This window comes from Zophobas morio, unplaced genomic scaffold (assembly GCF_036711695.1).
Source record: "Zophobas morio isolate AGI-343-1 ecotype UQ-CSIRO unplaced genomic scaffold, CSIRO_AGI_Zmor_V1 ptg000030l, whole genome shotgun sequence".
Lineage (NCBI taxonomy): Eukaryota > Metazoa > Arthropoda > Insecta > Coleoptera > Tenebrionidae > Zophobas > Zophobas morio.
The window spans coordinates 15,448,867-15,520,955 of record NW_026972135.1 but is presented as its reverse complement, the minus strand read 5'-3'; the positions used below and the strand labels follow the sequence as shown (position 1 = coordinate 15,520,955).

At 33.5% G+C, this 72,089-nt stretch overlaps 4 protein-coding genes across 5 annotated transcripts; 1 reads left to right on the top strand and 3 right to left on the bottom strand.

Annotated features, from left to right (window-relative positions):
* The first annotated feature begins 15,316 nt into the window (after positions 1-15,316).
* Positions 15,317-46,221, top strand: LOC135138298 (putative fatty acyl-CoA reductase CG5065). Its single transcript, XM_064068241.1, has 4 exons — positions 15,317-15,426; positions 28,309-28,517; positions 44,504-45,447; positions 45,500-46,221. The coding sequence occupies exons 2-4, from the start codon at positions 28,326-28,328 to the stop codon at positions 45,891-45,893; spliced, it is 1,530 nt and encodes a 509-aa protein (XP_063924311.1). The 5' UTR covers positions 15,317-15,426; positions 28,309-28,325; the 3' UTR covers positions 45,894-46,221.
* An 86-nt stretch (positions 46,222-46,307) lies between these two features.
* LOC135138299 (acyl-CoA Delta-9 desaturase-like) lies at positions 46,308-47,824 on the bottom strand. 2 transcript variants are annotated; one of them, XM_064068244.1, is made up of 5 exons: positions 47,750-47,824; positions 47,449-47,638; positions 47,058-47,394; positions 46,820-47,005; positions 46,308-46,769 (listed from the first exon to the last, which is right to left on the bottom strand). In XM_064068244.1, the coding sequence occupies exons 2-5, from the start codon at positions 47,624-47,626 to the stop codon at positions 46,427-46,429; spliced, it is 1,044 nt and encodes a 347-aa protein (XP_063924314.1). In that variant the 5' UTR covers positions 47,627-47,638; positions 47,750-47,824; the 3' UTR covers positions 46,308-46,426. The 2 variants fall into 2 exon arrangements, with proteins under 2 accessions (XP_063924314.1, XP_063924312.1); XM_064068242.1 differs by lacking the exon at positions 47,750-47,824 and having other exon boundaries at positions 47,449-47,716.
* A 4,115-nt stretch (positions 47,825-51,939) lies between these two features.
* On the bottom strand, positions 51,940-53,171 carry LOC135138268 (acyl-CoA Delta-9 desaturase-like). Its single transcript, XM_064068208.1, has 4 exons — positions 52,991-53,171; positions 52,603-52,939; positions 52,363-52,548; positions 51,940-52,299 (listed from the first exon to the last, which is right to left on the bottom strand). The coding sequence occupies exons 1-4, from the start codon at positions 53,136-53,138 to the stop codon at positions 51,957-51,959; spliced, it is 1,014 nt and encodes a 337-aa protein (XP_063924278.1). The 5' UTR covers positions 53,139-53,171; the 3' UTR covers positions 51,940-51,956.
* A 14,619-nt stretch (positions 53,172-67,790) lies between these two features.
* On the bottom strand, positions 67,791-68,994 carry LOC135138657 (acyl-CoA Delta-9 desaturase-like). The gene is made up of 4 exons (XM_064068634.1): positions 68,991-68,994; positions 68,411-68,912; positions 68,171-68,356; positions 67,791-68,121 (listed from the first exon to the last, which is right to left on the bottom strand). Exons 1-4 carry the CDS (start codon positions 68,992-68,994, stop codon positions 67,791-67,793), a joined length of 1,023 nt encoding a protein of 340 aa, XP_063924704.1.
* Between the last annotated feature and the right edge of the window lie 3,095 nt (positions 68,995-72,089).

Below are 72,089 nucleotides of genomic sequence, written 5' to 3'. Positions count from 1 at the left end.
TGTACCTACGTATGATTCGAATACGAAAAAATAGGTTTTCCGTTTTTGTCTGCCTGTCATGTCCTTTGAATTTTATTAGACAGGTAATCTCCGAAAGTACTGGACTGATTGATGTCTAATTTTAAGGTACATATCGTGTGGACGGTAAAACATTAACCAAAAATTATTTAATCATCCCACTAACAATCCGATGACGTGACTTCATAATTTGTCAAAGTAATAAATGTCATGTAAATTTTATAAAATAACAAGTTCCCATACTTGTGGTTTATGAATCTATCACATAAAATAATAGTAATATAAGCGGAGCGCCGGTGTCGTACCGGTTACCGTGTGGTTGAAATTACATTAAGATGTTTTTTTTTGTATATACTGTATCTGTTATTATCTATATGTTTTAACTTATAAGGGTCTTTAAATTTTTTTAAGTTTTATGAAATAACATATTCCTGCATTTATGGTGTATGAACCTTGGTTCAGTTTTCACCGGAGACATCCAGATTTTTGGAAAAACATCAAAATCCTACAGCCTTATCTCCCTTTCCCCCCAAATTGATGCCACCATTGCCAAATTGTTTCCGATTCACCTTACTTAAAATGTGCAACATATTTTGAATGTACTTGTACAGGTTTTCCAATGGATATCTTTCCACAATTTCTTTTATTGCTTCCCGTTTTTTACTTTCCTAGTGTAAGCTAAATAATATTTTCATTGAGTCCATCGGATGACTGACTACTTTCATCTTTTCACGACGATTCATGACCCCTAGCGTACGAAAAAGTAGGTAATTAATCTCTAAACCCACCGGACAGATTGTTGTTGAATTTTATATGTAAGTTAGGAACAACGTGTAAAACCAAAATTTGCCTAATCATCTCCACTAACACCAGGATGATGTCATCTACAAAATTTGTGGTAGTAAATCTCAATTAAAAAAGTAAGATACTCCTGCAATTGTGCTACTTTGCTTTTCCAGTCTTCGATACCCATTTCCCGTAGATCCTTTTTCATGTCTTCCAGCCATCTCAGTTTTGGTCGTCCTTTCTTTTTCTTCCCACCTTGTAGACGGTTCAACACTTTCCCGATAGTTCTATCCTCAGATTCTTTTCCTATGTTACCTAACCATCTGATTTTTTGTGCTCTAATTATTTTGGTAATTTTAGATTCTCCATATACTTCTTGTAATTCCTTATTTGTTCTTCTTCTCCATTGTTCTTGTTCCTTGATACCTCCATATATCTTTCGTAGTATTTTTCGCTACCAAATCTCTAATCTCTGTTCCCATTCTTTTGTTAGAGTCCAAGTTTCGCAACCATATAGTACTGTAGGTCTTATCGCCGTTTTGTATACTTGTTTCTTTGTCTGTCGTGTTACATTTTTGCTTCTAAGGAACTTGTTTAGTCTTCCTAAGTTCATACTGCCTTTAATAATGCGTTTTTCTATCTCTTCTTTGATTTCGTTCTTATTGGTGATTACTACTCCTAAGTATTTCGTTTATCGTTAGTCCCATCCGTTTTGCTTCTCTGATAAGATAAGGTTAACTGTCATTTTCTTTAATTCGCTTACTGTTCTCGTTACGAACGTTAAGTCATCTGCAAATGCTAGATTCTGATGTCTTTTATCATATTTGGTGCTGATCTATGGATTTCTCTTCGTCTAATTATTACCTCCAGTGCTAGACGGAAAAAAGTGGTTGACATGGAGTCTCCTTGTCGTAAGTCGGTGATTACTTGGAATGGCTGGGATAGTATTCCATTACTTCTTACACGGTTTCTTGTGTTTTCTATCGTCATTACGATAAGTCTAATCATCTGATTTGGTATTTCTAGCTCTTGCATGGCTGTCAGTAATTCTTTTCTATTGATTGTACCATAGGCTTTCGTGAAGTCTATAAACAGTAGGTACAGGTTAATCTCTTGCTCGTAATGCACTGCTTGGAGTTCTTTTAGTATGAAAATTTGATCTATGGTTGACCTGTTCTCTCTAAATCCTGCCTGGTATTCTCCTACAGCTCCTTTCATGTGTTGTTTGAGCCTTCTGTTTAGCTAGTATCTTCGTCTAGTATTTCAGGTAACTATTTTTTCGCTTTTCCAAACATTCTACTATCAGTCGACATATTTCTTCTACTAATTCTTCTCCTCCTCCATACTTCAACATCTCAGGTCTTATTCCATTGCTGCTTGGAGTTTTGTAGTTTTTCATTTGCTTTAGTATTTGTCGATTTTTTGTAAGTCTGGCTCGCTTATTTCGTTTTGATCTTATCGCCTATTGTTACTGAGTTCGCTATGTCTTGATCTGTGTTCCGTTCGTTTAATAGTTCTTCGAAGTATTCTGTCCATCGTTGTACACTTGCTTGCTCGTCTCCTATTAATTTCCCTTCATCTTTGTAATAGATTACTTTTGGTTGGTAACCTTTCTTCTCTCGTTTGACATCTTGGTAAAAATTCCTTATTTCTTACAGAAGTTTTCTTCGTACGTTTTTTGTTTCTGCATCTTTTCTTATAATTTCTTCTTTCTTGTTGATACTGTTTTTGATGTTCTTCTTTTCTTGTTCTCATGTACGTCTCTCTTGCTTTTCTTACAGTGTCTAATGCTGTTTTACATTCGTCATCAAACCATTCGGCTTTGTTCGTATGGCTTGTCTTGAATCCTATTACGTCTTTTGTGGTAGTCTATATATTGTTTTGTAGCATTTCCCATTTTTCTTCTAGCGAGTCTGTCTTTCTGTTTTTCTTTGTGCTGTCTGTCAGTTTTTGTTCGTACTGTTGTTGTATGCCCTCTTCTTTGAATGGTCTTAAATCTATGTCCCGTTGTACCCTGTCAGTGTTTTCCTTTTTTGGTATTTCTTTCTGTGCTATTACTAAAATGTGGTGTGTACTTGATTTAGCCCCTCTATAACTTTTTATGTTGGTGACTAATTCTTTTGTCTATTTGGTTGATCGTCTTGCCATCTGGACATATCCAAGTGCTTTTATGTCTTTCTTTGCTTGCAAAAACTGTGCTTTTTACTATGATGCTATTTTTCAGTGCGAATTCTATTAGCTTTTCTCCATTTTCGTTTGTTTCTTCATGTTTACTTTCTTTCCCGATTATATGTCGATATCTCTATTCTTTACCTATTTTGGCGTTCACATCTCCTATAACAATTTTGATGTCATATTTTGGTATTTTCTGGTATTCTTTCTCTAATTCTTCATAGTACTCTGTTTTTGTTTCTAGGTCTTTTTCTTCCGTCGGTGCGTGAATATTTATCAGGCTGAGTTTTCTATACCTGCTTTGCAAGCTCAGGTAGCACACTTTTTCGCAGATCGGTTTGAACGTGACGACTGCTCCTTCTGGGTGCTTTATTGCTCTGTTGATGTTTCGTTACCTTGTATTTTCCTACCTTTAATTACAATGTTGTTCTTTCTTTCGATTTTTTTCAGCCTTCTCTACGCATTTTTCTACTCTCCGCAATTTTTTTTTCACTTCTTGGTTTTCTTTGGTTAATGTTTGTATCTCCTTCTGATATGTTTTTTGATTTTATTTTATTTCCGCTATGTATACCACTATCTTTTCGAACATTTTCTTTATTTCATCCTTTCGTCAGCTGTTTGTAGCTAGCCTCTTGGGGTCTCTGTGTACCTTTATACTTTGTGGTGATGATGACGGTGAGAGTAAGGGTTCTCTTTTCCGCCTTAATAACTCTTGCTCTTTTAAATTTTCTTTGGTATTTTCTAAGTAACTACGTGATTTTTTGGCATTCCTTGCCGACCCTTGTATTGCCAGTATGGAGCTGTTTTGTTTACTTGCGCCGTGATAACAACTTCACCCAGACTATCTCTTCGGAGGTTAGGTTCTTTTAATTTGATCTTCTCGTTTCTAACTGTTGTACTCACCGTATGTCTGTTTGTTTCACTTTTCCAATTCCATCCCTTCAGTGTATTTATTATTAAATCCGAAGTTACTAGCAGAAACTATTTGGTTTCAACAAGACGGAGGTCCACCTCATTTTTTAAATGAAACTTTTCCTGGCAGTTAGATAGGTCGAAGGGGTACTATTGAGTGGCCTGCCCGGTCACCGGATTTGACACCACTTGACTGTTTTTGGTGGGCTTATTGGAAGAATCGCAAATCGCGTTTATATCAATAGACCGATTCACACTTCAAATGAAATTGCTAGGATTCGTCCAGAAATTCTCATTAACTCACTACAAAATTTTATTCAGCGTCTTTTTTACTGCCAGGAAGTAAATGGAGAGCATTTTGAGTATCTTTTGTAGAAAACAGAAGTTTAGTTCTGGTGTCGGTTGTTATTGTTTAACAATTTATTTTTCCAATTCAATCAAGACGAAAGTATGACTGTGCTATATCAATGAATTCAGAAAAAAAAACTATTCAAAAATGCATTAATTATTATTTGGTAGTATCACTAAAAAAAATCAGGTTGGCCTTGTATCTCGAAAACAAATGAAGCAAAAGAAATTTTTTGACGAATAATTAGAGCACAACTTCTTGTACATTTGTATCAAATTTCAGTTGATTTGTACAATTAGTTCTTAAGATATTTAACCGTTTCGATACATTCTAGCGACCCTGTATATTTTCAGGTATAATGGTTACACAGAAAATAGAAAATTTAGTAAATTGAAGTTATTTTTTGATTTGCCAAGAAAACTGATGGCTTAACGTAGAAGTATAAATTAATTCTGTAAGAAAACCGCTTTACCTTTGTACTAGTGCTTATTTTTGACAGAGTTGTAGTCTAAAGTAATATTTTTTGCGTTTTTTCCTTGGAGCAAAAAATTCGATCAGAGTTTCACAAAACGACAAAGAAGTCGAGACTGGACGTCCTCCAGAACGCAGTATTTAGACGTTATTGTCGAGATAAAAACGGGCTACCCATGAGCTTAATTAAGCTGCAAAGTATCCCATGAGAATATTTTTTTCTGAGGTTTTTATAAAAGATTAGACATTAAAATGGGACAAAATGTTAAAAAACGGATAACAATAGATTCATAAAATTTTTTCAGAAATTTTTTTTGTTGTTCAGCCAGATAATACTTATAAATAACAAAGCTTGTTTTTATGAAAAAAAAAAAATATTTCTAACAAGTTGGCCACTTAATCTTCATGGAAATTAGCTAGTATTACGGCGACATTGCTAAAAACTACAAAAATGCTCAAACAATGTTTTCAAACCATAAATCAAACAAATCAATAAGACATTGAAGAGGTTTCGTGGTTAATGAAATGTTTCTTTCGAAGGTGATCAACAAATTTAACACGTTTTTGATTAAATAAGCGATTTTTGCGTACGAAAACTCAGTAAATAAATTCGTCACGTACAACAAAAGAAGTGCGTTCAAGGCAATGCGTTCATTGTTCCGCTTAAGATAAATTCCTTCTCGAGGTGTACCAGCCATATAAGGGAAGCAGTTTTTCATTTTTTTCCACATCACGACTAAAACACATCGTAAAGAGAATCAAGGTTTTGGGTGTTTTTTAAAAAATAAATATAATGTTTGATTATTTGTTTAAAAATTATAATATACATTTTTTTGTAATATAAGCAGTTCTATTAATAGTTAACCATGAAATGTGCTTGCACTAAAGTCAACGACCAGTTAAATAATATATTGGGTGTAAATTTCAGTAACCAAAAAAAAATTTTACCAAATAATAGGAAGTCCCCAAGGTAAATATTTATAAGTATCTAAGTAAAATTTCATAAGGTGACTACAAGTGATATTTTCGATTTGTAAATGACGCATTTTAGTTATTATAAATAAACTATACAAATATTTTTGTTCATGTGAACAAATATTTCGTTTTGGTCTCAAATATATTAAAGTTATTTTTTAAGTATGCAGCTAAAAGACAGGTAAGGGGATCATGATTCCACGATCATTTTGACGACTCGACTGTTTAGTTTCCGTTCTTATATTCAACAGTTTACAGAATACGAAAGTGCTGATTTTTCGTTTTCCCTTCTTTGGTGTCTGAAACCATATTTTGACGAAATTGTGCATACGATGCGTATTTTGACAATTTCTGTTCTTCAGTAAAATGAAATTTTGTCACTTTAGTTATTACTTAGTTCTCGAAATTTATTCATTCAGTAAATACAGGGGAGTGAACTTTTAGATGTCGTCATGCCGGAAAAAATAAAAAGTAAAATTTTAACCAAAATATTTTTTACTTTCTGTATTTAGATTTTAATTAGAAAAATATGTATCGTTTCAGTCTCGCACATCAATTTGTCTTTGAAAGCGATGAATTTCTAGTATGTCGTGCACACAGAGGTCAGGTCAAATGTAAAACAGGAGTCAACTTTCCTCATACTACCAAAGTACTTAGTGCTTTTACGTAATTAATTACGCCAGTCGAGACGGAGTATTTAGGTACAAAGGTACATGTAGGTGGACTGTGTAAATACCGCCTTACTTCTGTTAACGTTGACGATGTTGAAGACATCACGTTATGTAACACATGTTATGGATTATATTGGTGCGAAAGTAGTCATTAACACTTCATTTAAATAATGCCTAATCAAATTTTTAATTGATGTTAACAATAATTATTGGAATTTACTCTCCTAACCTACCTTATTACCTGAAAATACAATAAATGTCAGATGAAATAGGTGATAAGAAATAATTATTATTAATAATAGGTAAAGGTAAGTAACTTCAATGGGAAAACTGGCTTTAGAGTAAATCATAACACGGTTGGACGAAATAGGGAAAATAATATTAATGAAAATGGAAAATGTGATCAGTGGCGAAATAATGAAATAAAATAACAACTAGCTCATGTAATAGTATGAATTAAGTACTACTGTGTAAAAATTTTTATACTTCCTGAATAGGCACGTTAAAAGTATAAATTTATGTTTACTACGTTATAGAGTACAAAAATATCTTCGTTATATGTTCTAATTACGTGTACCATGTGATTTTTTTACTTCTGATCTAGATTTCGTATGTCGCTTCTTAGAACAAACAACTTGTGTTGTGATGGATTATTACCTACAATTTCGTTTTGTCAAGAAATTCTTGAGCGACTAGATCAGAATTTATTATTTTGTTTATTAAGTATTATTATTAAAAATTCTGTCGGAAGCCTATGTTTAAAACATTTTATGTAGTCGCTTTTTTTTATGCGGGAACATGTATTTTGGTAGAAAAAATCCTTGAAATTTATTTGATTGTATCTTTGTATACGCAACTACGCATGGGAAGTGCGTGGGATTATCCTTCCAAATTTATGTAAACATGTTTACAAGATAGAAGGAACAATAGTGTTAAAATCCGGGTGGATATTTAACAAGGTTATTCAACGTTTTGATTACCAGGTAGTTGAACATCTGACGGATAAAATGATGCCAGTTTAAAGACAAACATTAAAGTAAGCTTTCCTCATTATATCGGGTCGCTAAAAAGTATGGAAGCAGTTGAATATCGCGTGAACGGTTTGTTGAATATTTTTGAAATTTGGGCTATTCGTAGGAATATTCAAGTTCTATTTTCTGTATTTTTGTCAAATTTTATACTTCATTGGTTTTTGAAATAACTTGATTTTTTTTTAAATAGTAGTCAAATGTTCGTTTTTTTTTAATAGTGCATTTTTAATTTTTTTTCCATTTTTTATGTTTAAAACGAGTTTTTACTTTACAAAATGTTATGTCTATCAAATTCGATTGGTGCAATGTAATACTGATAATAACAGTGCTGTATCTCCAAATTTTCTGGAAAATGGAGTGAGCTATTCCTGATTTAATCAATAAAATCAATTGCTCATTAATTTTTTTGATACACCTATTAAGCAAATCTAAAAAATATGAATGGAATGGTAAATCACAAGCACAGACTCGATTTTGAGCTGACGTCATCAATTTTTTGGAGGGGATAAATAAATATAGTTTGATTAAAAATTACTATCATAACCTTAAAATATCTGCAAGATTTCAAAACATTCAGGTTTTCAAATTCAAAATAAAATTGCAAAATGTTGTTTTATAATTTTAATTTTTTCACCAAAAAATTTGGACGTTTCGAGTAAAAACTCATCACGGAGTCGTAAACTACATGTGTAAGACTGTGTTATTTTATATAATTTAAAACCCATTTACTATGTACAAGTTTGAAATTATTATTAAATATATATATACGTTACTGGTGGGGAGGATTAGACATAACGATCTACAGGATAGTCCTAATATAAATACAAAATTTGACAACAATGGCCCACTACTTTCGAAGATTACCTGTCTAATAAAAATTCTGACGGCAGACAGACGGATAGACAGACGGACCTATTTCTTCGTACTCTAGAGGTCATGAAACGTCGAGGAAACGTAAAAGTAGAGAACGGACTCGATTGCTTACGCTCGGAAAGTAAAAAGAAAGTAGAAAATGTTAAAAAGTCTAAGACTCACAAGAGAAACAGAAAAAAGAAGTGACCACCATTTGGTAAAAATGGAAATGACGAAGATAATGAAAGCAAAAAAAAGAAAAAAAGAAGACACTATGAAACATAAGATAAATGTTATAATCTTAAATGAACAAAATACCGAGAAAAATATGAAAATATACCAAGTGAAAAATTAAAGGTACCGGAAAGACGAAGAAACATTTCAAAAGATACTTTCTGGATCCAGGACGAACTACAAAAATAACAAACAAAGATAAAAAGAATAGAATGGTGAATTTCATAAATAAAACAAATAATAATCAAAGAGAAAAAATATAGTTGAAGAGTCATACAAAAACAGAGACACTAAAGAAAGCAAAACAACAATCATGGATAAAATTCAGAGATACCCATAATTCAGAGAAAACGAGAAAAAAGATAAGGATGGAAACAAAATCAGAAATCAAGAGAGAGAAAATAGTGGACAGATGGCAACAACATTTACAAGAATTGATAAACATGAAGAGTAGAATAAATCAGAGGAAATGCAAGCAATACAGCAAGAAGAATAATTATCAGAAGCCATATGAAAGATAAAATTAGATAAGGCACCTGACTGAGATAATGTAACCCCAGAAATTATAAAATATATATATAAGAGAAAAAGAGAGCGAATAATTAAACAAGCTAATGAATGAGATAATACAAGAAATAAAGATACCAAAAATTTGGAAGTCAGGAATAACATTACCGATGTTTAAAAAAGGGGCAAGAGAGATTGCAATAATAATTATAAGGGTATGACACTATTAAGTATCCACGGAAAAATCTTTGCAAGAATAATGGAAAGAAGAATAAGAGAAAAGATTGAAACATGTATAGAAGACTCTCAGTGTGGGGTCAGAAAGTGAGGAATATTTGTGATACGGCAAAAAAATGTGAGCAAGAAGAAAGAGGACTAAGAGTTTGCAGATGACATAACTATAGCAGCAACAATATGAAGATAAACCTCGAAAAAACCAAAGCTACGATATCTCAAGGGAAAAGAAAATGCATAACATAAAAGTCCAAGAAAAAGTGGCAAAGTTACAAATATTTGAGAACAATAATACAAAGCAACTTAATAATAGATCAAGAAATAAATGACCAAGTCTGTTGGCAATCCTGGATTTTTAATTGGAATTGGTATCATGATGTTTTCTATAATTTCCGGTTGTCAGCTGTCAAGATTGACAGATTGTTGACATTTTTAATTTGCAAAATGTATCCAAAACATAACCTAAATTTATCGCATGTCACGATTGACATATCTGTCACACAATTACTTTCGTTATGCCAAGATAAACGCAAGAAAAGTTCGCATTTTTGTTTAAAAAGTACTGCCAACAGACTCATTTTCTCGTTGTTTGTGAACAGATGGTATCTGTCTCCTCTTTTTCCACGTGTTCAAGAAAGTAAAAAAGGGACAGACCTTCACACACTGTGGTCTAAAATAAAACTGTCCCTTTTCAGTCAATGTTAATAACAATGCGAGAGATCGATAAACCAGTTAATTATATTGTCTAAATTGAACATAAAGTGGTTTTTAACGCAACTTTTCTTGTATTTCTGCTTTTAAAATTCGATGATTTTTTTTAGGAAACAATTACATTGCTTTCAATATTTTTTTATTTAAATAAATTTCAGTTTCTTCCATGCGCTAGTGTTCTATTTGAAAAAAACTGCCATATCAAGGATTGAAAATGTAACGTTTTTGATTTTTTTGTAAACACTCTGTATACTAAAATTTTTCGAACTGATGCACGCACCTCTGTTTATCTCTCCATAAAATATTGCATCACAGATGTTACAAATAATAGTATTGCTGTTTTTATTTGTCAACCTTTGTATTATAAAAAAAAAATCAAATAAATAATTATAAAGTTTAAGAAAAGGCTAATAAGAATAAAAACCAACTTGTGTGCTATGCCTCAAAAACAAAACCCTCTCTGCAGAGTTAAAAATAATTTCAACGTGTACTACTCAAAGATTAACTGTGCAACTTTGGTTTGTATTTTTCATAATTAATGAAATATGGAGGACCGTGTGCTTAGTGACTCACTCTGTATATTGTCTACTCTGTAGTATGTGCAAGGTTGATAAAACTGTTGCAAGTACCGTTTCTGCAAATTACCGGGCGCTAAATCCAGGAATCCACACTTGGGCGAAGGATAGCAAAACCTCGTAATTTGCTCTTAACCTCCAGACGCACTACAAATTTACAATTAACAAACGTTTTCGCCATAACCTCCATATGAGCAGTGACTTATCAATTATTATCTCGGATTTACATTTAAATATAGGTTGGCGTCGCGACCGTGGCGCAATATACAGGGGTCTTTTTATTTGATGTTAATCCTGTAACTTTAATTAATTCTCACTTCCGGAACACCGAAAATGAGATCAACTTTATATTTTTAAATGCAATACGAAGTATATTTTTAATAAATGAATCGTTTGAATTTTTTACCACAAAAAATCAGGAAGCAACCAATATTCTAAAATTAATAATAAAAAAGTTATTCGGCGAAATAAATGAACATTTAATATCTATTTCTTTATGAAAATCTACTACTTTGAAAAATTAACAGCCATATTTTCATTCGCACAGTTTTATGAAACAAAAAAATTTTTTGATCAATGAAAACAACTATTAAATAAAATACAGACCACTTCAAAACACCCTGTACAGGTCATATTTGGATTGTACTGAACTAAGCTTACTTAGAACTAAAAACAATGGCGTTTACAGAATTTTTATAACTCTATCCGTTTTCAATAAACACATATACCACCTTGGATAGGTCCAGTGATTTCAAAGCAATCGGTTTTGCAGTTTCAAAGTTATATTGCAAAATAAATATTGTTATTCAGTTTTGGATTTTTTGCAAAATTCTGAATGTCTAGGGTGAAAATTCGCCACGGATTCACAAACCACAAGTGCAGGAGTATCTGGTTTTATGGAATTTAAAAAAAACTTTATTATAAATTTTGTAGATGACGTCATGCTTTTGGTGGTGGGGACGATTAACCAAATTTGAGTTAGTATTTAACCATCTACGTATAATATATACAAAATTTGACAACAATCGCTGCAGTAGTTTCGGAGTTTACTTGTCTAATAAAAATGGATACAGATAAACAGACAGAGAGACAGACAGACAGACGAAAACAGGACACCACTTTTTTCGTAATCTTGAGTTTCGATAGCCACGAGTGGATTATTTTTCACGAGTAGATAATAGATATTTTTTATGGTTTAGGATGTTTTTCTGATAAATATAACATTCAATTAAAAATTGATGCGGTTCCTAAAGTTAATTCTCCAAGAGGAGTTCCTGTAGCAATTAGAGATCGTTTAGACAAAAGTTTAAATTTACTTGCTGAAAAGGACATGATTAGCAAAGTAAGTAATGAAACATCTGAATGGGTCAACAACACAGTTGTTGAAAGGCCAGACAAATCATTACGAATTTGGATCCTAAAGAACTAAATGAATTTATACCAAGAGACTTTTATAAAATTCCCACCAAAACTAGCTCATAAAAAATTCTTTACACTTTTAGATCTCAAAGATGGATTTTGGCATGTGTAAATGACAGAAGAATCTTCTAAATTATGTACATTTAGTACACCTTTTTTATATATGGTATAAAATCAGCTCCTGAAGTTTTTCAAAAGTTAAATAGCCAATATTTTCCTGGTATTGATGGAATCATAATTTATAAATACAATATTTTAATATCTGCTGAGACGAAAAAAGAACATTATAGAAATTGAAAGCAGGTAATAGATTGAGCTAGACAGGTTTATTTATATATCTACACATAGTATTATACAAACGAAGTTAAATATCTAGGCATTATATTTAATGAGCAAAGTGTAACAGTGATCCAGGTAAAACAGATGATATAAAAAATTAAAAAAAACCTACTAACAAAAAAAAAATACAAAGAATTTTGAGGTTAACAAATTATCTTAGAAATTTTATTTCTAATTTAGCTTCTTTAATAGGCCTATGAACAGACTTGTTAAAAAAGATACTGTTTGGTCATGGAGTGAAAAGTAATAACTATTTTTGACATAAACTTTTAGTCAGTTTGTTAAACAAAAAGTTGAATCAAGTAAAAAGTAATAGAATAAAGAAGCTTTTACTAAAAATAATGATTTATGATATTAATATTAAATATTTACCTGGAAGGTAGATGTAAATTGCAGATTTGTTGTCGAGGAATTTCATTAACGAAAATGTGAATGAAGAATTATTATTTATGAAAGACATTGTAGAGTTGCGGAAATTAGTTTCACACAACAAAAGTTTGAATTATTTGTAAAATAAACTAATGATGATCCAATGTTAAATACAATCATTGAATTTTGTAAAAATGGCTGGCCAGAGGGAAAATATAAGAAATTGAACATTTTCTTAATTTAAAAAATCTATTTTTTTGGAAAATCAGTTATTTTATGAAAACAGGTTAATTGTACCTAAAAATTTAAGGAAATTATGTTAAATAGTTTACATGAAACACATCTTGGCATCACCAAGACAAAACTAAATGCATAAACAACAGTATATTGGCTAGGAATAATGAGTAGCATAGAAAACATGATTATATCGTGCATGATTTGTAATAGATTCAGTGCAGCTATGTTAAAGAACCATTGTTGAAGCATGAAATACCGGAATATCCTTTTCAAAAAATTTGAATAGACATTACAGAATTGGTGGTGTAATTATCTTATAATAGTTGATTGTCAGTATTGGGGACTGATACTTTTAAAAGTATCTAGATACAGATTGTTTTCGATTTTTTCGAAATGTATCTAGATACAGATACAAGAAAATAGATACTTTTGCAGGTTTGGCGAATAAAATACCTGAAAACATGTTTATGTATTTTTTTTATGTATTGTTTAATGATTTTTTTTAAATTAACAACATTTCGAACGTATTGTCACCTAAATTATTTCTTCTTGGTGTCAGACTGTCAGAATTTGGTTTCCGCTACTAAACACCCGTTCCACAGGTGCAGAAGAAGGAATTGTGGTATTAAATTTAAAAAAGTAAACATTTTACTGTAGCATAGTTATTCAAGACTGAAAAATCTTTTCATTTTTCCTGTAAATAGGCCATCGCTTCGTTGTTTGATGTGTCGCAAATTGTGCAATATTTATTATGTACGCTTAAAAAGAATATTTTTTTTGTTTTTATTCCCATACTACAGTGTCCAAATTGTGTTTGAGTATCTCTAATAATTATTTCCAGCATTAAAATTAACATTTCAAAAGAATACGGGAAATGATTATTTTGTGCTGAAGGTCTGTTGTCGGCAACCTGTCATAAATTATTATTCTTCAATATCGGCTTACGATGTTTTTATGACCATGTCCGGTAATCGTCTATCCCAGTGCGGCAGGTATATACATTTTAGGAAGAATTGATGGTTCCGTTTAAGGCAAAATAAGTACAATTTCTTAGAAAGAAAAAAATCGATTTTATCTAGATACAGATACTAGATACCCAAAAATGTATCTAGATACTTTATTTAGATACAAGTATCTAGATACTGCCCAACACTGCCTAAATCTAAAGGTGTTAAGTCGGGGCTACGAGGGGGCCATGCATTCACACTGCCTCTTCCAATCCACGTATTTGCAAACGTGTCATCAAGATAGTCCCTAACGACTCTGTGATAATGAGGTGGTGTCCCGTCCTACTAAAATCACAGCTCTTGCCGGAGGTTGAGGGTAACATTTTCTAATACTTAACCCCGGAAAATCATTTTCGAAAAATTGTCTATACCTGTGTCCAATTAAGTTGCCTTCGAAGAAGTTTGGGCCAAATACGTAATCTTTTAATCGTTCGTGTATTTAACCCTCATCTTATCGCAAAGACTAAAAACTTATCGGAGCTCAAAATTGACAAATAGAATTATTGCGAAAGTCAAAATTAACTAGAGAAACAAAAAAAAGAGTTACATATGAGATATATATTTTGTGTTTCATTGAAATTTGGCCAGGGTGCCGTTATTAGAATACTCACCCTGTATATTTTTTGGAATTGCTTATACAGAATGTTATTAATATTGTACCTACCCAGATTGTTCCTACTAAAATATTGATGGCATGCCCTTTATCTGCAGTTTAATAATCTACCTCGATTTCTTTTTAGCTTACTATGAAAATTGCAAAATCAAATTTTACGATTTATCTAAGAGATTGGATTTGTTTGAGTGTGTTTCAAGGGCGACGGAATTTTAATCGAAATACCTTGAAGCCAGATTTTTGCTGCATCCTCTATAATAAACTGAGCACATTCCCTGCACTTTTACACATTTCTCAATATAACATAGTTGCTATCGTGAGTATGTGCAAAAATGTCGCAACGCTTCACCTCTTCAACACAACACTTGAACACATTTAACATGCAATTGGCTAATCCGCACATCGACAATAGAAACAATAATAGAAAAATCTACTAAGTCTTGACAAATCTGCTTGTTTAAAAACCATACCTGACGCTATGTACCTACTATGTACGGTATTACATAAAATCAACATCTTTCGATTGCAAGGCGTACCCAAACGGTACATGTTGTAAGACAGAAAAATAAATTGATGGTGAAAGTGGCTGTATTACTTAATGTCCCATATCAGGCTATTCTTACCAGGAAAATACAGACGCCCAACAATTGATGCAGATTTCCGAGATAAAGTCTGCCAAAGTCACAAAACTTGCCAGAAATATTCAAGGACCTGGACACCGGCGTTTTCACAGATTTATTTCGTAGTTCCAATTTTTTCCTAAGGGTGATTCCTATCGCGCTCTGATTGTTTTGCCCCCTCCAAAATGTTTCAGCATTTATTGGAAGTAGCTATGGGAAATTAAATGGGTACGGTGTATTAGTAATTGAGCAGGTGGTTCCTGGCACATTCTTCTGCAGTGCTTTATTTAGTGTAAGGTTGTGCTTTGTGTTCTTAGTGCGGAGGTAATTAACGTTTTTCTTTGTGTGATTTTTGTAGTTTTTTAAAATTAGTAAAATTTTTATTCATGCTATTATTATTATTAATACTTTATTTTTCTAGGAAATCGAGACACATATAAACTTTTTATCTTTTGCCCTGCTGAAATTTTGCTTAACATCCAAAAGTTTTTAACAATTTTTAACTATTTTAGTAAAAGCTTAGGTTTAAACACAGTTTGAGTAGAGATATGGATTTTGTGAGTTATATTTATTTGGATTGACATTTTATGTTAATCAGTGCTATTAATCATTTCTCCAAGTAAATAAGTCGTTGGTTGAAAGTGGGCATTTCACGACACCTTGACCTAAACTTTAAAAATGAAAAACAACGTGATTAATGCCGAAAAATTCATTACACAGATTTCCGTCAATAGCTTTCTATGCAGCGGAAATTTATTGAGCGCAACGAAACATGTTATAATATAATACTTTTTTTGTAAAATGTGTGTGAATTATGTGATGCCACTTATTTCTAATTAATTCTTTTGTTAAGTTTTTTTTAGCATAGAATGCATTTTTCTAATATATTGCTTTATGCAAATAAGTTTTATTGTTTGTTTGTTATTTTTTATTAACAATACGCCCGTTCAAAAACTAATCTGAAAGCAGTACTATTGTACTATTATTATTTTATGGATTTTAATACAGTTGTGGGAAAATTAAGGAAATCAATTTACGTACAGCAATATCATTTGCAAAGGAAGAACAATGAAACAAAATCATCGATTTATTTATACTGACGCTGCAAATCATTTGCGTACGAAATTTGAAATATTTTTTAGTGGATAGGTGTCTCGTTTATTAAATGAAAAACTCTATGTGTCGTTGAAAATTAAGAATCGTTACAAAAAAAGACTTAGGGTACTTAGGTAAGTTTGTTTACATAATAATTAGCAACTTGACAGTTTAAAAAATGAAAGTTATTTTATGTCTAAAAATAAAATTTTGTCGGCGTTTATTTTTTAGCAAATATTTATTTAAAAATTGTTTTGGAATGACGTCATCAACTTTCCCGAGGAGATAATAATTAATTTTTGTTCCGTAACCTCCAAATTAGCATTAGTTTATGAACAAAATTTTTAATAGAACAAATTTAGCTTTTCATGTATCTAAAAATTAAAACAAAAAAACATCGTCTTAGGTAAAATTATTTTTTTATTTTACACTTGTCACTATATATTGAGAACGGATAGAGTTATAAAAATTCTGTAAACGCCATTGTTTTTAGTTCGGAGTAAGCTTACTTCAGTACAATCCAAATATGACCTCTACAGGGTGTTTTGAAGTGGTCTGTATTTTTTTAACAGTGGTTTTTATTGATCAAAAAATTGTTTTTGTTTGATAAAACTGTGCGAATGAAAATATGGTTGTTAATTTTTCAGAATAGTAGATTTTCATAAAGAGGTTATTTTGCCGAATAACTTTTTTATTATTAACTTTAGAATATCGGTTGCTTCCTGATTTTTTGTAGTAAAAAATTCAAACGATTTATTTATTAAAAAATATGGTTCATATTCCATTTGAAAATATAAAGTTGATGTCATTTTCGATGTTCCGGAAGTGAGAATTAATTAAAGTTACAGGGTTAACATCAAATAAAGAAAACACCTGTATATGGTGCCGGCGGCGCGACGCCAACATATAATTATTTTTTATTTATTTTTTTTTTATTTTATTGGTTAACGTTACCCAACAGGCCGGAGGCCCAATTACAGGGTAACGGGGGACATACACAACACCCAGAGCAGGGCGGGAATCGAACCCACGACCCAAGGTGTGACAGGCAAGCGCGATGCTACCTAACCCACCCGGGTCCTCAAAATATAATGATTAAAATCAATAATTAATAAATAAATAATTAAATGTAAATCCGAGATAATAATTGATAAGTCACCGCTCATATGGAGGTTATGACGAAAACGTTTACTTGCAACAGTCTACAGAGTAGACAATACAAGACAGAGTGAGTCACTAAGCACACGGTCCTCCATATTTCATTAATTATGAAAAATAGGTACATACCAAACTTGCACAGTTATTCTTTAGTAGGTATACGCTGAAATTATTTTTAACTCTGCAGAGAGTGTTTTTGAGCCATAGCACACAAGTTAGTTTTTATTCTCATTAGCCTTTTCCTAAACTTTATAACCATTTATTTGATTTTTTTAATAATACAAAGGTTGACAAAAAAAGCGCAATAATGTTATTTGTAACATCTGTGATGCAATATTTTATGGAGAGATAAACAGAGGTACGTGCATCAATTCAATAAAATTTTAATATACAGAGTGTTTACAAAAAAATCAAAAACGTTACATTTTCAGTGATTGATATGTCAGTTTTTTTCAAATAGAACACTAGTACATGGAAGAGAATAAAATTTATTAAAATAAAAAAATATTCAAAGCAATGTAATTGTTTCCTCAAGAAAAATCATGGAATTTTAAAAACACAAATACAAGAAAAGTTGCGTTAAAAACCACTTTACGTTCAGTTTAGACAATATAATCACCTGGTTTATCGATCTCTCGCTTTGTTGTTAACATTGACATTGACTGAATGGGGACAGCTTTATTTTAGACCACAGTGTGTGAAGGTCTGTCCCTTTTTTACTTTCTTGAACACGTGGAAAAAGAAGAGACAGATACCATCTGTTCACAAACAACGAGAAAATGACTGAGTCTGTTGGTAGTACTTTTTAAACAAAAATGCGAACTCTTCTTGCGTTTATGTTGGCATAACGGAAGTAATTATGGGACAGGTATGTCAATCGTGGCATGCGCTAAATTTAGGTTATGTTTTGGATACATTCTGCATATTAAAAATGTCAACAATCTGTCAATCTTGACAGCTGACAACCGGAAATTATAGAAAACATCATGATACCAATTCCAACTAAAAATCCAGGATTGCCAACAGACTTGGTCATTTATTTCTTCGTATTATTGTTCTCAAATATTTGTAACTTTGCCACTTTTTCTTGGACTTTTATGTTATGCATTTTCTTTTCCCTTGAGATATCGTAGCTTTGGTTTTTTCGAGGTTTATCTTCATATTTATTTTTAATATGACCTGTCTAAGATGGTTAAATTACTTTATAGGTCTTCTGCTGTTTTCGTTGCAAACATTAGTTCTGTCGGGTAGATTTGTTCCCTCTGTTAGTATCCCACTTTAAGTTTTTTTCATTGTTTTCTTGGGTTCCATTATTGCTTTATCCAATACTATTGAGTATAAGAGTGGATTTAGTTCACACCCCTATTTCACTTCCATCTTTGTTTTAATTTGTTTTGTTCTTCATTGTTGGTTCTGACTATGTTTGTATACTTCTTTTAACATTTTTATTGTTCCTGTATGTATTTATTTTTGAAATTTTTCATGTTTCCAGTGAAACGTTTTTCCCAGTTTATAAAACAAATTTGTATCTCTTTTTTCGTGTTCGCAATTTTTTTGCTGCATCACAAATATTCCTCCCTTTCTGAACCCACACTGAGTGGCATCTATACCTGTTTCAATCTTTCTTCTTTTCATTATTCTTGCAAAGATTTTTCCGGGGATACTTAATAGTGTGATACCCTTATAATTATTGCAATCTCTCTTGTCCCTTTTTTAAACATCGGTGATGTTATTCCTGACTTCCAAATTTTTGGTATCTTTATTTCTTGTATTAGCTCATTCATTAGCTTGTTTAATTGTTCGCTCTCTTTTTCTCTCATATATATATATTTTATAATTTCTGGGGTCACATTATCTTTTTCAGGTGCCTTATTTAATTTTATCTTTCATATGGCTTCTGATAACTATTATTCTTGCTGTATTGCTTGTATTTCCTGTGATTCATTCTGTTCTTCATGTTCATCAATTCTTGTAAATGTTGTTGCCATCTGTCCACTATTTTCTGTCTCTTGATTTCTGATTTGATTTCCATCCTTGTCTTTTATGCTTTTATGCTTACGTGTTCCTATAGCCCCTAGAAAATACATAGTATCGTCACCGTGGAGCAAACCTGGCGGAAACTTAACAAAAACAAAAATTATAAACACTATTTGACAGACCACGAAATTTAAAATGGTTTTATGTTGGATTTAAAGTTTGTACTTTATATACAAAATATGGAATGTAATCAATAAAATCTTATTTAATAATTATTAGTTATATTAATTGACAATTAATTGACTTTAAACAAAAAGACCACGCCATGACCAGGTGACAACAACGGTTTACGCGCTATCAGCTCTGTGCTGACAGAATTTGGTTTCTAACCAGGGGAATTTTTTGCGTTACCAACTGCATTTGCTCCTCTCGTACAACAATGGATGACGGTACTATGTATTTCTAGGGGCTATACGTGTTCCGAAAAATAGTTTTTCGTTTTTTCAGAAGTTTGGGTCTCTCTGAATTTTATCCATTTTTGTTTTGCTTTCTTTAGTGTCTCTGTTTTTGTTTGACTCTTCAACTATATTTTTTCTCTTTGATTATTATTTGTTTTATTTATGGGTGAATTTCACCATTCTGTTCTTTTTATCTTTGTGTTTGTTATTTTTGTAGTTCGTCCTGGATCCAGAAAGCAAATTTTGAAATATTTCTGTTTCTCTTCTATTTTAAGTCTTTCCGGTTCCTTTAATTTTTCACTTGGTATATATTAATATTTTTCTCTGTATTTTGTTCATTTAAGTTTATAATATTTATCTTCTGTTGCATAGTGCCTTCTTTTTTCTCTTTGTTTGCTTTCTTTATTTTCGTCATTTCCATTTTTACCAAATAGTGGTCACTTCTTGTTTCTGTTTCTCTTGTGACTCTTAGACTTTTTAAAATTTTCTACTTTCTTTTTACTTTCCGAGCGTAAGCGACGGAAGTATTGCAAGCGAGTCCGCTCTCTACTTTTACGTCTCCTCGACGTTTCATGACCCCTAGAGTGCAAAGAAATTGGTCAATCTGTCTCTCTCTTTATCTATCCGTCTGTCTGCCGTTCGAATTTTTATTAGACCAACAACAATTAGGGCCATTGTTGTCAAATTTTGTATTTATTAGGAATATCCTGTAGATGGTAATGTCTAATCATCTCCACCAGTAATGTATATATATTTAATAATAATTTCAAAATTGTACATAGTAAATGGGTTTTAAATTGTATAAAATAACATAGTCTTATACACGTAGTTTACGATTCCGTGTTGAGTTTTTACCCTAAACGTCCAGAATTTTGGAAAAAATCAAAATTATAAAACAACACTTTGCAATTTAATTTTGAATTTGTAAAACTGAATGCCTTGAAATCTTGCAGACGTTTTAAGGTCATTGTAAACATGGTAAATTGTTAATCAAAATAAATCTGTTTATTTATTAACTAATTAATTATTAAAAAATTGATGACGTTATATCAAAATTTTGCCGAATAAATTTTACCTAAAACGTGCAAAATATGATGAATTTTTACCTGTGATTCATCACTGCATTCACATTATTTATTGATCAAATTAAGAACGAGTCACCCCATTTTCCCGAAAATGTGAAAATACAAATAGTCCAGTCAAATTAGCGATCAACCTCGGAATGAGAGATAATAAGCTGAATTTTCGTATATGCCTTAATTTTAGCGTTTTAAAAGTTGTCTCAAAAGTCTCATAAAATCTCGTGTCTGCGTCGTAGTTATTCAAGGTCAAAGGTGAAGAAAAACAGTTTTTTGCGATTATCTCGGTTTCTATTGCTCCAATGATTTTAACATCTATTATCGTAATTGTAGAGCACAAAATTTGGGACAAATTTTATTTGAAACATTTTTTCATGCGCTCAATCGTTTTTGAGATAGAGGGCAGTGAGCGCGCAGCGCTCATCCCTACGTACTGTAATGCAATCAACCGTGAATATTTGTGAATACTACCTTTAATTTTGAATAATTTGTATTATTTATCAGTTAATACATTGCATTTAATAACATTTTACATATTATCAATACATTCATTTAATGATAATGATACTTACCTACTTTGTGGAATTAAAAACTCTTTAAATGAAATACTTATTGTATGTATATCTTAATTTATTGAAAGTAGATTTTAAGTAGCAAAATAACTAGGTACTTTATCTTTCAAATGTGTAAGTTTTTACATATTAGATAATATATTATACTTGTTATATTATTATATATCTAAAAGTTATATTAATTTTTTCAAAGTAAAAATTTAAGGATGTAAAACGAGTTAATGTATTTTAATTTTATCTTTGTTCAGTACCTGTACATTTCTTACGATTGAAATTGAATTGCAGTGAAAATCTAGAAATCTTTAATAATTTAAAGAACAAAAGTATTAATTTTCTTCTTCTTCACCGTCATCTTCTGGACGTTCGGGAATTTCTCTTTCATCGTCATCATCTTCGGTGCCCTGAATCGTTGTTTCCAGACCTTCCAGTTATAATCATGATAAAAAAATAAGTATTTAAAACCTTACACATTTTAAAGATATAAATAAATTGAGATATACAATAAATATTTCATTAAATGCGTTTTTAATTACACAAAGTAGGTAAGTATTATTCAATGAATTTATTGAAAATATGTAAAATGTTTAAATACAATGTATTAATTGATAAATAATACAAATTTTTCAAAATTCAAGGTAGTATTCATAGATATTCACGGTTGATTGCATTACAGTACGTATGGATGAGCGCTGCGCGCTCACTGCCCTCTATCTCAAAAACGATTGAGCGCATGAAAAAATGTTTCAAATAAAATTTGTCCCAAATTTTGTGCTCTACAATTATGATAATAAATCTTAACATCACTGGAGCAATAGAAACCGAGATAATCGCAAAAAACTGTTTTTCTTCATCTTTGACCTTGAATAACTTACGACGCAGACACGAGATTTTATGAGACTTTCGACACAACTTTTAAAACGCCAAAATTAAGGTATATACAAAAATTCAGCTTATTATCTCTCATTCCGAGATTGATCCCTTTTTTATCCTAAAATGACTGGACTAAAATGTCTTTATTTAATAAGAATTACAATAATCATATTCAGAACATTTTGTTGATTGTAGCTTACTACTTAATAGTTTTGATTCTCTGTTTTGGGGGGACGAACTCATTCAAATCAAACTAATTTCTACGTGACATTCTTCCGATGTGTAAACATAAATACTTTTTTTTATCGAGGATAACCTAAAAACGTACAGTAATGGAGTTATTCGGGCAATTTGGCATTTTCATATTTTCTCGATATTTCATAACCCCTAGATAAGGCCGTAGTTAGTTAGTTAGTTAGGGGGATGCTAAGCCTCCCCTAGATGTAGACAAGTTATAATTAACCAAATGTGAATTACAACATCGAACATTAAACAAAAATGTAGTGTTTTATTCAATAAGCGGAAGTTAGAGCAATAAAAAGTCTGGACCATCGGCATTGTGATCCGGTTATGCAATTCGTAGAAAACATATTTCTTAGTTTCTGTTTGACTCTCACGTCTACAGGTTGATAAGTGTTATCACTAGAGAGCGGAAAATATGCAGCAAAATTTTGGGAAATATGATCATATGATATGCATCAAATTTATGCAAATATGCAATAACTTTCTTAATATATGCAGAGATATGCAGTTGCATATGCTCCAAAAATAAAAAAAAACGTAATAACCGAACTAAATTTATTTACAAATTGCAAAAACAGCTTACCTTTTATTACAAAAAATACATAAATCACATTGCAAAGTGTTTAATTAGATCTCGCTGACAAATAAATGACATTTTTGAAGATAATATTCTTATACTAAAAAATAAAAATAGGTAAACAGAACGAATTAAAAAATAGTAGTAATCGACTATTTAATTACTATTTTGGTAACAATTTATTTTTAAATATTTTTCGAAATATTCTAACAAAAATTTTTCCGGTGATTCTAAAGTATGTATTTGTAAATAGAAAAACTGCGTACTGCGTCAACAGATGTAAAAATACTTATCGGATTAGAGCAGGCACAACAAAACACAGTTCCTTCTTGAAGAATAAGTTCAGGAAAAGCTTTAATTCATAAATTAATTTGAGTTATCTACATATTGACACACATCTCTATCGCTTTAAATACTTAAATGCAAACTCACGATGAAAAATAATAGGATAACTTCCCTTCGACCACCATAAAACATATCATTAATACACTTAAGTAACGAACAAAAATATTGAAATGAACGGTATTTCCAAAAGTAATTAGGACCCGAATTTACCTGGAAGGATGGCTTAACACCCAGTGGTTCCTCCAAACTACCATAAAACCCAAACCTTTCCCAGTTATTTGAAGCTCAGGACAATATTTGCAATATGATTAATGAAATTTCGTCTTTCTAGAAAAATGCCGATCGATTGGCAATTTTTTTTTTTCAAAGTAGCACAAAAATTGATAAAAATGCAAAATATGCACCCGTTGCGTGAAATATGCAACAGAAGGCAAATATATGCAAATATGCAATTTTTTTATAGCTGCATTCAATTTTAATTAGCATGATTCGTTCACATATTAAATATCTAAACTTATATGCAAGAAATAACGGATATGCAAATTTCATAAAATCCGCTCTCTAGTTATCACTATTTGTCTTAAATTACAAGTACCATAAATGATTTTCAATTCAGTCTTCAGTCACACCTCTGTTAATACGCAGACGTGATTACATTATTTCGTTATTTTATGACGTTGTACTTTATGGGCGAGGGAAGTTCTGTCGAAATAATCTTCGAACAATTTTTACATTTCGTCATAGTACTCTTTTTTCTCTTTACATTTTCGTGTTCTCAGTGAACTATTATCATTGTCTTCGTCAAATTAACATCTTCATTTCTATCTTTGATAGTGTAAAATCAATCTATGGGCATTAAATCTGTGCTGCCAGGTGGTCATCGAGTAAGGTCTTTATTGTCGACGCAATTTTCATAATAAATATATTTCCGAATTAAAGAATTCAACCCTTTTTTCACGGGCAGTTAAGAACTATTACAAGAGGTCAAAATTTCTGATGTTAACGTTTAAAATAGTGGCAACAGCAATAGTGTTTGTACATCGGCTTCCACAACAGCATATGGAGACTAGATATTATCTCGTCATTTAGATAATAATTTATATCAGAATCCATAAAAAATAATATGTACGTTGTAGTTTAAAAAAAATAATTGTATAGTTTCATATAAACTGTGAGAACATTTTTGCAATTCGTTTTAACATATTTATATTGCTTCCAAACCTATCCTGGTTCTTTACCAGTGGATAGTGTAGTCAGTTTCGGATTACTGCAACTCACATTTAAACAGAGTAATTGCGGGCCCAAGATTGTATAACCTTTTTTGTTCTTTTTGACGTGTAGAGTACGTTATACGTAACCTTTTTGAATCATTCTGTATACACAAGCTCCCGTTTACATGATTTGTGACACGCAGGATATATGTATAAGTATGTAAATATGTATACACTTATTTTTTTTTTATCTCGGATCAGTTTCATTCGGTTTTTTCTACTCTTACGTCTTGCTTCCACAGATTGTTTACTTTCACCGTGGATACCCATTTTTTAAACACTAACACTCTCGTACGACTTGTGCAACTACAGTGGTTGACAGTGTTGGGCAGTATCTAGATACATTTTTGGGTATCTAGTATCTGTATCTTGATAAAATCGAATTTAAGCACAAAAAATCTGTATCTAGATACAAAATTAATGGCGCAGATACAGATACATTTTTTTATTTCACTTTTTTTCAGTAGTTATTAGTTGAGTTATACTAGTAGTAATTTTTGATACTTCATGTTGGTGATTTTGGTCACATAAACAAAAATAAAGGTTAAGAGGTCCACTAATAGTGTTCCGTCACGAAAATTTTCATATTTTAAATACCATAATTTCCTACATTGTAGCCTTCAGTACTTATACATCTTTAAATATAATCCTGAGGGGTAATAAATCTAAGCCATGGTAAGATGGTATTTTAAAAACCATAAAGCAACCCGAGTCCGGTAGGCCCGCTGGTTGTATTTATGTAATTAAATAAGAATAAATTTAATAGTAAAAATAGTTGTTTAAGGTATGTTATTACTTTTAGAAAATAATAATTGCGTGTTACATAATGATTCATTTTTTCAATTAGCACAACTTAGTTTTTGCCACATGTGTCACTTCTTCACTTTTTCATTGTTGGACCTAACGCGAGGCGGGCTTGGCAGGTCCGTTTTGCCCTAGAATGTGCCGATTATGTTTAAGTGTAAATCTTGGGCAATAAAATTAATATTTTTACAACCTTCGGTAGAATAATTTATCGTGATATATTCTCAGAAATAGTGAAACGAGATTAAAATAAAATGAGTTTCAACAAAAATCTGAAAATTTAAAGTTGCACTCTGGTGATTCCGGCCTGCCAGGCAGCCTTTGATCCTATAAGGGGTTTAAATACCTTTCTAAGAAACTATACTTATTTTACCTTAAACGGAACCAGCAATTCTTCCTAAAATGTATATACCTGCCGCACTGGGATAGACGATTACTGGACATGGTCATAAAATATCGTAAGCCGATATTGAAGAATAATAATTTATGACAGGTTGCCGACTACAGACGTTCAGCACAGAATAATCATTTCCCGTATTCTTTTGAAATATTAATTTTAATGCTGGAGATAATTATTAGATATACTCAAACACAATTTGGACACTGTAGTACGGGAATAAAAACAAAAAAAATATTCTTTTTAAGCGTACCTAATAAATACAACAAAAAGCCACAATACGAATAAATAATGAGGTATCAGAATCATTTAACGTAAGAAGAGGAGTACGGCAGGGATGCATATTATCGCCTCTCTTGTTTAATGTGTACTCAGAACAACTTTTCAGAGAAGCATTGGAAAACACAGATGATGGTCTTATAATAAACGGGGAAATAGTAAACAATCTCAGATACGCGGACGACACCGTCCTCTTAGCTGACAGCGCCGAAGGACATCAAAGACTCATAGACCGTGTAGTTAATGCATGTAACATATACGAGATGAAATTGAACACCAAAAAAACGCATATACTAATCATCAGTAAAAATAATACCCATAATCCACAAATTACCGCTAACAACACAGTTCTCAAGATAGTCGACTCTGTAACATACCTGGGATGCACTCTGAATGAAGACTGGGACCACTCACGAGAAATAAAACATCGAATAGAAACAGCAAGAGCCACATTCAACAAAATGCGCAATGTATTATGCAACCTACAACTTAACATAAAAACCAGAATTAGGATACTAAACAGCTATATACTACCAACTCTCCTATATGGAGCGGAAGCATGGACGCTCACTGATGCATCGTGCAAACGTGTAGACGCGTTTGAGATGTGGTGCTACCGCCGCATGCTAAGAGTATCCTGGACCCATCACGTGTCAAACGAAACCATTTTGCAGAGAATTCATGAAAAACTGAACTTCCTAACAACTATTAAATACAGGAAATTGGAATACTTCGGTCACATAATGAGAGGGGACAAATACCGCGTCTTACAGCTAATACTGCAAGGCAAAATAGAAGGTCATAGAACAGCAGGACGCAGAAGAATATCGTGGCTGCGAAATTTAAGATCATGGACCGGATTGACCTCAATGGCACTATTTAGAGCGGCGGTAAATAGAGTAATGTGGGCAAATGTGATAGCCGACATCCACAGAGGATAGGCACTTGAAGAAGAAGAAGAATAAATATTGCACAACTTGCGACACATCAAACAACGAAGCGATGGCCTATTTGCAGGAAAAAAGAAAAGATTTTTCAGTCTTGAATAACTATGCTACAGTAAAATGTTTACTTTTTTAAATTTAATACCACAATCCCTTCTTCTGCACCTGTGGAACGGGTGTTTAGTAGCGGAAACCAAATTCTGACACCAAGAAGAAATATTTTAGGTGACAATACGTTTGAAATGTTGTCAATTTTAAAAAATTCATTGAACAATACATAAAAAAATACATAAACATGTTTTCAGTTATTTTATTCGCCAAAGCTTCAAAAAGTATCTGTTTTCTTGTATCTGTTATCTAGATACATTTCGAAAAATATTTTTAAAAGTCTGTCCCCAACACTGGTGGTTGAATGATAAAGAAAGTGCACCAAAATTTTGTCTCGAAATTAGGTACTTGCAAATTATACATGGAGATTACTTGAGAGTAAAGTTTTAATTATTTTTTTTTAGGTAAACCATTAAACTTTAAGGAGAACACAACAATTACAATGATGTTTATATATTTTTGTTAAATATGAAAATAAAAAGTTATAGCGTTGTAAAAATTACATTCATTCCCACTGGTAAACAGTCTTAACTGATTGAATTAAAATTACAATACTAGACCATCTTGACAAAAAACGTTTTGTACTTGTGAGAGAGAATCTGAGAGATTTAAGACAAATATTGTCGTTTCAGATATGTATCATCATATATTATATTCTAATGCAAACCTATTGTTGGGTTCAAATTAGTTGAGAATTATCTTTATCGTTTTCGACCCAACCATCCGTGGTCAAAGTTGAGTTCAACGTGGCCTCAGCTGCAAGCGACCTTTAATATGTCGTGGTTGACCTTCTCTTAAATGATATATATCTATTTATCTTCTTAGTGTTACAAAAGACTATAGTTTTGTAAAGCGTCATCATATTTATAAATTCAAATACCTCTGTGTTTCCGCATATGTTTAAAACTGTTATCAATCTCTTTCGTCGTTGAATTGCTAATACTTCACGATTTAATACTGTCCTTCTTCATGTCTCTATCCATTAAATTGCTCAATACGCAGTGTTCACGTTTCATTTTTTCTTTACAGGTGAATGCCTCAGAAGAATGGACTCCCCGATTGTGAATTTTTACGCCGACAGGCGTGTCTTTATTACAGGAGCTTCAGGTTTTATGGGAAAGGTCCTCATTGAAAAACTCTTGAGGTCCTGTTCGAAGCTGTCGGCGATTTATATATTAGTTCGTCCAAAAAATGGCAAACAGTCCAATGAAAGGTTACAGGACATTATAAATTCACGGGTAAGGTATATTTTTTCAAGAGGTTGGTATTATTGTTGTTAATATGACGGATGTTTCTTGTTTTGTTCTAGTATCGTCTGAAATTAAAAAAAAAATCAAAATCTCTATATTATTGTTTATGTCGTTAATTTCTTTTGTTAGTGTTCTTTAAATAGCCAAATATTCTCTCTGCCTCGACTAACTATTTATTTGTCAAAAAACTCCCGCAATATTGCCCTTATAACCCTAGCGGAATGCGCTGTAGCCTCATCTTGTTGAAAACAAACTATTTCCATTTCAACGTCGTGAAGTTGTGATATAAAAGTTGCCAATATTTCTAGTAGTTTGAAATGTAATGATCCCATATTTTAGCATTTTGAGTATTAAAAATATATTCCAACAATATTTCATATAATAAATTTAACAAGGTTACAGCTAGCGGTTTACTAAATTAGAGACTCCTTTATTACATAATATAGAACAAATCATTTTTTCGTTGCTTTTATTGATGATAAAGAACCCTGAATAATGAACAACTGAAATACTTAATTTTTTCCGTAGGTATCATTTATTAAAGTGACGGAAAATCATACAAATTGCATGATGAATCATGACTCATTTAAACACAGGGAAGTACTGTGTTTGAAATTATAATTTAAATTTATTATGTTGTTTGTTGCTACATTTAGACATAAATGTCTAATATAGTAATCATTTGATTTAATAAACAGAAAAAAATGTGGTGTTGGTTTAGTTAGGTAACGTGTGTTTTAACATTAAAAGTCTTTGTAGAAACATTTTGTTTTTTATAGGATAGTTGCACTATTTCAAACGATCAGTTGGCACAACTTTTTTTCGAATTTGCGTTTAGTAATTTATGTTTTCAAGGTTGGCAACTATTACAAACATCACTGTCAAATAACAAATAAAATAAGTGTTAAAAGAACAAAACGATATTTGCGTAGGTAGACCGCGATTTATTCGGTAATCAATTCTGGGTGCTATTTTTCAAAATTTTCCATGATTCGAGAGGCGTAAGACTGTCGTCAGCAGCTTTACATCTTGTTAGGCATTTGACATTTCATGGGGATTTCCACAAGGTTAATTTATTCAGACTGACGTAGAATAATCAAATTAATTCCACTAGTAATGGTTGAATATTCTGTTTCACTTACACGGCATAATAATAAATGTGTCGAGCTATAGATAGTGAAATTTATTACTTCTAAATTATTATAATGATTATTCAATTCACAACTAGAGTCTGTGCGTTTTCAGATAAGCATACCTATAAACTTGCGCAGCAAACGAAAATGAGTCGGGCCAAGTCTATTTTTAAATTTAAGGGGTGGTCGCATCCCCCATTGGGGTGCATCAGCTTTAGTCTTTCGTAATGTTCACTTGTATTTATGTTTTTACGTAGTGTTCTTCTGCTATAAGTTGCGATTTAGAAAACAGTTCTTTTCAGAACTACTGTGTTTATAGTTTAACGTTCGAAAGTAAGTTCCGCCACTGGTGGAATTCTACTTGTCAGATGTTGATGACCCACTGTGTTTATCTGTAAATGCACGGTCTCTATTATTGTTTATTATATTTTTTTGGTCTGATTTCGGAATATATGCTACAATTGTAACCGGTTTTCCTCAGTTTTACGAGTTCTTCTAGATGTTAAAATGCTTTAAAAATTAAAAATAACTGTTCAACATCGCAATTTTCGTGATTAGATAAACCTTGATTTGCATCAAATGCCACTGAGATGTGGTTGAGTCGGCCAACCAAGTTTCTTGCCTGACGTCGCGCCGTCGTTTTTAACATTTATCTGATTGATTGCCCATCACTTCAGCCGTGCCTAACACTGATCATCACACAATTAAAATATTTTAAACTCATAAGATGTTTTTCTTTCATCTTTAATATGATTTAATGGAGTTTAAACAAGTTACCGCCACATCCGTACAAATCTAGCAAATCACAAAAAACCTCGACATGTTTTAACTGAGTACCTTCGGTGAAGTAAACAAATAGTACTAGTGTTTTTTTACCGGAAAATTTCAAAGCTTTACACTTTTTTTTATTGATTTCCAACCCGTTTATTTTACACCAAACGACAAATGCATCCAGTAATTAGAGACAGTCAGTAATTTTATTGATAACGCGGAAAAGTTTTAAATCATCTACATACAATATGAATGCAGTTTTATCCATACAATCTTTAAGATCGTTTACATAAATATTAAAGATCAGTGGTCCTAGGTGGAAATCTTGTGGTACACTGAAGTTAGTTCTGACCGGTTAACCACAACCAATAAGAAACGATCTCTGATTCCTGCTGTATGTAATTTAGATGTTAATACGGTGATATTAACCGTGGTAAATCTGGTAGGTCTGTGTAGATTGTATCCACTTCGTTCTTATTACTAGATAAACCACAAACGGTGTATATCCCAGGCAACATGATGTCGTTTTTTTCACGTGAATAAATGGTCATCATTTACGTCATAGTGACCAAAGATTTCACGTGATATTGACGTACCAATGACGGTCAAATGTCTCGTCTAGATGACGTCATTTTCTCACGAACGTGATGTACTGACGTCTTAGAGTCGTCATTTTGTAACGAATTATTGACGTAATTTGCTGACGTCCTAGAGACGGCATTTATTGTCCATTTTAAGACGTTTTTTATATTTTGATTTAAAAAAAAATATGCAATAAATAAAACGCTGAAATAATTTTATTTTTTTATATTGTTTAGCTTAAATAAAATATTATAATTCGTTACAATCACCAAGTAAAGCCCAAAACAAAGTATATATTAATTAAAGTTAAAACAAATTAGTGTAAAAAAATTAAATTTACTACAATTTTGTACAACCAACAATGAACTTCAATAAACATAAAAAATATGTCAATTAAACAAATTAAAGATAAACCACTCCTAAGAACACAAACAAATCTACATACAGGTAATTACGAGTATAATTAGTATAAACAAAAAAAAAGGATATTGTACAATATATAATCAAAAATAAACGTTGCAATAAAATTTTCTATTTAAAGAAAAATCAGTTTTAAAAACACAAAGAAATCTATTTAGTTACAAAGAATGTTAAAAAAAAACTATAATAAACTATAGATGAGTCTTAAAAACACAAACAAATCTATTTACAAAAAATATTAAAAAAAAACTGGAATAAAGGGAAAAGACAACTGAATCGCATTGTTGAAATTACTTGATTGAAAATGCACTGTAAAACCACAGTATATGTAAAACTATCTAATTCACGACGACTTGACTGTCCCCAACACACGAAAAAGTACCGTTAAGAATTAATTCTGTTTTAACAATCATATCAATAACCTAAGTTTTTTAAGTTTGCCTCAATTGATTGCACTGAAAAGAAAAACCCGTTAGAGTGCATGGATTAAAGGAAATGCAATCATTTTTTCATCTATGGGCAATAGCAAGCATTTGACTATTATTAAATTTAAGGGATTACAGCTTAAAGCAGAAGACAAATTCTGTATTTTAAAAATCCTAAATTTACTTGAATCTAACGGATAATCGTAAAATGGTTGCATTGACAAAAACGTACAACCTATCAGGAAAATCTCGTTGTCAATACTTTTTACAATGAAGCGAAATGTGTATGTGTAAATAGTAAGTTACCAAAAAGTATCGTAGTATTACAGGCATCTACCGGTATATAATATCCAATATTAATGTTATATATGTATATCTGAATTCATTGTATTTTTTTAACTTACAAAGAAATCTGCTTGTTCTAATATGCAAACATAATCTTGTAATTCGTCAAAATTTGTTTAGGTGTGGTTTTGGCGGCATAATTTCTGTTTTTGTTTTCTTTTTCAGTTGTCAGATTTGATGACGTTTCCATGTTGGAGATTTTTTCACTCGTTTCCTTTAGCATTTCTTTTGTTTCGCACATGTGTTTTGTATTTGTTTCAAATCTAAAATAAAATTATGTTTATTAGCATTAGTTCATAAAAAATTGCAGTAACATACCTTTGCAATATTTTATAGAGCCTCATTTTCAAAAACAATCACCGTAAGTTCTTCATAATCAGTGGGAGTATCTTCAGTGATCAAGGGTGGTCTTTCCAGCTTATCTGAAAAAACTGCTTTTGTTATCTACGTACAGTTATCAAAAATAACAGAAACACGTAAAAATTAAAATGATTACTTTATTAGATATTAACTTACCTACTATAAATAAGTACAACCCACATTGAATGGCATAAATTTGCACAAAACTGCGTTAAAATTGAAGTGAGTAACGGATACACGAGAAAGTTTCGGTGGTTGAGAACCAACTGGAAATATTGGAATGCCTCTCTGTGAAGTGCAATAAACATAAATACCGAAAAAAGGGAAAGTCCGAATGCACACCCCAAACATCTGATGTATTGTATAGTAAATACGGATAAGGATAAATTTAATAAAACTGAATATTAATCACTCTCGAATTTTTTTGGTAACCGTCATCACTTTATAAACGTCTTTATAAAATCAAAATTCGACGAAGGAATTCTTCAAAACCTTGTCCCGTTTCAGGAACAATGGACAAAGAATTTTTATGACTTTGTTTGTGTCGTTGGGTCTTTTCGCTCAACCCCAGATGTTCTATTTATAATTTGCCAAGCAGGTAGGCAGGTACTTACAAAATAACACTTCCAGAGTAAACAAGTTTTCAGAAATAATTATTTTATTAGAAATTATTACAATGAAAAAACTTGTCTTTGGTGTATTTCTAATTAAGCCGTTGTATTTTTTGCTCTAAATATAATCAAGCATTATGAAGGCCACTTTTTAAAGAATACGACGACCCACATCTAATTGATCATATAATCTATAAAAAATGACGAAGAAAGTACGGCCTTTTGACGTCATTAATTGACGTCAGAAGTAAGTCATAAAAATCTCGTCATTTTCACGTGATTTTTTGGGCGAATGACGTCGCCGACGAGTTATGACCAAAAATTGACGTGAATTAGACGACAGTCTGCTGCTTGGGATATTGTCTAATAATAATCTACTGCTAAACGTCGAGTATCTGTCAACACGATAACAGGGTAAAATTCTGTTAACGCAGACGTCAAAAACTCAGTCGATTTAGTTCTCAGACCCTTTACGTTTTGGTCATAAATCCAAAAGAATTTTACGAAACTTGGTGTTTGAAAATTTACACCTTTGTCTGAGATCCTTGAATTTGGAGAGTGGAATTAAAAGAAGGACCGACTGCTATCCCGTTTGAGACAATGATAATATCCCTAAATTCAAGATCTATTGTAATTTTGAAAGAACTGTAAGATTCTGGTCTCTTTGATTATAATTTTTCTAAGTTCACTGTAACATCTTTATTAGTTCTTGATTTGTTTAGTCTGGATATACGATGTAATTTTTTGTATGGGTGTGGAAGGGTCAACCCGAGTCAGATGTACGTTACAACATCTTCGTTTATATGATGCCATCGCAAACCCATCGCTAACTGTATCATTTTCTTTTTTGGAGGTACCAATTATTAAATGAGATTTTCGATAACGTCTCTTGCCTCGATTAGACTTATAAATGGTGGGTTTTCATCCCTTAGGGGTGCCATTCTTGGAAACAGCTGCAGAAGGTTATTGATGCTAGTTGTAACTAGCTTCTTTATATCAAGTAACTTTGATGTTGTGTTCTTGTGATTGTTGTTGATGTAGTAGTTATGCAACCCGTTTAACAGTGTACATGTCATTTTCAAATCGGAGTTCTCACACTGAGATTTCACATTTATTTAGCTTAACACGTAAAAGTTGTAACACTTCATTTTCAAGCTCCATGTTCATCTGTTTTAGGACATTATTTTCACATTCATTTGATTCCTCGACAACAGTATATGTTACAGCGTTTTCCTTATCATAGGCTGATTACACTGGTTACGGTGCCGTCGTCATCAGGTTACAACTTTGAGTTTTTACAGAAATATTTCCTACCACTTTTTGCAGCACAACTGTAACCGCATTGAACACGATAAACATTTTAACAGGTTTTTAACTGCAGAATGGCCACAGATACTTTAATGGTAAATTGAGTCTATTCGTCATTGCATTCTTATATTGTGTGATAACCCAAACTTCCCGATTGACCTCGAAAAATTCAAAAATTCAAAATTTGGCCTTGGCTGTGATCGTCTAACAAATGGGAACCTACGTTGTGTGTGTTTTTTTTTCGAAAAGTGGCGGAAAGACGTTTTTGTAATCGAGTCCGTCGGCCGACTCTCTACTTTTACGTTTTCTCGATCTTTCATGACCCCTAGAAGACGAAGAAATAGGTCTCCCATTTCCGTCTGTCTGTCCGTCTGTCCGTCTGTCCGTCCGTCTGTCCGTCTGTCCGTCTGGCCGTCTGCCGTCCCGGATTTTTATTAGACAGATAATCTCCGAAAGTACTCGACCGATTGTTGTGAAATTTTGTACTTATATTAAGAATATCATGTAGATGGTAAAACGCTAACCAAAATTTGTCTAATCATCCCCACCACTAATGCGATGACGTCACTTCAAAATTGTACATAGTAAATGGGTTTTCAATTGTATAAAATAACATAGTCCTACACATGTAGTTTACAACTCCGAATCGACTTTTCACCCGAAACGTCCAGATTTTTGGAAAAAAAATCAACATTATAAAACAACATTTTGAAATTTAATTTTTAATCTGCTAACCAGAATGCTTTGAAATGTTGCAGATGTTTTAAGGCTATAAAGAGCATCCTAAATCTTTAGTCAAAAAATATTTGCTTATCCCCTCCAAAAACTTGATGACGTCAGCTCAAAAGTTTGTGGAATAAATCATATCTAAAATGTACAAAATATGATGAGTCTGTACTTGTGATCTATCACTCCATTCATATTTTTTGGATTTGCATATACAGGGTGACTCAAAAAAATTAATGAATGCGTAAATTTATTTTACTGATTTACTCAGAAACTACAAAACCGAATGCTTTGAAATCTTGCAGATGTTTTAAGGTCATAAAGAGCATAATAAATGTTTAGTCAAAATATATTTGCTTATCCCCTCCAAAAACTTGATGACGTCAGCTCGAAAGTTTACCGAATAAATCATATCTAAAATGTACAAAATATGATGAGTCTGTACTTGTCATTTATCACTCCATTCAAATTTTTTGGATTTGCATATACAGAGTGACTCAAAAAAATTAATGAATGCGTAAATATATTTTATTGATTTAATCAGGAACTACAAAACGGAATGATCTGACATCTTGCAGATGTTTTAAGGTTATAAAGAGCATAATAAATGTTTAGTCAAAATATATTTGCTTATCCCCTCCAAAAACTTGATGACGTCAGCTCGAAAATTTGCCGAATAAATCATATCTAAAATGTACAAAATATGATCAGTCTGTACTTGTGATCTATCACTCCATTCATATTTTTTGGATTTGCATATACAGGGTGATTCAAGAAAATAAATGAAAGCGTAAATTTATTTTACTGATTTCCTCAGGAACTACAAAACCGAATGCTTCGAAATCTTGAAGATATTTTAAAATTATCATAAGCATGGTAAATTTTTGATCAAAATGTATTTGGTCGTCCCCCCTAAAAAATTTATGACGTCACCACAAAATTTTGCTGAATAAATCCTATCTAAAATGTACAAAATATGGTGAGTCTCTTCTTGTGATTTATCATTCCATTCAAATGTTTTCGATTTGCATATACAGGGTGACTCAAAAAAATTAATGAATGCGTAAATTTATTTTATTGATTTAATCAGGAACTACTAAACCGAATGCTTTGAAATCTTGCAGATGTTTTAAGGTTATAAAGAGCATAATAAATTTTTAGTCAAAATATATTTGGTTATCTTCTACAAAAAACTGATGACGTCAGCTCAAAAGTTTGCCGAATAAATCGTATCTAAAATGTACAAAATATGATGAGTCTGTACTTGTAATTTATCATTCCATTCATATTTTTGGATTTGCATATGCAGGGTGACTCAAAAAAATTAATGAAGGCGTGAATTTATTTTATCGATTTAATCAGGAATTACAAAACCGAATGCTTTCAAATCTTGGGAATATTTTAAAGTTATTCTAAGCATGGTAAACTTTTGTTCAAAATGTATTTGTTCATCCCTCCTAAAAAAATTGATGACGTCACCCTTAAATTTTGCTGAATAAATCCTATCTAAAATGCAAAAAATATGATGAGTTTGTACTTGTGATTTATCATTCCATTCATATTTTTTAGATTTTCTTAAGAGGTGGTTCAAAAAAATTAATGAAGTCAATTTATTTTATTGATTAAATTAAAGGCAACACATTAATTATTAGTATTACACCACAACCAACCCAATTTGGTAGACACAAAATTTGTTAAAGGAAAAACTCGGTTGAAACATAAGGGTAGCAGGCTTATTTACATCGACTTTAACATTACAGACCTGCATTTGTTTTATGCGCTCACTTGGTTCCGCGAATGTGAAATAGACATGTTTATAATCAACCAATTGTGAATTTCACCGTCAAGAATTAAAATAAAACCCAATGTTTTATATAATAAGCGGAAGTCGAAGTAATAAAACCGATGGTCGTTTTGTTTACAGTTTCTCTGTTTGACTCTCACGTATGCTGTTACGCTTGTCATCTTAAATTAAGAATGTTTATACATAAACGATTTTCAGTTGCCTTTCATATTAGTCTAGACAGCGGATTTTTGTCGGGCTACGTCACGATTATAGGTGGGGACGCGCTGGATCACCGGGACTCAGTAGCGGCTGAATTTAATCGGTACTAATTCCATAAATATAATTAACGATTTATTAATCAAACGGCTAAGTAAATGAGAACGGGAATTAACAGCAGAGTGCAACGAAACAGCGTTATTCTAATCTCAAATAAACGAAGTGCAATCCGCAACCGCAATGAATTCGCATCCCGTACGAGCCGTACCGAGTTTGGCCTTGCCTAGCCCGACAGAAATCCTCTCTCTAGATATTACACACCGGCGCCGTATACGTGAGTAAATTGTTTCGTTATTTTATTGATTATAAGAAATCAATATTCAAAACGACCCAATTCATTTTCCCGAAAATTTGGGAATACAATAATTTTATTCTTAGTATTACACTACATCTATCCCAACTGATATACGTGTCCTTGCAAAAATGTTGATGACGTCATCACAATTTTTTTTTAAATTCCCACTACAAAAACGTAATAAGAAAAAAAACACAATAGGCATGCAGTCGTCAAGTTTCCGACAGCGAGGGAAGTACTGTCTAAACTCTTTAGACCAATTTTTTCATACAAGTGCATACACTGCGTGTGAGTCGAGAGCGCAAGAAATAATAAAGAAAGCGAAGAGCGAGAGTGACTCGGCCGTGTCCTTCTGGCCGTCCAGCAGGGACCAATCGCCATGGTTCGTCATCTCCAAAAACCCCCTAGGGCTATATTCACCGAAATATTACATTTCAAAGACCTTAAGATATATGAAAGAAAAACACTCGCGAATTGACAGACATACACATATGAAAAACGAACAAACGCAAAATTCTATACATCTGTTTGGAATCAATGATAACATTTGAATATCACAAATTTAATAAAAACAAAGCAAAATCTTGGCGCGATAAGTCCCGATAGCCACCGCTAGGAGTCGCTCCCTGCTACGTGTTTCGGTGTTATTTAACCTCAGTTCCATTTTTCTTAATGTTCAGTTCCTTTTAATCTGATATTAATAACAACTAAACAAGTGTTAAAGTTTCAAAAGAGCAATAAACAACATTTAAATTCGCCATATAATCTTGTGAAATTTTAAACAACAAATAATTCTTATGTGAGATTAAAATTGGACATCAAATAATTTATATGATAGAAACATTCATCAACAAAGTATTTACAAAACAAAACTAGTAAAGATTTATGAAACGAAAGATCTGGTGTGAAATAAACTTGTACAAATAAAAATATTATGTGAGGTTAGAACTGTAGAACATGAAATTTACGCTCAATTAAAATTATACAACAAAGGAAAATTACTGAGGTTAAAATTGTGAGATTAAAGAAATATTGTATGAGGTGAAAATTTGCAGAGTTAACAAAATTGACATGAGATTAATATTTGCGACACTTTAGCAACGGTTCAAACAAAGAGTCTACATTATGTCAAATTATATCATGATCTAAGTGATTGGTTACTTCAAAAATTAATTTGCTTTGAGAGTTTAAAATACAGTGAACTGGTTACCCCAACAAAACACATAATAAACAAACACAAAAATATCCAATCATCGCTCTGAGGGAAAAGCGTCTCGGTGATGTATATTTTAGCGGTGTAAGGAATAACCCTCGTTGATGTTATTAATCTCTAGCGTTGCGAGGACGAACCTCGATGAAGTAATCAATCCGTAGCGTTGTGAGGGCATGTCTCGATGAATTAATCAATCCGTAGCGTTGTGAGGGCATGTCTCGATGAATTAATCAATCCGTAGCGTTGTGAGGGCATGTCTCGATGAATTAATCAATCCGTAGCGTTGTGAGGGCAGGCCTCGATGCATTAATCAATCTGTAGCGTTGTGAGAGCAATGATGAATTAATCATGATAACGATGATAACCACCTAAGGGAAGAAATTATCATAACCCCCGCCAGTTCGCAGTATAATAAACTTGTTTAACTGCCGTAAATGAACTATTAGCAATCTTGTGTGAAGAATTAAGAAGTGTTATAATGTAACACTTGCGTATATGCATCCAGAAACCTATTCGTAATGAAACAACAAAGGTGTTTTTCCTGACTAAGCGAATTTCATGAAATCTTCTAGCAAGTGGTTTATTTAAATAATCCTGATTGTTAAATTGTGTTTGCACTAGCTGATGGTTAAGAAAAACTAACCTGATTGGTGAATTTACAAACAATGAAACAAACTTACAGCACGTGTTTTGCGTTGAACGGAAGTCCGCAATTTTCCGATTAAAAGGCCGGAAAGATTCACCGCGCGGGTTAGGGACACCTGAGTGACGTTGGCTACGACTGATTGTCGTTAAACAAAGGCTTCCTCCCATTTTATTAACTACCAAACCAACTAATTTAAACTAGCTCTTACCACGTGGTTACAGTCACACAAGCACATTCAGACTGACGCTACGCCATGCCGCTCTTTGTCTAACCACCAACCCTCCAACCAAGGTATTTAGAGGTTTACAAGGTATGCTAAGGGTATAGGGAATTGATGTATAGGCCCCTTAAGGGGAGGGGACGAGGTAGTGACATCTGTGACGTCAGTGGAGGAATCGAGTACTCTCGTCTCTTATCGGGACTAAACGGCACCCCGAATCGAATCGTCTCACGTCTCTGCCTCTCCGCATCCAGATGTCAAATATCAAATACAAACCGTTGACCGGTATTGTTTTGTATTCGGAAATACAGCCATTATTTTTGATTGGTGTACTTTTCCTTTATGCAATATTGGAATAATGGGAAATATTTAAGGATAGCCGGTTTTTATTATATAAATATATTTAATTTATTCGTTTTAATTTATAGAGATTATCGCAAGAATGTTAAATTTTATAATTTTTTGAGAAGCGGGATTTAATTTTAGTGGATTGTATTGCAGGAGGGAAGTTCTGTCGAAATAACGTTCGACCAATTCTTTACATTTGCAATATTTCTTTTGTCACTATTCGAAAAAAAAAAAAACCAAAGATTCACTACCAAAAAACAAAAATTAACCTTTACAGAAAAGTTAACAAGAGTACTAGCATCTACGGTTAATCATTTTTCGCTTTTAAATTGTTATATATAACTACAATAAACCACATAACCAGAATAACGACAAATAAAGAACAGGTTATTTTTTCGGGTTATTTTTTATTAAAAACGTTTTGAATGAAAGCGCTTTTCTATGTTAAAAAATACACTTCAAATGAATTTCATTTTAGTGAATAGACTAATAACAGTTTGCTATTCTAATCCATTTTGCTCTAGTCTCTCGGTACTCGTTTTTCCGACCTCTCCCCTAGATTACACCAGTGAAGTCACAGCATCTTTCAGTTTTAAAGTACAGCCCGAGCATACCTTGTAAATCTCTAAATAACTTGCCTCCAACTAAAAACCTCTAGCGCTAAATCGTCCGACTACCAAGCAAACGTTTCCGTGCACCAGGTTGCCTATGTTTAACGATTTTTTTTTGATGAATTTTTTTTCAAATTCAAATTATTCAAATGTGATTTCGCGCCGCTGTTAATTAATTTCAGCGCGAAAATTTTGATTTAAATTCGGTCATCATATCTTCTTCAACTCTTCTCTTTCTTAAACTATCCCGGACGTCGCTCCTCTTTGTTTTATCGAAGGTCTTTAGAACAATAAAACATAAGTGTATTTTTCATTCTTTGTCCCTCTCATTTGTCTTATTGTGAATATTAGTTTTTGGGTGCTTCTGTCCTTTCTATAAATCCCTGTTGTGTGTTTCCAATTGTCACTTGTAACTTTTTCTTCTTTCTATAATTTTTGTGATGACTTCGGAGTATTGGTTCCAGCTTTCATTATCATTTTTTCATCTGTTAAGACTTAAGATTTCCTTCTTTATGTATTATGTTTAGTAATTTAGACTTTCTTTGTTTTAGTTGTTTTAAGGTGCTGTGGAATAGGTTCTGGTTTCCACCGTAGTTTTCTTCCATGGTGGTTACAAATTCTCTCCATGCCTTTTTTGTCGCTTTTTGACTACCTGTTTGATCTTCCTGATTATTGGTTTGTCTAAGATATAGTTTTCCTTTTCTTTCGTCGTTACATATTTGTTCCATTTTTCTTTCTTTTTTTTTATCTCACCTTGTACGTCTGGTGTATACTACTTACTTTTCTTTGTATGTATATTATTTGCTTTCATTACCCTACAGGTTTCTTTGGCTGTTAGTATTATATTGTTTTTGAAATAGGTCCATTGGTCTTGTGTTCCCAATTTATTGTCGGCTTCCTCTTTGCTTAATCTTGTATGTAAGTTTTTGTTTTCGATTTGCACTTTTTATAATCACTTCTTTCTATATTTATATCTGTAATTGCTTCTATGACTAATAAATAGTTTTCGTTAATATTCCTCTCGATTTTTGTTTTCTTCCTTTTATTTGAGCTTACCATGAACCTACACCTGATCCCCATTCTGTAGTTTCTACTCTTATCCTTATGGCGTTGCGTTTCTCTTTGGTTTCTGCAACTCCTGGCTAGTATAGTTTGTATGTTTTCATTTCTTCTGCTAGCTCGTTTTCTGTTATTGTGTATATTTTTGTTAAAGGTTTCGTGCTTCATATATATTTCATTGTTAACTTCCAGCTTGTTGTATCTTAGGGTAGTTTTATGAGCTTTTTTTCTAGTCTGTTTTAAATGAGGTATTAGCGATCTCCTTTTTTCCTGTATCTTTTTTAATCTTTTTTGTATCTTTTTAGTCAAATCCTCACTTATTAGTTCTTTTATTTGTCTAGTAGCTCTACTTACATTTGCCTCGTCGCAAGCTTTAGTACTATGGGTTTTATTTCTTCTGGTTTATACATCCCCATTCTTCTAACTTCATCTGTATGTACAGCAGTGGCGGCTCCTCGGGGTGGGCAGGGTGGGCAATGCCCACCCTATTTGATTGTTTATGATACGAAGTAAAATATTGATTTTTTTTCTTTTTTAAAATATTTTATATGTACATATACACAAATAATTATCGTCGTAAGCATCATTTAAGCCAACGGATTTTCTTCATTACATCCCGCAGTTTCCGCAACTGAGAAATTGCAGTTGTAAAAAAGTGCGTCAGATCTCGGCGTTATACGGTTCATGTGAGGATGGGCTAGTCCACCCTGGTCCACCCTCTTGATTGTAAGCAACGACATACGTTCGGTTTTCTATGTACGTAATTGAGAGTAAAGAATTCGAAACGCGCGTCTTTGCGTATCCGTGTTTTCTTGCTGCAAGCGGGGCAGGACGCCCTGCCTTCAACGTATATCTCAAACGCTGCAGAATCGGATCTCTCAATATTCGATTCAAGGATTCAATACATTAATTTCGATTTTTTTACTTCTTCTGTATTGTAAAAGTATAGAGGTAATTATTTTTATTACTCTATTGAAATATGGGTAAGGTACTTAGTAAGGAAAATAATGTTATGCGAAAATTCTTGAATACTATTGTTATAGAAAAGAGCAACACCATAATAATTAATAAATACTTTTTCATATCAAATGAAAATTTGTAATAACCATATTCTTGTATTATGACACCGTGTAAACTTTATAATGAATTATAAATTTAAAAATCCGAATAACTAATGATGAGAATAAGTAATACATTTATTATTGCAGTACGTATCTGACATGTGTATTTTTTTATTATTACATATGTATTTTTGTTTCATAAATTTAGCTGTAGTAGAGTCAACAAAAGTTAAATATACGCTTAATTTATTATTTAATTCAGACTGTCCGCACAGGTTTGTTAGGCGTTCGCTCTAGGATGGGTGGGCAAATCCACCCTGAAAATCGGAAGCACTCGGCATGGTTCGTCCTCGTCGGAGACACGACTCAATTGAATTCAGTCAGATCAGAAACTGCATTGTGGATGGATAGTGCATTTAATTATAAAATGTAGCTTATTCAAATTACCAAATAGTTAGGCGGGTACCAAAGTAGGTACTTTCTAGCAATTTTTTTTAATGGCAAATCCTACTGTAAGCTGTGCAAATAATATTAGAGAGGTGGTAAAGAAGGCATTAAAGACATTGAGTTTTTGTTTTTAATAAATAAATTCAGTAGTATGGAACTTGATATTTATGAATTATTTGTTTATAAATTAAGATCATGTCCCGAAATGAAACAATTGGTCATCACAAACTCTCGTGGCAGTAATAAAGGCTTTAATCAAAGTTCGGACAATAAATATTAGGTACCTATTAGTTGGTTGATCGGTAGTGAAACAACCAACAAAACTGTTGGAATTATCTGCTATTTAACTTAAAATTAAATTACGAATACTTTAGAATTCCACAAGAAGAGCGATATAAAATATATCGCTACTGCTTTACAAAAACATGACCAATCTGAATAAACGAAAATTACTTGGAAAACGAAGTGAAACTATAGAAAATTCTCTTAAATTCGGCGTTTATTCGATATGATAATTTTCTTGGCTACACAAAAACATACATTTCGGGAGCAAGATGAATGGCAAATTTCTCTTAAAGTAAATTCGATGATAAATTTAAAAAGTTTTTTGGAGGAGTCTTTGGTGGTCTTCAGAACGATTATTTTAGAATTATTTTTATTTTATTTGTTACTGTTAACTTTGTTAGTATTTTGAAAATTTATGTTTTGTTTGTTTGGCATTTATAATTTTGCTTTTACAATAATTTTCCAAATTGCTGCTTTTCTAAGTGTAGCTTATCTCAAAGGTTTAAAATTTAATGTTTTCTCGTCATGTTATTTCAAAATTTTTACATGTTGCGATCATTATTTGAGTTTATAGTTCTATAAACTCCTAACAAATCTATTTATGTGCTGAACCTTTTTTTTGCTCCTCTTTTCTCTTCTACCAAGAGTCTTCGACGTCCTCGTTGGTTCTTGCTGACCGACATTGTAAGTAACATTTATAAAATAATATATATTTAATATACATAAAATATTTGTTATATTATATTGATTGACATGCAGCACCAAAACAAAAACACGTTCTCACAAAAATGATTAATTATATATATGTATATATATTTTTTTCATACATGTTATAACCTACCTATAATGCTTTGCCCACCCATCAAAAATCACCACGAGCCGCCACTGATGTACAGCAGGGTCTATTATCACTCCCATTTCCTCGACTACTCTTAACATTTTACCTCTCGCCTTTTTTCGATAAATCGGATTGAATTCCGAGCGAAAGTCAAAACAAACTCATATGGTATTAACTTTTATAAATATAAATGTTTCTTACTTTTTAGGTTTTTGACAAAGTGCGCAACCAGCCTAACAGCGAAAAGCTCTTCAACAAACTATACTGCATCAGTGGAGACACAACTCAAGCAAATCTAAACATATCAAATGACGACCAAAAAACTCTACAAGACAACGTCGACGTGGTATTCCACATGGCGGCAACTGTACGTTTCGACCAAACTTTAAAAGCTGCAGTAACTCATAACACAGTTGGGACCAAAAACCTTCTCGACTTTCTTTGCACTTTCAAAAAACTGGCAGCTTTTGTCCACGTGTCAACTTCGTATTGCCACTGCACCCACGTAGAACTCCACGAAAAAGTCTATCAAGCGCCACACGATCCACGAAAAATTCTGGACATGGTGACATGGATGGACGATGACTTGTTAAATTTCCTGACACCGAGGTTAATACAAAAATGGCCCAATACTTACGCTTACAGCAAATGTTTGACGGAACAGTTGGTGGTAGAATACTCTTCGAAGATACCGATAGTTATCGCTAGGCCTTCGATTGTCACAGCAGCCTGGAAAGAGCCTTATGCTGGTTGGGTAGATAATTTGCATGGTCCCACGGGATTGATAGTGGGGGCAGGAAAAGGTGTGATTCGCTCAATGCACTGCAATCCAGATTTCGAGGCAAATTTGGTGCCTGTGGATTGTACCATTAATTCGTTAATCATCATCGGTTGGAAGCTGGGTTCGTCACCTTCTAATAATGTTCAAGTATATCACTTAACCGCAAACAACGACAATTCTATAAGTTGGGGAAACGCTCTGCAGATGGGAAGGAAGCACTTTTACGATAATCCCTTTAGTGTTTGTTTGTGGTATCCAGGTGGTAGTATTAAGTCGAATTATTGGTACCACATGATGTCAGTCATTTTTTTACACATAATCCCTGCATATTTAGTAGATTTTTTAATGATGCTGACTGGAAACAAACCATTGTAAGTACTAAACTTATTGTGTTGTTCCCTAAATATAGAAAATTATTTACAGTTTAGTTCGTACCCAGAAGCGCATCCAAGCTGGTCTTGAAATCTTACAGTATTACACCACCCGCCCTTGGTACTTTCACAACGACAAATTCGCAAATCTGTGGGAACAACTGACTGAGAAAGACAAGGAGATATTTTTTACAGATAGAATTAAAATAAATTTTAACCAGTACTTCCTAGATTATGTTTTGGGTGCTCGAAGATTCTGCGTTCGCGAAGAACCCGACACTATTCCTTACGCAAGAAAGGTTCTGAAGAGGCTTTATTATTTAGATGTACTGAAAAATATATTGCTAGGGTTGTTGTTTCTTTGGTTATTTTCTTCATACGCGTCAATGTTTCTGACAAAAATGGAAGCCCCTTTTCGGGCCAATAATATCACAGATTTAGGTTAAGTCAGAAATTTTGCGTAGATAATTTTTGTGTCGGTGAATGGGACAATAAAATATTTTGCTATAAATAATTAATTTTATTATGTAACTCTCCTACTAAAAAATGGAACAGATACTTAACATTGCATAGATGCAATTAGTTCAATGTTTTTTGAGTACTTCATTTGCATGAATAATAAATTAATAGCTATACTGTTGCATAACCGCATTGTTCTAAACCAACAAGGTCATTGCCAGAACTGGTAACAGTGTTTTCATTTTACTAATGTTTCATAATTTATTGTAATTTATTAAGTTTTATTTAAATCATTAAATATATATATAACCTTGATTCGTGATTTTTAGTACCAGATTCCATGCATTTTTTTGCATTAAGTGAAAAATATACTGCAATGCATAGAAATGTTACTGTGTGGAGTAAAAAAATCACTCACTTTTTTTCGGAGATTACTTTATTATAACCCTACTTCTAAACATAAACAATGTACAATTTTCAAATAAATACTCGAATTAATACTAATCCTACAACAATAAAATTAACCTGTTTGAACACCAGTTCTGTAGGTAATTCTTGTCATTTTAATGTCATCTTTGTTCATTTCTTTGTCACCCCAACCCCATGAGTAATCATTCAAGAACTGCCAACTACCATCTCCTGATTTTCTCACTTTTCTTGAAACTAATTCTGTGGGCACACTCTTTAAATCATAAGCCCACCCTACCCTGGCCATAAAATCGATGAAAGCAGTACTCCAATTCCCATAATAACTACCCAACTCTGCAGCTTTATAATCCCAGGGAAATGCGTGGTGGTAGTTGTGGAAACCTTCCCCATTAGTAATATAAGAGACTAGCAAATTTTCTCGTGGTAATATATTTCTGTAATAAAACCAGAATGAAGTACGACATAACTGTGAAAAGGTACTTACTTGTCGTAGGGCCTTTTGCCGAAAATATGGGCAGCACTGTTGACCAAACACGTACCGTGAAGTGTAAGGAAGTAACGCAACATGTTGCAGACGTACCACGAAACCTGGAAATTTTCGTTCCAGAAGTACCACGGTACGAAAGCTGGAATGGCAAAAGCAATAACTGGAGCTAAATACCAGTAGTACCTGAAAAATAAAAGTAGTAAGAATGAATCACCAACAAATGGGTACTAGTTACTTTCGTTGGAACATAACTACAGCATCAGCCTCTAAATCACTCAAGTCTAATAATTTTCCTTTGGAAATGACACAGTCTTCTTTCTTTAACATCAACCATCCCATGTGACTATAGAAGAAGCCTTTGCTTGCATTGTGGGGGTCGCATTCAGTGTCTGAAAACCTATGGTGGACTCTATGGTCTCTGACCCAATCGTAAATATCTTTTTGGAAAGTTAGTGTTTGATAAAATGCCAATAATATTCTTAGGGGTAATTTCGCCTTGTAGGTGCGATGTGCCCATAGTCGGTGGGCTCCTGCTCCTGTTCCTTGAGTAGAGATAAAAGTAAGAAAATAACCTGAAATTAAAGTACAAATAAAATAAAAGTTCAAATAATGTGACCCAAAAATACCCCAAAGTATCGTTGCCCATAGTGCTTTTGCTACGAAGTAATAAAGTCCTATAACTGCTCCAACATGCAAATATGCGAAAAATATAACTTTTTTCCAAGAAATTTCTCTTTTTTGCGGATTTGGTTTCGGCTCCATTTCTTGTAGTTCATGATCGATAACTGATGATTTTGGTGCCATTGCTGGGAGAAGCTGTAGAACACTGAAGTTGAAATGAAGACTAGACATGTTTTATAGTCGGCAGTTTTTCAGTTATTATTTGATTTGTAACAAAAGTGATTGCACATTTGGCAATGAACTTACAGAAAAGAATAGAAAATTATGTCAGTGATAATAGTGTAATTCTCAGGTCAATACATATTTAACAATAGCATGAACTTATGCGTCAATTGAGGTGGGTCGCGGAAAATTTCTCGAATTACAATTGATCGAAAAACAGTTGCTCGAAAACAATTGATCGAAAAACAACAATTGAGGTTATGTTTTCGAAACTTTTCGTATGTATTAGTATTTTTGTAAGTGAGAGACCAGATAAAGTAAAATTGAAAAAATTATGCAATTACTTGTTTTGCCTATGAGGGAAGTTAGCGTTATTTGCAGTTTAGGTGTCATATTTCATTATAAGTTATAAATAATATTTTGCAAATTTATGTAGCGTTGTAAACAATATTTTACAAATGGTACCGGTACCTCTTTTCTTTTTCTTTGGGATGAATTAGTAACATCCAAAAATTCTTTGGAAGTTTAACGGGTACTAGAATTTTAGGTTACTAGGTACATTAGTACCTACTGCTAAACTACACTTTTTCACCTCACTAGGGTTGAATTTAGGAAAATTCCCTTCTTGCTAGTTTATACGTTTAGAAGTCTACAGATTTGGACTTCTCTCTTTACATACATATGTAGACAATAAATTACGTGAAAATTGTAAATATGTTTTATTCATAATATCTCAAAATATATAAAATTTTGCAAAACCAAATTTTATAATTTTTCAAAAAAAACGTATTTCTTCAACTATATTTCCAGGGCTCTATGAGTATAAACAAACTTAGACCAATTTTTATTTTTGCTATTGTCATTTCTAATTCTTCTTTGGTGATTTATGGTATTTCTTGTCTTCATTTTTCTTCCTTTTATTTCGTTTTCTCTCTTTATTCTGTATCAACTTATTCCTTAAAGCACTTTGTACAACGCTCATTTGTTTTTCTTTACTCTATCAGGTTTTTCCATCGTTGTCTTTTATCTATTTTTTATCCTATTCTTTTTTCCTTCTTGACAGTTTCACTGTGCTGTAGAACATTTTTTTATTTTCTCTAATTAATATGTTATCTTTGAATAAATATTTTCCTTTTAGTTTCTTTTATTTTTGTTTTGTTTTTTGTTCACTAACATCTAACAGTTTTCCTGGTACTTTGGTTCATTTAGTTTGTAATTGTTAATTTTTTCATTGGCTATTAATTTACTTTTATCCGTTTTTTCTCTGTTTTGTTTTCTTATAACCAGTTTTATTAAGTAAATAATGACCACTTCTAATGTCTGTTTGCTTTGCTACCTTTACACACTTAATCTATTTGCAGTTCTGTTTATTAAATAAAAAGTAATAATTTATTACCTATTTCTCCCTTCTGTTGGTAAAGCAAATAATTTTCAACGCACATTTCTCATTGACGTGTGGGGTGATTAGGTGATTGAAACAGGACTTGGATTTTGGCGTATTTATTTTGATGTTGTCGGTACGGCGGTTGAAGGAAGAGTCTTGGAGTTTGTGAAATTGAAATGAAAAGAAAGATCGGTAGAAAGCGGTGGAAACAATTGTGTCTAAAGGGTTCTTGGAAGGTATTTTGAAATTTGGGAAAGGTAAGTACAACAAAAGATAGGTTTTACGACATGCAGGTGGACGAAGAGAAAGTTTCTGGGTCATACTGCGAAGTAATTAAATACAGATTATATACAAATATACAAATCCTACACAATTTTGTGGGACTTGACAGCCTCCACAGTACCCCCCTGCAAGTGATTCGCGCAGGGTGTCAATCATGAAAATCCACCTTGGAGCCGATCCGGGAAATGGACGCGTCTACCGGACCTGGTGGTGCGATGGGTCGGTGATGGTGTCGTATTAGCTGGTGTATCCTCAGGGCTGCTGGCTGTAGACGTATGTGCCTGCTCGTCTGCTGGTGTCACGGAAGTGCTGGTTGAAGTGGTTGCATCTTCCGTCATTACGTAAGCTGGTTTGAGTCGGACGATGGAAACGGTTACGTTGCGTCCATTGATGTGGACAACGAAAGTTCAGTCCTTCCGGCTCACAACTCGATAGGGACCATCATAGGGTTGCTACAGAAGTTGTTTAGGGCTGTCGCGACGTAAGCACACCTGGTCCGTGGTGGCTAGGTCTTTGAACACGAAGATTTTCCCCTTGTCGTGTCGTGATGCTTTAGTTGGGCAGGAATCTCCTGAAGAACCATCCCCAAGAACTGGCGCAGTTGCTTGACAACTCCGTATTTCTGCAGTCGCTGGAAAAGTGTTTCTAGGTGTTGAAGATGTTCTTCCGGGGACGTCGATGCGACGAGGATGTCATCGATGTACGCGTAGCAGAAGTCGAGACCTTGTAGTACCTCATCGATGAAGCGCTGGAAGGTCTGCGGCGCGTTTCGTAGCCCGAAAGTCATGTACATAAACTCAAATAGCCCGAAGGGTGTCGTGATGACTGTTTTCGGAATATCTTCTTCGGCGACCGGTATCTGATTAAATACGCGCACCAAGTCGATGGTAGAAAAAATTGTTTTTCCAGACAGGGACTGCGAAAAATTCTGGATGTGTTTTACTGGGTAGCGATATGGGATTGTGCTGGCGTTGAGTGCGCGGTAGTCTCCGCACGGCCTCCACTCGTCTCCATGTTTTGGGACCATATGTAGGGGTGAGGACCATGGATTCTGCGATTGACGGGCGATACCTATGTGCACCATGAGTTCGAATTCTTTCTTGGCGGCGCGAAGCTTGTCGGGTGCGAGTCGTCGCGGTTTTTGCGCGACCAGCGGTCCAGGAGTGGTTGCGATGTGGTGTTTTGTAGCGTGGTTAGCAACTTGAGCGTTATTTCCGGAAACCGTTGCAGGAGTTGATGGTATGGTGATGATCTGGCGATGGTTTTGATTGTGTGGGACTCACACTCGACCACCTCTCCACGGGAGGTGAGATGAGTGACTTGGTCCAAAAGCCGGTGATTTCTAATGTTCACCAGGAGTCCGTAATGGGCGAGGAAGTTGGCACCAATAATGGGCTTGGAAACATCCGCTACGGCGAATCTCCAGGTGAACTGTCTTCGTAGCCCCAAGTCCAGCGAAAATGTGATCGTCCCGTATGTAGCGATGGTTGTGCTATTTACCGCGGAAAGTTCGTAGTTGGACTTGAAACAACACAATTTGGAAATAAAAAAATGAATTTTAAAAAACCAACGCGCATTCATAAACCACAAGTACTGGAGTATGTTATTTTATAACATTTTGATCCTCTTTGTTATGAAAAATGTTGAGAGGAAGCTATCACACTGTTAATGGGATGATTAGATACATTGTGATTAGCATTATACCATCCCCACAATATTCCTAAAATACTGTTACGTTCATCGGTGATTAAAGATCAGCGTGGTAAAACTCAAGAATTTATTTCTTAATAACTCGAATTACACGAATAACTGTTACATCGATTATGTACAGAATAACTCCGTGGTGCAAATTGACTAGATTCTAAATATTCAATGGACTCGACTCGTTGACTGAATAATGCTCGTTCCCTAAAGTGGCCTCAATTTAAACCCATACTTCGTTCTAGAGGTTCCGTGATCAAGGTCTTTCTGGAATACCCATCGCGACTTCCGCTTCCAATGTGCTACCCATCATCGCCGCACATACTAGAAAACCTATAGACGTCGTACGGGGGCGTATTTCGTAACAATACGTACACAATTATAACATCTTCATAATTAAGAAACTGATTGATACGAAATTGTAAATATAACCTGCGCAAAACTTTCTCTATATAATGCAAGAACACTTTTCTTTTTAATTAGTTTATAATCATCTTTTTTTAGCAATTTTGGATGGAGATAACTCTTTAAATTCGATTTTCCTTTTACTGTATTTCATTTCTGACACAAAAAGTAGACAATGTTTTCCACGAGACTTATAGAGTTTTGTAAGCTGAAAACAGTGGTGAAAACCGCGTTCCGAAATTTGTGAGAAACTTCACCTAAATGCTAAAAATAAGAGAAATATATATTAATTACATTTTGAAAATGTATTGAAAATTCCATGTGCCAAAGATGGAGATTTATTGTCACATTGATTTAGGAATTGTGCTGTAAAACCGCTATGGGGTATGCAAATAAAGCAGACATAACTATTTCTTATAAATCTTTATTTCTAATACGTGGAAATTATATATGCATATACATTTACACATATAAGTCGTTGAGTTATAAATAAATAAATAAATACTTGTTAAGTTAAAATTAACCACTTGTAGCATTCTTTCTGTAGTTAATTCTGGTCATTTTAACATAGTCTTTTTCCATGTCTTTATCGCCCCAACCCCACGAATAGTCATTTGTTAACTCCCAGCTACCATCTCCTGATCTTCGCACTTTTCTTTCAACTAGTTCAGCTGGCACACATTTAAGATCATACGCCCACCCAATCCGAGCCATTAATTCAATAAAAGCTGTACTCAAGTTTCCATAATAGCTGCCTAACTCAGCGGCTTTGTAATCCCAAGGGAACGCGTGGTGGTAGTTATGAAATCCTTCTCCGTTAGTAGCAAAAGAAACGAACATATTTTCTCGTGGTAAAATATTTCTAGAATAATTTTGTACTCATGAATACCTACAAGTGTTTAAGTCACATAATATCAATACTTACTTGTCGTACGGTCTTTTGCCAAAAATATGAGCAGCGCTATTAACTAAGCATGTGGCATGTAGAGAAAGGGCGAAACGCAGCATGCTGCAAACACACCAAGAAACGTGGAAATTTTCGTTCCAGAAGTACCATGGTAACGCAGCCGGCAAAACAAAGGCAAGAATTGGCGCTATGTACCAGTAGTACCTAAATAAGATCGGAAGTGTTTGAACAAGGCTTGTCAATGTAGGTGGTACTCACTTTCTTTGAAACATGATTACAGGATCAGCCTCGAGATCGCTTAGGTCCAACATTTTGCCTTTTTTAATTACGCAGTCTTCCTTTTTTAACATAAGCCAGCCTATGTGGCTATAGAAGAAACCATTACTCGCATTGTGCGGATCACACTCGGTGTCTGAAAACTTGTGGTGGACTCTGTGGTCTCTGACCCAATCGTAAATGTCTTTTTGGAATGTCATAGTTTGATAAAATACCAACAATATTCTTAATTGCAACTTTGCTTTGTAGGTGCGATGGGCCCACAATCGATGTGCGCCAGCTCCTATCCCTTGTGAGGAAATTAATGTCAACAGATAACCTAAAAAGAAAAGAATAAAAATAAAAAATTATAACATTTGGTAAAAAGTACCCCAAACTATTGTTTGCCATTTTGTCTCCGTGAAAATATAGTAAAGTCCCAAAATTGCTTCAATGTGTACATACGTAAAAAATATAACTTTTTTCCAAGCAATTTCTCTTTTCGTCTTGGTGTCCACCTTATGATCGATTTCTTGCATTTTGTCTTCTTCAGAACTAATAGTAGCTATATTAGGAGTCATCTTTGACGCAAGTAGTGGAATACTGGCTCAAAAGAGTGCACCTGGCTTATATTTGAACTTTTGTGCGATTAATATGTAATTAATTACAAAATGTTTGCACCTCTAACAATGAACTTCGAAGTGAATAAAGATTTGAATAAATAGTGTAAAAGGGTCAATGACTATAACTCGTCTTATTTACAAGTGAACAATAGTCAATATATGCAAGTCCCTAAAAGTTGTTACAAAACAATGTTGTAATGAGTTTTTTATTTGGATATTGGTTTTTCGATAATGTTTATTTATGTCACAAGTGTGCAAATACTTGAATTTAACCAGAAATAATAATATTAATAATAATAATAATAATAATAATAAGGCTTTATTCCTAACAGGTTTACACCCAATAACAAGGAAAACTAAAACTTAACTAACTTAGGCTCAAATCAACCGCAAACAGTAAATAAATAACATACAATTCCAAAGTCAGGGAACTTAAGTATAACATAAGCCATTATTAATAATAAAAGCTCCCACAAAACTACAAAATATAAATCTTACTACTTACTAATACAAAAAAAGGATTTGATTATAACCGATAGCGAGTCGTAATGTATATCGCAATGAGTAGATATTTCATTCAACTTATTACACATAACAACTACTGGAGATTTACGTAATACGTTTGTCTTATATGCTGGACTATAAAAAGTTTGAAATTGGCGCGAATTAATACGAGGTACGACCAAGTTAAATTTATCCAGAAGGCTCGGACAATCTATTTTGTTGTTAAATAAATTAAAAACAAATTTAATGACAATAATATTGCGCCGATCCTGGAGAGCTAGAAATTCAAACCTACTCAGAAGTGCAGCATGATCACACCCCCTTTCAGGATAAACTTTATCTACACAATAACATAAAAATTTGAGAAATTTACGCTGAACAGCTTCGATATTTTTAACATGCACATCATATAAGGGATACCAAATTATAGCACCATATTCCAATCTAGATCTAATAAGCGCAAAATATAAATTACATAAAGTTTTTATATTTGAGAACTCGCTACAATTTCTGTAAACAAAACCATACATCCTAAAAGATTTTGCTATTACATCATCTATATGTTTCACAAAATTGAATTTAGAATCAAACGTAATGCCTAAATCTTTAAAATTGTCACAACGATGTAACTCAGTATTGGCTATGGTGTAAGGAAATATACTAGGATTAAGTTTTCTTGTATAGGACACAACGAAACATTTGTCTTGGTTAAGAGATAAACGATTACGAATACACCATTGCAAAATAATCTGAATATTAGCTTGAAGAGTCACGCTATCGTTAATATTTTTAATCTCCATAAACAACTTGAGGTCATCCGCATATAAAAGTTTCTCGCATGATAGACCATCAACAATATCATTAACAAACAGAAGAAACAATAATGGACCTAAGTTAGACCCTTGCGGCACACCAGAGGTAGGAGAAAATGGTTGTGAATAAAAATTACGATATTTAACGACTTGGACTCTGTTCGTTAGATATGAACGGAAAAAGTTGATCAGAGGAGCGGAAAATCCAAACTGTTGTAATTTAGCAATCAAGACATAATGATCAATTTGGTCAAATGCTTTACGAAAATCCGTGTAAATAGTGTCAACTTGACCCCTATTATCAAGACAAACAGAAACATATTGAGAGAAACACGCCAGGTTTGTAATCGTAGATCTACCCTGATAAAAACCATGTTGATATTCAGTTATATGAGATTTGACAGCAGAATAAATGTATTTATACAGAACAGTCTCAAATGTTTTTGCAAAATTACATAACAAACTAATGGGTCTATACTTATCAACATCAGACACATCACCTGCTTTGAATACCGGGCAGATACAAGTCTTTTTCCAACAATCAGGCATTTTACATTGCTTTAATATGAGATTAAAGATCTTTAGCAAGGGATGGGCAAAGATACATGCACAGTCACTCAGGAGGAAACTAGGAATGCCATCCAACCCAGCAGTACAAGAATTCTTTGACTTTTTCAAGGCTAGAAAAACATCATTTTCAGTTAGAGAATCAATAGATACAAATAGTTGACTCGACTTGTCAAAGGCAAAAGAGGGACATATATCATCATTGGAGGCAATGTATACACTATTAAAGTACTCACCAAACGCGTTTACAATTTCCTCTGGTGAAGTAAGTTGTGAGTCATTAAAATGCATCACCCCAGGAATCCTAGTACCCCCCTTTTTAGATTGAACAAATGCCCAAAACGATTTAGGGTCCGTTGAGATATTGTTCTCAATTCTGTGAATATATTCCTTGTACGACGCCTTAATAAGATGCTTACACCGAGAACGATACAATTTAAATAAATTCCTGTAATAATCAGTGTTGCGTTTTCTATACAGCCTGTGACAAGCATCCTTTGCCTTAATAGTTGCAATGATTTCCTGATTGAACCAGGGAGGCCAGGAGTGACTATTACGTTTGGGCACCGATTTTGGAACAGTAAGAAGAAAAATTTCATGAAGCTTATCATAGAAAAGTGAGCATGCTTTATCAACATCAATGTTAGCCTCTAAAAAGTCCCAATTGGTTGACCCAAGCAAATCATATAGCAATCGAAAGTCAGCTTTTTTGAAGTTGAATTGATTAGTCATATCATTTAATGGAAATTCACGTAATGGAGTCTCTAAAACCGTAAGTATGGATAAAGAAGGGTGATGATCGTCGGCATCAACAAGATCAAAATCTGCACTATCAACCTGGCATTTCAAGTTAGACAGAACTAAGTCCAAGATGCGTTGCCGCGTATTTTGTATTGTGTTGAACTGTGATAGAATATTAAATTGTAGAAAGTTGTTAAGAGAAGCCGTGAATTGATTTGAAATGCCGAGTGAAAACTCAGGCACGTTAAAGTCCCCTAATATAAGCAACTTACAGAATTTAAAATCTTCAATAGCATTTAAAGTGTCAAGAAATAAATCAAACTCCTGAAATGACGTTTGCGGTGGCATGTACACTGAAAGAATAATTAGGCTCTGACCCTTGAGCAGCAGTTTGACACCTACAACATCAACATTGGGAATAATTTCATAAATAGCTGATAGATCTAATGATAGTGTTTTAAAACATGCTCGAACAGCAATTAAAACACCTCCACCGCGTGAAACTGCTAACACTCGAAAATTTCTATCTTTTCGAAAAACAGTGAAATAAGAGGGAAATAATTCACTATTGACAATATCGCTAGTAAGCCATGTTTCACTTAACACTATTACATCAAAATCATTCTGTGAACAAATAGAATTATAGAAATCACTAACTTTAGATCGTAGTCCTCTCACATTCTGATAGAAGCAGCGAAGTGTATTAGTTTTGTTGTTACTGGGTGTATTCTTCAGTTTAAAGAAACAATTTTCGGTAAACCCTTCACATATCGTATTTTCAGATCCTTTTCACCAGTTGCAATCCTAGCATCGAGTTGCTGTTTAAGCTGTTTATACGCTTCAATTTGCTTCGTAGTACGGTCAAAAGATAAAGAAATAGCACCGAAACTTGGATTACCCTTAAGCTTCTTGGCTTCACGGATAAACTTATGAACATCAGACTCATCACCAAAAGTGACCTTGATAGGTCTGGTTTTTGAATTGTGGGGCAAAAATCTTCCTAGTCTCTGCAATTTAAACTCAGGAACAGCAGGATCAGGTTTAATTGATTCCAGAACACTATTTACAGCAGATAGATCTAAATCCGCGCGTTGACTATTGTTGAGGGAACTAGACTGTTCCGGCACTCCAAAGATGATTAGGTTATTCTTGCGTTTTTCTCTCTCCATCACCTCAGCTACTATCTCCTCAAATTGGTTGTTAGGTTTGTTAATGAGTGATTCTTTTAATGTTGCGACTTGATTCTCCAAATCGGCTCTCAATTGGTTAAGTGAAGCTAGAAAATCAGTCTGAATTGAATTGATTAATGCCTTGAAATCCTTGAATTGAGCCATATTTGCGTTACATAGATTACAAACAACCTTTATAGCTTTTGATTTTGAGCGTGTTCTTATGATGTCAGAGTCAGAAAGGCCAATACAAGAACTATGCAATAATCCCTGACATGCATCACACGAAATTGCGGATTCATTTACCACACATTTTTGCCTACAGTTGCGACAATTGTTGTTATTCATCGTATAATCAATGTGAAATAGGGAAAAGTGAATAAAAAAAAATAAATAAATAAAAATAAACCAGGAAATGGTTAAGATATAAACAGGGATACAAATTGCACCCAAGGGCCTTTTAGGGTGACTAAAACATTCACAGGTAGGCCACGGGTAGAAAACAGTAGAGAACAGAGGATTAATAGTTTGTAATCAATTACTTCGGTAAAAGAAAACGTGCTGATAAAGCAAAAACTCGCCGATTTACTGACCTTCCTCTAATTTGTGGAACACGTAAAACTTGACTATAGCATCCGAAAATTAATGCTGAATACAGAAGTAAGTAGTAAACTGCATAGGCACTATGTTAGCAAAAGATCAATAATAAAAATTCACAAAACGGCCACAGCACTTTGGTTTTAATCAGAGATGTATGTACACACGACACTCACGCGGCAGCCATTTTGAAATGGGTAACACGGTGCAGTAATACAGGTTGGGGGTGGGTACTGTATTCATTTTTGTAGGTTATACGGACAAATTTGTCATGTTATACAGGGTCGCTACAATTCAACTGAAATTAGGTCTAAGGGTACAAGAAGTTGTGTTCTAATTATTCGTCACAATTTTTTTTTGCTTCATTTGTTTTCGAGATGCAAGTCCAAATTTATTTTTTTTTAAATGGCACTACCATATAATTAATGAATTTTTGAATGGAGCTTTTTTTCTGAACTCTTTATATTTTGCGCGTTCTTGTTGTGGTTCCTTCACTTGTTTTATTGCATCCATTTTTTTATATATCTGTATTACGGTATGCAAATAGCAATGGATAAATATCAATTTTTTGCTCGTCTGCTTTTCATAGAATGTACCTAAGGCTTGAGGTAGTGAATGTGATAGCCCACTCACTGGCAATTTTTTAAAAATCTAGACGAAAACTGAAGACTGCGTAGCCTATAAAGAGCCCCGGAAAGAGTTTAAGAAAGAATCAAGGAGGAAGAAACGGGAAACGTGGAGATCCTTCTGCACCGACATAACGTCGACTGTTTCGGCCACAAGGTTGAAGAAAGTTCTCTCCAAGGACTGCGCACATTAACCAGGTTTCCTGAAGAAAGAAGATGGTACTTTTACAGCACTCTTAGAAGAGTCCGCAGAACTTTGCTGCAGACTATGTTTCAGGTAGCACAAGGACTACCTCCCATTCCAAAAGGGATGTAGCCAGTACTCAATTGGGATTCTGCCTTGAAGTCTTCGCGGATCAAGAAGCGCTTTGGTGGTTTATTTTGATAAGAGTTTTTGATTAATTTTGAGTTTTTGGAAAGTGTGGCAAAAGTGCAGTTCGACACTCCGGCCACCGTAAGTACCTTTTTAAGTCGTCTGCACCACCGTCACCGTTTTTTTTTTGTCGTCACCATCACTAGTCGAAACCGTCGTGCACGCATCGTTATCATTACCGCGCTCTCCTCCTGGATCGCCGCCCCCAAGTCCAGAACCCGTCCTGAAGGAAGTCGCCGCCCAGGAGGAACGACCGTGCCGGACGTGTTATTATGTTACTTGTTGTTTTATTGCTGTAGATAATTAAGATTAGCCGTAAGATTTATTATTTTAGCTGTGTAATATAATAATAATATAATAATATAATATAATATTAATGTTTATTGCCCAACAGATACAATCCAATTACTGGACAATATTAACTTAACTAGTAGCAAAATAAAATAAAATAAACAACGTAAAATAAAAATGTAAATAAGATCATATTCGTTCCCAAACTAAATTATTATCATACCCACAATTAGAAGCTATCCTTATTATAAACTAAATAAACGAACACATTACAGTTTACTTGGAAGAAAAAAAATATCATCATACAGTTTATCAGCATTACTGCACATATGAACTAACGGTGCCTTTCTTAGCAAATTCGTTCTAGAAATTGGTTGATGAAACGTGGCCATGTAGCAAGACGCAACACGTGGTACATGAAAATTGACTCGTTCCAACAATTCAGGACAATCTATCTTGCCACTTATCAATCTGGATATGAAACGAGCACTATGCTCTTCACGTCGATTCTTTAAACTAACAAATCCATGTTTCTGAAGGAGGTAATTGTAGTCTATATTTCTTTGAGGATAAAATCCATCAATTTTATACGAAAGATACTTCAAGAAGCGACGCTGTACCTTTTCAACAGCAAGATTATGTATCACATAGTAAGGATACCAGACAACAGAGGCATATTCCATCTTGCTTACCACATACGCAAAATACAGACTTTTTAACAGAAGAGGATCTTGAAAAGTTTTTGATACCCGAAATATAAATCCAAGCATTTTAGATGCTGAGGTGGATATGTTACTGATGTGCTCCACAAATGAAAGGCGCGAATCAAAAAGAACACCAAGATCCTTTACCTCATTCTTCTTGCAAAGAATCCGACCGTTGATGGTATAGTCTGATTTTACCACATTTACTTTCCTACTGAATGTCATTACATAACACTTATCTGCATTTAATAACAACTCGGACTTGTTGCACCAATCTACTAATGTATCAAGGTTCCTTTGGAAGGTTTTAACATCATCACTGTTTGAAATGGGACAGTATAACTTCAAATCGTCAGCGTATGCCAAAACTTTACAGTTAAGTGAAAGAAGCAAATCATCAATGAAAAGAACGAACAGAAGAGGGCCAAGATTGGAGCCTTGAGGAACACCGGATGTACTTATAAAATTGAAAGAATGGTAACCGTTATACGTCACGTAGTTGGACCTACCACTTAAGTAGGACTCCAAGAGTTTCAAGAAGCTAGGAGCAAATCCAAAAGAATTTAATTTATGAAGCAAGATGGTGTGATTTATGGAGTCAAAAGCACTTGAAAAATCTGTATAGATAACATCCACTTGTCCGTTGTTATCTAATTCTTCAGAGAGAAATTGTGTCAAAGTACACAAATTAGTAACTGTTGATCGACCAGGCCAGAATCCATGTTGGAATGCAGATAGATGACTTTGGACATTAACAAAGATAGTTTTATACAACACTATTTCACAAAGTTTAGCAAAGTTTGATAGTATTGCAATCGGTCTGTAGTTTTTTAGATTAGTAGAATCTCCTTTTTTGAATACAGGTGTGATTCGCGCTCTTTTCCATCTATCAGGAAATGTGGATGACATTATTACTAAGTTAATTACAATTGATAGAGGCTTCGCAAGAATATATCTGGCGTCACGTACTAAAAAACTTGGTATTTGGTCGTCACCAGCGGTCATTTTGTTTGAGAAGGTTGACATAATATCAATTAGTTGCTCTTCAGTCACCGCCGGTATAGCAAACGAGAGCTTATTTGATATAACATCAGATATTCCGATAATGGTTTTTGGCCGAAAGACATCAGAAAATCTTTTCGCAAAAGCGTTGACAATTTCTTGTGGATCTTCAAATTGTTTATCTTCATCAACTAATCTTCCAGGTATACGCGTCGTACCTTTTTGTAAGTGAACATATTTCCAGAAGTCTTTAGGATTATTCTTCATAGATTCTTCAATTTGGTTTAAATACTCACGATATGCTGTCTTTATTATTTGTTTGGAAGTGGATCTAAGCCTCTTAAATTCATTATAAAAAGTCATATTAGATGTTTTTTTCCATTTTTTCCAATAGAAATTTTTGAGTTTTAAAACCGAAATGATCTGTCTATTGTACCACATAGGATAGGATGATTTGCTAGGTAGAAATTTAGGTACAGACGACTCCAGTATACTATACAACTTGGTATAAAAGTGATCAAGTGCAACATTGGCATCTTCAAAATTTGTAAGGAAGGACCAATCAGTATGTAGAAGGTCATTGTATAACTTATTGTAATTGGCTTTCCGAAAATTATAACGTCGATTATTATCACATGGAAACCGTGGAAGTTTGGAAGAAATCAAGAATTCTGTTTCAATATGCAGAGCAGGATGATGGGGATCAGGTGGAACAAATGATTGTTGGTCAAGATTAACACTGATTTTGAAATCAGTATTGGAGAGAACTAAGTCAAGTAAACGATTGTTGAAGTTTAAGATATTGTTATACTGAGAAAGATTTACTGTTTGAGAAAAATCAAGAAAACTGTTTAATTTACTGCAGAACACATTACGTACTACATAGTTGGTACTGTATTGAGACAAGTTAAAATCTCCAATAATTATAACTGGTTTGTCCAAGATCAAAGCGCCCAGTGCTTCAAGAAACACCTCTAGATCGATACTAGACACATCCGGTGGTATGTATACACCAATCATGAAAAAGCGAAACGAATGAACACTACAGCAACACATAATTATATCTATAAGGGGTACAAGCTCTCTTACTAAGGACACATCAACGGCATTGTAAGTTATATGATCAGCCAGGGCTATTAAGACACCACCACCAGTTTTACGTCCAGTGGTATTAAGATTTCTGTCACAACGAAGCACATTATAATAAGGAGGAAATAATTCTGAATTGTACAGTGATGAAATCAGCCAAGTTTCTGCAATAATTACAATATCATAAAAACGATCCGACGCACTTGTATAAAAAGATTCAATCTTTGACCGTAAGCCACGCACATTTTGGTAATATATGTTTAGAGCAAATGGTAATCTGCCGGGCGCCTTTAGTTTTCCGAGTGAACTATGTTTGGAATTCCATCTTTGTATTTTATTATAAGATTTTACTCCCCATTTGACAAACGCTCATGCAATTCATTTCTAACGCTTTTGTATAGTTCATTTTGCATCTTAGTACGGTCTCTAGATATGAAAATATTTTTCCAAGGATCAGTCGTTTTCAGGGACTTAGATGCACGAAGTACGGACACCACATCTTCTTCTGACGAAAGGGTAATCTTGATTGGACGACGCCGGTCTTGCTTAGTTGGATCATATTTCCCAAGTCTGATTGGCTTAAGATCCCCCAGGTCACCAATTTTTAAAGCTGTTAGAACATCTTTTACAAACACAGTATCAGCCTCAGATTGTTCAGTTTTATTTTTATTGATTAATTCAGAGCGCCCATAAATAATGATGTTGCATTTACGCTTATTCCTTTCTGACACCTCTTGGATGACTTTTTCTGTCTGAAACAGCGATGCAGAAGCTGCAGTAGAAGAAGGCACAGAAGATACAGATAATTTTAATACTTTAATTTCTTCTTGCAATGCAACAATAACTGCCTTCAAGCTGTTGATATCACTCCCAATCTTGGCACAGTTCTTACAGGACCATGATAGACCCGACTTTTGATGAATTTTGCGTGCCTCTGCGTTTGTTAAATCAACGCATTCAATTTTGTAAGATTTTCCGCAGACACAACAATTAACAATCTTACAAGAGTCAGCATTTCTGCCGCAGCAAGTACAGGAAGTGCTCATTTTTAGTGAATATTCAGGAATGAGGAAAAACAGGGACACACGCTTCACGCTGGTAGTGCCCTTTACAGCGACTTGTCAAAATGTATACAAACAAGATCACGGGCAACGGAAAGGTGTTAGTTATAATTTATAATGAATGAGACAATAGGATAAAAGAGTCAAATTAATCACAATTAGTTGTGGATGAAAAAGAGCAAACTTACTGCTTAGTTTTTACAGCGGTGATAAGAATTTTATATCAGCTGATAGATAACAACTTAACTTCAAAAACTACACACAAGTGAATATAAATTTCAATTAAAATCCAATTATTTGAGGGATCAACTGCACAGCCGACACGAATATTAGCACATGTAGGTGGTGGCAGGGAATAAACCCGATTTAATGTTTAAAATATTCCTTGCCGTTTTATTTTATTGTCTCGTTTTCGCGGGCGTTGACCACCTGAATTCCGTGTCTCCGGCTTGAGAGCAACCCCGGCGCTCCCTCCTTCGGATAGGGAGCTGGCGCCCGACGGATCGCCACTCCTGACCGAAGGCGCCACTCCCGGCGGCGTGAAGGTCGCCGCGTAAACTTAGATCGGCCAGACGTGTTCCTGATATCAGCGGAACTAGTCCACCACACGTTATCGGGAGATTCCGGACCGCCAGTCCCGTCACACCGGAATTTCGTTGCACCACCTTCTGCATTACTCAAGTACATTCAAGCAGTTGGGTGGCTTGACGAGTAGAGGAGCGGGAAGGTACCCTGATATGGACTTGCGGAAAGCACAATGGGCCCAAAGGTGAGGTCGAAGGTCTGAGATGAGTTGTTCAGGAACTCCATTTCATTCAAAATTTACCGAAAATTGCTAATCAAGTCTTGCATAGTTTTTCCTTTCAGTATGATGATTTAGAGCCAATTTGAATAATAGTCAGTTGCAATTAGGAGCAGGTTCAAAAGAATTAACTCTGAGTATCATTTAGGCAAATTCAGATAGCTGAGGTAATCATTAAAAAAAAGTTGATACTCGCAGAAACTGCATGTATTTCATTAGGATGAATAAACACAAAAAAAGTGCCACAATGACATTCCAGCGGAAATGACTGTGAGATCATTTTTTCATCTATGCATTGTGAATGCATTTGCTCGGCGATATGCTAAAGTCTTTTAAAATAGTGATTACTAATTATGTCTACGACGAAAAAATAAATGTGTAACGGTGCTAGTCCTTGTACTGTCTGAGATAATAATTGTTGTCAACTGTAATAACTACTGGCTATGTGGCATATGTATTTAGTGTACCTAAGTGATAGTGATATCTTAAAGGTTGTGCGTAAATTTAAATGTAATGTGTCAGGGTCTGACGATGTACCTCCCTTTTTGACTGTTGATGCTATTAGTTGTTTGTCATTACCCCTACTTTATATTTTTAACATTATCCTTGATAATTGTTAAAATTTTTAAACTATCTTGTCTATATTTAAAAGTTGAGAAGAGTCTAACATAAATAAGTACACTAGTTTACAAATTTAAACTTTTTTTCGTATCCAAAAATAAAAAAAAATATTTTTTACTTCTAAATTACTTACTGATAACAAATCCAAAAACGGATAATCCTTATCACGTCAGGTTTTTTCATAAATCCAAAATAATGAACTTTGCTTTACCTTCACGTTTGTGTTAAACTGATTCATGTTAATGCACAATTGTCGCATTAAAAATGTCTTCGAGATCGTGGAAAGTAAGTGCAAATCAGTTTTGTTACATTTGTGGTAAAATTATAGTACCTAAAGCGGGAAGACCTGTTCAAATATGCTTAAAATGAAGGTATAAAGGTTTTTGGGACGAAAATGTGTTACTGTTGGTCTATTATAAGGGAAACTGACAGTACTGCCAATAAAAGAACGTCAGTGTTAACCATTTTTAATTTTCAGTCATAATGTTTATAATAATATATACTGGGTGTTGCTTTTATTTGATACAACCCCTGTAACTTTATTCTTATAGATAAACCTGTATTTCTTTGAGCTAATTTGTATCATTTTAAAAGATCTTTGTGAGGTCAACCTCGCATTTTTATTATCACTTCCCGTAGATAAGTCAAAAGCAACCAATTATTCTAAAATCAATACTTGAAAAATTTTAAATAACACATTGATGACAATCTAGTAGCTTGAAAAATTGACACTCATGTTATTTATTTACCTAAATGGTCTTTTAAAATGATACAAATTTGCTTAAAGAACTATATGTTCATATATATTTAATAATAAAAAAGTTATAAGAGTTGTATAAAAGAAAAAAAATCCGGGGTATGTTTATATAAATATCTCAAAAACCTGACGTGATGGATTTTTTCTGCTTTCAGATTTGAATTTCCCGAACCCAAATCCTTTAGATTCAACTATTTTTGTCTTTGGATATAAAACCTTGTAAACTAGTGGTATAGTCCTGTTGTACTGCCAAATTTTGCCAAGCTGTTTGAGTCAATCTTGTCCAGGGTAATTTATGTTCATGCATCCGATTATATTATGCCGGAACATCATGATTTTATAATGGGCAGGTCCACAGAAAGAAATTTGTATGAAGACAATAGATACGTTGATTTTATTAACGGTTTTGATCGCGTTAACCACTGTCAGTGATTGGAACAATTACTTTTAAAAAATAATGCATTACAAATACTCATTATTCAGTAACAATGGTAATTCATTACAATTACAAATTACTTTTTTTTAAAGGAATTCATTACACTTACTCATTAGTTTTAAAAAGTAACGCATTGCTTTAACAATTACTTTTTGCACTTTGAAAAATTTGATGAAGACACAATTTTAGATATTTGTTGTATGGGTCCAAAGGGTCAAGAAAAAACGTGTTAGAATGAAAAAGGCGGTGAATGATTCATTTTACTAACCTGTTATAGACTTGAGTGGATGTTTCAAGTCACTCTATTAAAACGGCAATTGTTGACAACAATATAAATCTGATTGCTAAATAAACTTACACTGCTTTTGTTTTATAGCAATTAACAAACCTGGAAATATTATCGCTTTAATTACAGCCGCAGTCAAGTTGAAATCCGAGTTCGTTGAGCGAAGATTTTAAGACATCCGAGGTTGTTATGGGCCGAAGGGGCACTTTTGAGTTGGCTGCTAGTTCACCGGATTTGACACCGCTTGACTTTTTTTTGTGGGACTAATTGAAGAATCGCGTTTATGTCAATAGACCGAGTCACACTGAAGACTTACAGGAACGTATACGTAACGAAATTGCTAGGATTCGTCCAGAAAATCTCATTAACTCACTACAAAATTTTTTGTACATGTATTTCAAAAACACCCTGTATTTATGATATATATGTATAACTAGCTTTCACGTGGTACAGTTTGATCGTTGTGAACTCAATTATATAGTGTGTTTTGAGAGATAAAGAAATTTGTTCTTAAAAGCTCCATTTACCTTTCAAGTCTAAATTCTTCAGAAATACGTCTAGAATTCTATTTTCGTTCAATGTTCAATTTTCCGAAATGTTCAGCTTCACTTTGCAGGACCCGCCAAGATGGAAACAATAATTAAGATTAAAAATTGGATTTGGTTATGCCCCGAATATTATATATAATACATAAATATAACAATACAAACGTTAACCTCCTCACTTTTTTTTAATTGCATAGTTCCATAGAAACAAACAATATTGTTCTATTTCTAGTTCGTATGAAATTCCACAGTCTTGAGTCAACTGTCTTTTTAATCACTTATTGATAATGCGCCAAGTGTTTATCGCTTCTAAATATATATTATCATCATTATTATTATTATTATTAGTTATTATGCGGCCTTTGGCTTTATCGGCTTCACTATTTTTATTTTATTTTTAAATTTAACGCTGTTATGAGGTGCTTAGTTTATAGGCCAAACAATGTTTGTGTCGTGCATACACAGTAAAATAATTTGTACATTTTTGTTATTATTTATTTTACTAAATTTAAATTGAATTATTATTGAACAGCTTGTTGAAAAATTAGATATTTCTTTATGACTGATATTACTGAACCGTTCCGATTCTTTATACTGGAACTGAGAGAGCTTATTTGACTGATGATTGATGTAGGTGCGGAAAAGTGCCTTGACGATGAAACATGGATTATATTCCTGTGGCGTTTTTATCCCGTTTATTAGACTGGAGATGCCAAATTTTCAAAAGTTTTTACTTGAGGGGCCTAACAATCAATTAGAATGGTGTTTCATGGGATTAATACGTTTTAGTCAATTGAGTAGAGCAAATAAGAGATATACGTCATAGATCACGTGACGTCCAGCTCATGAGATCCAAATAGTTGTCAAATATGTAATGATTAATAAGATCCCGATTTTCTTTTCGGAGGCCTCAAGTAAAGAGCGAATTTTCGGCTAGAACAAAGCCAAAATAGGTCCTAGAGTAGGCGATAAAAAGGGAATTTAGGCTCGAAAATAGAAAATAGGCGCTTTAAGCAAGTTTTAGGACAAATAAATTTTACACGTCTGTTTTTTTTTTTTGAGATACACATTTATTTTATGATTTTACATAGTCTAATTAAAAGTGATGAAAATTAGAAGACATATTTCATACTTACGTACATATATTGAGCACTTTATTTTTCTTACATTGTGACTGGTATTAACTATTTATATTTTCCGAGCTAACGAAGTATTGAAATTGGGTCCATCCAACGAATGGCTAGTTTCATATTTTCTGGACGTATCAGGACCTCTAGAATAAAAACCATTGATCTCCCGTTCCCGTTGGTCTGCCTGTCTGTCGTTTGTGGAGATCGCAATGTTACATAAAACTTACAAGTATGGGATATATGGCCAAAAACATCTATTTTTAAATTGGAGATTTTTTTTATTCAATTTAAAAATATGAGCTAAATATACTTTATTAAATAAAAATAATATTCAGATAACTTCCAAAAACACATTTATGTTTTTATGTTATCAAACAAAAATTATGGCGATATTTTTTCTGCCCCCCATATCTCCCAGTTACCCTAAGTATAAACAATAATTGACTATAATATAATCATTTAGCGATTGCCTTCCAATTCTCTTGGACCATTTTTACGTCTTCTTCATCCATATCTTTATCTCCCCAACCCCAAATGTTACTCTTGTGCCAACTGCCATCTCCCGTTCTTAGCGCTCTCTTGATAACCATATCTGGGGATGCCCATTTTAAATCATACGCCCACCCAATTCTAGCCATTAAGTCAATAAAAGCTGTATTTAGATTCCCATAATAGTTGCCTAGTTCTGCAGCCTTGTAATCCCAAGGGAACGTATGATGGTAGTTATGAAATCCTTCCCCGAAACTAAAGTGTGCAACAAACATGGTCTCCACAGGGCGAATGTTCCTAAAAGTGGGGTAAAAATTCTGGATAGTATCACTAATAACTACTGTACCTGTCATACGGTTTAGTACCCCATATATGAGCAGCACTATTTACTAAACACGTACCGTGTAAAGTGAGTACAAACCGTAGCATACTGCAGACATGCCATGAAATAATAAAACATTCGTTCCAAAAATACCATGGTACAGTAGCTGGTATAACAAAGGCTATAAATGGTGCTACGTACCAGTAGTATCTAAGTAAAACAAAATAGTGGAGATTTGAATGAACTGGTAGGACAGTAACTTACTTTCTTTGAAACATAACCACACGATTTTCCAGTAGATCACTTAGATCTATTTCTTTGCCTTTTTGAATAACCTGAGGAGATTTCTTACACATAAGCCAACCAATATGGCTGTAGAAAAACCCTCTAGTTGCATTATGAGGATCATAATCTGTATCAGAATGTTTGTGATGTAAACGATGATCTCTGACCCAGTCATACACGTCTTTTTGGAAAGTCAATGTTTGATCCAAAACTAAGAGAAGTTCCAGAGGTAATTTAGCCTTATAGGTACGATGTGCCCAAAGTCTGTGAGCACCAACGGCAGTACCATGGCTTGACAATAATATAAGGAAAATGGACCATATCCAAGTCTTCCATGACATTTGTGTTAGAAAATATATCCCAACAAGACCCGCTAGATGGGCATAAGCAAAGAAAAATATTTTTTTCCATACAAGTTCATGCTTGTACGTTGTGGGTTGCACTTTTGGTGGAGTGTCAGCTATAGACGTTTGGTTAGGACCTAAACGAAAAAAAAATTACAAAAGAGATCTTGAAGGTAGGTGCTAATTTAGAACAGAAAAAGCTGTCGATTACTTACTCATGATGTATTATACCTCGTGAGTTCTACCACACATTCAAGTTGACTATATTTGTGGGGAATGGCAACTCGTTAAAAATATAGTTTATCGGTAGATTATTTAACGTGTATGTGTAAAGCATGAAAAGTGTAAGTAGCGTAACTTTATCTTTTATACATGGTGCGTGTCCTTGCAAGACATTAATTAGAATTGAAAATTTTTTTCAATGTCATTTTGCAAAGCAAGTAAAGACAAAACCAACACTTTACTAAATTAGTGTTTATTGGTGAAACTATTGCGTCTCATTTTGCGTGGTATAGCTTACCTAATATTTTTTTCTCTTCCATCTTGCAGTCATTTTTTTCTAAATTATCATTAATAATAGTTTCTAATATATGTATTTACAATTAAGCTATAACTTGTTTTTAACGCGTGAACACCGTCGTATCAACTAGACCATCTAGTTTGACTCAAACCTTTAACTGAAAGTGGCAGTCTTGTATGGCGATTTAACAAATTCCACCAGTGAGGTGAAGCCGAAAAAAACACGTACAGTTGTTGTACAACCCCAAAGTAGCTGGTTACATCGGGTACGACACTTGCAGCTTCGACTCCTACCAAATTTAAAGAGTGAGCTGCACATGGTACATAATCCGCGAACTTGTTAATGTCCTTAACACGTACTTGAAGTTCATTATATTTTCCGCTCATATTCGTAGCATTGTCATAAGACTGCCCTCGACAATGTTTTATTGAAAGACCATTTTCTTCTAAAAATAAATGTATTGTATTGAATAAATTCTTTCCTGTGTGACTGTCAATTGGTATAAATGATAAAAATCTTTCAAAAACTTTTCTTTGGGAAGTGTATCTCAAAATAATTGCCAGTTGGTCCGTATGTGATAAATCTGGAGTAGAATCCACAATAATTGAATAATATTTTGTATCTGCATCGTTTATGTCCTCAATAATTTTTTTTCTTACTTGAGTTGCCATTATGTCGATTATCTCTTCATAAACCGTTTTAGACAAGTAACTTTCAACTAGTTGTTCGGTTTGGCATTTCACTATATGTTGTTTCAAAATAGGATCAAATTCTGCAATAAGTTCCATTAGTCCCATAAAATTTCCTTATGTGATGAATCCCATTTTTCATCATGTCCTCTAAATGACAATCCTCTTTCATTTAAAAATTTAATACCTGCCACAACTCGCATCAGGAAATTGTAATAATATTCACAGTCATTTTTTATTTTTTCCTGAAGATGCTTGTCAACAACGTTTTTGTTTTCTTTGCGGGATAACCAGGCTAACAGCGCCTTTTTGTGATCCTAAGATTCTTCGTGACTGTCCAAAGTACGAACTATGTTTGCCCAATCTGAATAACCACTCATTAAAGATGTTTGTGTTCTGGAGAATAATTTGCACACGAAACAGAAAACACATCCTTTGTTTTTCGAATAGGATAACCAAGATCTCGTTAATTGTTGCCCATTTTTTAAACGTTTCAGAAAATATTTGTTTGTAAATTGTCTGCTCTGTCCCTTATAATTCCTGATAGACTCAGAGTAAATATTATCTAACCTTTTATTTTGAAAAAACGAGCTTTCTTTTGATAGGCAACTTCCGATAAAATTTTCATTGATAAAATTCGACCATAATGCAATATCTTTAAATTTATCGTTAAATATATCACTTACGATTTGTTTAGCCTCATCTTCAATCACGTTTTCATCGACTATATCCGCGACGATGGTAGCGTAGTTGTTGTAAGAAGTTCCAGCAGAATTTTTCACACTTTTCAAAATAACTTCATTTTCACCAGTTGAGTTATTTGAAGTGGAAGTAGAAAGTTGAGGTGTAAAAAAACTTGTGACTTTTCGACATTTTGCTAGTTCCTGTTCATGTTGAAGGTTAAGTTTCCTCTTTTGGCTTCCGCTGAGATATTTGCGCTCAGACATTTTATTTAATCAAATACCTAATGAATAAGTTGTATTATTAATATTTAACAAAACGAAAATAATTACCTAAATACCTTAAACACTGTTGATTCCAAAAATGATAATATATAATTCGACGAAAACTGAATTATGGAATTTTTAATTTTTAATACACTGTAATATTCGCAGAGCAGTATACTTTTAAACTTACTGAACGAACAGAAAAGAATGAGGGAGTGGAAACAAAACGTTTTGTAAAACACTGTACCCATCTGCACTCTTTATGGTATCCCAGATGTAGGTGGCTGCCATAAATTAGCGGAAAGGGCGGAAGTGACCATATTTGCAAACGGTCAGCTGAAGACGAATTTGTATTTTTTTAAGAACCAAATTAGAAACAATTTTTTTTTTTTACATTTAAGCCGCTTACCTTCGGGGGCCTGATGCTCCAGCATCACAAGCATCCCTATAGATCCGGCTCTGGGATGAGATGATGTGGTCCAATAGCGTGACCAGCAAGATCTCCAGACTTAATTCCATGTGATTATTTTCTGTGGGATTACGAGAAATCAAGAGTTTACGTGAGAGCACCCACTACAAGGGAGGATTTGCAAAGCAGAATTCGGTGCGCTTTTGCCAGCATTAACGGCTATATGTTATAAAATGCTGTTATATATTTTGCAAGTGTGCATTCAGGAAAACTGTGGATGCTCTGTTGAACAGTATAGGTAATAATCATACTTATTACTTACTTTGAATAAAATGAGAAAAAAGCAGTCAAATGCAGTGATGGGAAATCTAAATTTTCAATAAAAGTCAAAATTTCATATTTCACCAAAATTTTCGGTAGCAATTTATGTTTCTTTTTTTGCGAAAGATACTAATTACTTTAAAATTAAGATTACGTATGTTAGTTTTGTTGTTTTGATGTAGTTTTGCATACACGTGAGGAGTGAGGTTTTGAATGTAAGATGTTGTACGGTTTTGGAAATTCCATGTCTTGTACAGCCTGAACTTTTTCTGCTAGAGGTTTGATGCCATCTGACGAAACTTGAACACCTAAGAATTTAAGAGTGTCTACGCCAAAAACACATTTCTTCGGGTTAATGACTAGATCGTGTTGACTAAGTCGTCTTAACACCATCTCTAGATGCTGGAGATGTTCTCCAGGAGTCGAGG

What these genes read in the sequence shown, in the direction of transcription:
- LOC135138298 (XM_064068241.1), top strand. Translation starts at nt 28,326, where the DNA reads ATGGACTCCCCGATTGTGAATTTTTACGCCGACAGGCGTGTCTTTATT. An exon ending in AGGACATTATAAATTCACGG is followed by an intron (nt 28,518 to 44,503) that starts GTAAGGTATATT and finishes CTTACTTTTTAG; the next exon opens with GTTTTTGACAAAGTGCGCAA. An exon ending in CTGACTGGAAACAAACCATT is followed by an intron (nt 45,448 to 45,499) that starts GTAAGTACTAAA and finishes AATTATTTACAG; the next exon opens with TTTAGTTCGTACCCAGAAGC.
- LOC135138299 (XM_064068242.1), bottom strand. Translation starts at nt 47,674, where the DNA reads ATGTCTAGTCTTCATTTCAACTTCAGTGTTCTACAGCTTCTCCCAGCA. An exon ending in ATGGGCAACGATACTTTGGG is followed by an intron (nt 47,395 to 47,448) that starts GTATTTTTGGGT and finishes CTTTAATTTCAG; the next exon opens with GTTATTTTCTTACTTTTATC. An exon ending in GGCAAAAGGCCCTACGACAA is followed by an intron (nt 46,770 to 46,819) that starts GTAAGTACCTTT and finishes GTTTTATTACAG; the next exon opens with AAATATATTACCACGAGAAA.
- LOC135138268 (XM_064068208.1), bottom strand. Translation starts at nt 53,138, where the DNA reads ATGCAAGAAATCGATCATAAGGTGGACACCAAGACGAAAAGAGAAATT. An exon ending in GTAATCATGTTTCAAAGAAA is followed by an intron (nt 52,549 to 52,602) that starts GTGAGTACCACC and finishes GATCTTATTTAG; the next exon opens with GTACTACTGGTACATAGCGC. An exon ending in GGCAAAAGACCGTACGACAA is followed by an intron (nt 52,300 to 52,362) that starts GTAAGTATTGAT and finishes AAATTATTCTAG; the next exon opens with AAATATTTTACCACGAGAAA.
- LOC135138657 (XM_064068634.1), bottom strand. An exon ending in GTGGTTATGTTTCAAAGAAA is followed by an intron (nt 68,357 to 68,410) that starts GTAAGTTACTGT and finishes TGTTTTACTTAG; the next exon opens with ATACTACTGGTACGTAGCAC. An exon ending in GGTACTAAACCGTATGACAG is followed by an intron (nt 68,122 to 68,170) that starts GTACAGTAGTTA and finishes CCCCACTTTTAG; the next exon opens with GAACATTCGCCCTGTGGAGA.